This window comes from Sparus aurata, chromosome 19 (assembly GCF_900880675.1).
Source record: "Sparus aurata chromosome 19, fSpaAur1.1, whole genome shotgun sequence".
Taxonomy (NCBI): Eukaryota; Metazoa; Chordata; class Actinopteri; order Spariformes; family Sparidae; genus Sparus; species Sparus aurata.
In genome coordinates, this window is record NC_044205.1 from 21,679,735 (window position 1) to 21,751,823 (window position 72,089).

At 41.2% G+C, this 72,089-nt stretch overlaps 2 protein-coding genes across 4 annotated transcripts; one reads left to right on the forward strand and one right to left on the reverse strand.

Annotated features, from left to right (window-relative positions):
• Positions 1 to 11,652: 11,652 nt before the first annotated feature.
• Positions 11,653 to 16,044, reverse strand: zic4 (zic family member 4). Of its 2 annotated transcripts, XM_030398593.1 has the most exons (3): positions 15,336 to 16,044; positions 14,601 to 15,227; positions 11,653 to 13,127 (listed from the first exon to the last, which is right to left on the reverse strand). In XM_030398593.1, exons 1-3 carry the CDS (start codon positions 15,760 to 15,762, stop codon positions 12,685 to 12,687), a joined length of 1,497 nt encoding a protein of 498 aa, XP_030254453.1. In that variant the 5' UTR covers positions 15,763 to 16,044; the 3' UTR covers positions 11,653 to 12,684. The 2 variants fall into 2 exon arrangements, with proteins under 2 accessions (XP_030254453.1, XP_030254452.1); XM_030398592.1 differs by having other exon boundaries at positions 14,601 to 16,037.
• Positions 16,045 to 19,826: 3,782 nt separating this feature from the next.
• On the forward strand, positions 19,827 to 26,375 carry zic1 (zic family member 1 (odd-paired homolog, Drosophila)). Of its 2 annotated transcripts, none has more exons than XM_030398595.1 (3): positions 19,827 to 21,110; positions 21,609 to 21,772; positions 22,218 to 26,375. In XM_030398595.1, the coding sequence occupies exons 1-3, from the start codon at positions 20,150 to 20,152 to the stop codon at positions 22,413 to 22,415; spliced, it is 1,323 nt and encodes a 440-aa protein (XP_030254455.1). In that variant the 5' UTR covers positions 19,827 to 20,149; the 3' UTR covers positions 22,416 to 26,375. The 2 variants fall into 2 exon arrangements, with proteins under 2 accessions (XP_030254455.1, XP_030254454.1); XM_030398594.1 differs by having other exon boundaries at positions 21,609 to 21,771; positions 22,214 to 26,375.
• The last annotated feature ends 45,714 nt before the right edge of the window (positions 26,376 to 72,089 follow it).

The window sequence follows — 72,089 nt, forward strand, 5'->3', positions numbered from 1 at the left end:
CTCTCATGAACAATAACAACAATCATGTTTAATAAACAGCCCGCATGTTAAATTTATCACACTCTTTATGCAGCTGCTGATCACAATCATTTTATAAAATGGTCTAAAGTTTATTGTTATAACAACATGTTGGATGTTTTCAAGTTATAACATCATAGAGACTTCTCACATTATGACAAGAACACGTTGCAATCTGTACATTTTCTACTGTTATAAGAGTTTACTATTCATCTTGTACACATTTCCTGTTATAAGACGACGATATAACCTGACAATTCTGAAAATATCTTTACACACTTCACGAGATAATAGCATTTTCTTGTTATAACAATATAAGTCAGAGCGTAACATGAAACGTTTCATGTTGTAAGGCGACGATATAACCTGAAAATATTACCCTGTCATGTGAAACACTGTGTTATAACAAGAAAGGTGTTTTGTTATAATAACTTAACTTATTGTTAACATGACATGTATTTGATGATAGCATGGAATTATGCCGTTATAACGTCAAACGTTTTGTCACAACGATAAATTGTCACGCCATAACATGAAATCACACATTGTAACAATGTAAACAGTAGCCAATATTGTTGTACCGTGAAACGTTTCCCTTTGTTCTTGGATAAAAACATAAATAGTTTTATTTTGTTGTGACAAGAGAAGTTACTGCAGATGAAAATGTTTTTAAAAAGGAAAAATATGTTACTATAATGTCAACAACACACTATTTACCTTGCTGAAGTGGTAAGTTTGTATTTCATGACAACATTAAATGACCTTGTTATAATGAGAAAACACTGTGTTATAACATGAAACAATCACGTTATAATGTAACATTTCATAACATAAATAATTCACCGTTATTAAGTAAAAGTTTGTATTTCATAACGTGAAAACATCTTTTTTTGTAGGAGGAAAAGTCTTTCGTCACGACAAGTTCGTATCCTGTTACGACGTGAAACAATCTTGTCATAATAATAAAGTTTTAGCGTTTTAACCTGATACTGATCCACTTTTCTTCTTCTGTCTCGGCAGCATTATGCTTCCGTATGAAGGAACAGAGGGAACCTGTCACCAGAAGTCCTGCAGGAGATGCTAGTGTGTAACGTGTTTACAGCAGCAACACGTTTTCTCTGCAGAGAGTCTGACAACTACATCCACTGTCTCCATGTGTGCGTCTTCTCAAGAAGGTACGCAGACAATAGCCTTTAATTATTGTGCAGAGAGAGAGAAACGACGAACATATGACTGAGGAAAGAAATGTGAGAAAAGACTCAATTTGCAGGTCTTTCTGCGGGCTAAATGATAGGCATATGAAATTCCACACATTCCCTTTGTGCCCTCGAGGCCGCCAAGAGTCTACATTTCAAATCTGCCCTAACATTAATTATGATATTCTGGCTGAGAGTCTCGCGGGAGCTTTAACATTTGACACAGTCTGGGTAATCCTTCGTTTTTTTCACCTTCTGATCTTCACCTCCCTGAGCCACACTGTAAGAACGCAGAGGAGGTGAACGCTGGAAGGGGTGCAACAGCTCCTATTCTAACACCCGTACCCCCAGAAATGTGTTTGGAGGGTTCGAGCTCGAGTAGTGGAAGCATTAGTAACAGTTTACTGGTGCCAAAATATTCCCGAATCACCTTTTGACGGCAGCCGAGAGTCGAGACACAGCTGTGTGGAGCAAAAGTTGATTCAACTGCGAGTGGCAGGTGCTCGTGAACGCCTTTAAAGTCGGAAAACGTGAAGTTTTATGTACATTTTTCGGTTTATTGTTCATCCTGTGGGTCGGGGACTTCATAACTCAGGCTTCTAATGTTACTTAACTTGCATTTATGTGTCATCTCTGATCAGTCCAGCACATTTAGTCCCACCAAAATGTTCCATAAGCTTCACCACCACGTTTATATCGTGTACATTGAGCCAAACCACCAGCCAAATACGAACGCTGACAGTAAAAGTGGCAACACCTCCAACACTCAGCAGTGCAATTATCATCATATAGAGTAATTTGATGAAGCTTTATGATGAAGGGAGTAGATAAAGGGGGGGGGGGGCTTTCCATGTCATCTCACGCACTGCCACTCCTGATAAATGAACACGTCCCCCCTGCTCGCCTATAGGCTGCGAGGCGACGCGTTCATGTCCCTCCTGTCATAAACAGCAGTGTTTCTTTTCTTTTTTTTTTTTTTTCTTTTTTTACTGGCTCCAGTTAGTATTCTTTCTATCGCTCCCAAGCAACTTTTCCCCCAGCAGCTCGCCCGAGTGAGTGCTGAGAGTAACTGCAGCACAAGAAATAAAGATACTGTGAAAAGTGACAACCAGGGTGTTACAACGTGTCAGGAGCCTGTTGGAGGGGAGGGTCGGACACACCGGGGCTGTTAGTAGGGTGCAACGAGACAACACTGCGAACAGTGTTCCTCTTTCTCCTTTTGTTTGTTTTAAGCGCTGATTTATTTAAAGTACGTTTTAATCGTGTGAGTATAACGTAAAGTGAAAAAACAAGCAAACACTAAAATCCAAAATGTGTGTATAGATTTTGTCTCAGATGATCTGCAAGGACTCAACACATACAAGTGTTTTCTGTTAAGTTTCTAAATAATTAAAACAGAACAATATAAAGTGTTTATACTCTTTAAATGAATCTGTTCTCGATCTTTTACGCCCATTAAAGTGAATTCTGACAACATGTTGTACTTTGACGTTTTAATTCACACGGATGCTTTGGGTTAAGTTACATGTTTTGATATTTTTAATGTAGGCTGGGATATTTTTAAAGTGTTTTTTTAACAAGAAAAGTTTTTTTTTTGTTTACTTTTAAGTCTCATTCCCAAATTGTGAAATATTGACATTCTGTCCTACATTTCCAAAAACGTCACTATTTGACGATTTGTGAATGAGACCCAAAACTCAACTTTTCTCACAAATCGCACCTTTAATTATTCCCAATGATCCCATAATATTTGAATGGAAAAACAAACATTTTTAATATATTTTATCCACACTCACTGTTATTAACGCCCACAATGGAGCCACCTTTCTCTCACATCACCGTCACGTCGGTCTGTTTACAGTCGACTCATGTCACAGCACAATAACATGATGGAACCTGGAGGACTCCCCACCTCCGCCGGCTCCACTGACCCGTGCGTCCATCCAGCAGAGCTGCAGGTAGACCTGCGCGGTGACATGAATGGTAACAAGTTTATCCCTCCCCGCAATATGAAGCATGTGCGTGTTAGACGCGTCGCGGGGGGGTGGGTGTCCCTGAACGCGTCATAGGCGCGTTTACAGCACACAGGAGCGAGAGATTAATCACCTTTTTTTGAACACTTTTAGTACATTTTTTTTGGACAATTTCTGCGTGTTTTTTCTTCTTTTCTTCCCGGCCCTGTCGCTGTCTCTGTTCTGAGTGTTTCGGGGGAGAAGTTTACAAACACCTATGAGCCATTGACGTCCTCTCCAGTCAGCCTGACTGCGAAACATCCATCCGCTCAATGGGACGTGTCACGGCGGCGCATGTCCGCGCACAAAAGACAATTGTGATTTAGACAAACATTGGGGGAAAAACATAAAGGCAAAGGTCAAGTCCTCTTTCAGTTCAAGTGTGCTGCGATTCACCTACAACACAACGGGCACAAAGACGTGCAGCTACCTCCGCTTTCTAAAGGGGGATGTGATGATTACCCGCTTTTTTTTCCTCCTTCTCTTTTCTTTCTTTTACGACTGATGGAGGGAGGAAGATTCTCAACAGTGGAGAGGAAGAGCACTCCTCCTCCTCACCCTCACCCTCCTCCTCACAGAAAGAAAAGAAGAATTACAACATGAATCCTGCTATAAAACACAACATAAACAAATTATTATTCTTATAATTATCATGCCAGGGAGGGAAAAAAATAAATGCATTTTCTACATTTTAAGCCATTTTGTCTCGCTTTTTATTATTATTTTTTCCCTTCTTCTTCTTCTTCTTGTATTATTACCGCAAGTTCAATTATTTTCTAGAACAGAGGGATTAGCAGAATAAGTAGTGTTAATTGCGCGGCAGGTATAACGAGCAGGTCTAATCCTTCTTCCCCCCTCTTTGTATTGAGTTTCTGTGGGCTTAATGAGTGGCAGGTAGGGCTGCTTCCTGCTTTCTCACATGCTCAAATAGGCCTCTCACCGCTTGCAGTCCTGGACCCTGGCTGTGTACAGGAAACAATTGATTTTGAGCATAAAGTTAATTATGCCTAGAAATTAGACAGCCTTTAACGTTGGGTAAAGGGACCCGGAGGTTTTGATTTCCCTGACAGCCCTTAACACACTCTCACATATCATTCACGCGTGTAGGTTTTTCTTTTTTCTTTAATACCGTGTAAGAGGGGGGAAAAAACACACTTACCTCCATTTTTTTGGGAGGGGGGGATATGTATTCCAATAAAAAATTAATTATAACAAAAGAAAAAGCTGCTCTGCTAGGTGTTATTTTCTTTATCCGAGCTTTTAATGGAGAATTTAGGGAAATAAATGGACACAAGAAAAAGAAAAGAAAAGAAAGAAAAAGTCCTGTGGGCTCGCTGCTCTCGCTGCTCTGAGTAGTTTCCTAGGCTACACAAATCAGTATTATGAAGATAGTCTAAGCTCAAAGAATGTCGCAGTGGTCGGCTTATTATTGGAAGCAGAGGAAAGAAGAAAAAAAAAATCTTATTGAAACTTTTTTTTCCTCTCCTTCTTCTTCTTTTGATGAATGAACTGGTGGACAGGGAGGATAAGCCTCCGCGTCGCGTCTTCAGGAAGAATTTCACCTCGTTTTCAAGAAGTGCTGCTTTGTGTTTGTCTTTTTGCCAGAATCAAGTACCTTTTTTTATATATATATACATAATTCTACAATTTGAAGACCCTCCAAACATAAGAGTTTGAATCTGTTTGCGTAAAAATGTCTTCTTACGCGGGGACCAGAGCCTGACCCCTTCTGAGAGGAGACTTTTAGCCCTTTACATATGGTTTACGCGTCAAACTGGAAATTGCCAGCCGCTGAAAGGGTTTTTTTTTTTTTTTCTTTTCTTTTAATTCTATTACCGGACGTGGGCTCGCTTTGTTTCAATACTGTCGCATCAAGATGATTGACAAAGTAATAAACGCGTCATGCTGCTGCATCTGATTACGCCGCGGCATTTGCATCGGACATTGAGGGGGGAATATGACAACCTTGACACGCTGGGGGGGATTTGCTCTGTCAAATAAACACGTCTCCGAGGATCTATATTGTCGCGGTGACAATAACCCCCTTCCCCGTTCATTGAATTTCAAAAAAAACTATCCCCTCGCAGTTGATCGTGGGTCGGTTTTGATCTGGTTCTGGATGGTACAGAGGGGAAAGAAGGAAAATAAAATAAATATATGAATAAGTGTTTGGCCACGAGAGAAATTTAACTCCAAACACCGGCGACACTCTTTATTTGAATTAATATGTCCTCCACCACCTTCACCTCCTCCACCACCTCCTCCTCTTCCTCTCTTTCTGCAGGTTGAGTCCTCCAAAGTGCCACTTATCGTTGTAGTGGTCACACAAGCTGCGTGCACTGCAAAAACAATAAAAAAAATAAATACAAATTCGAACAATCTCTTCCACACAGACAGCTAAAACAAATAATTAAAAAAAACTCTCAACTTGCTTCTTAAATTTAAAATAAATCAAATAATCTCAATCTGGAGCTACTTTTTTTAAAAATAAATATTTGTTTTGGGTGTTTTTGTGCAGTGTAACGCTCGATGACAATTTTATTCATTAAAAAAAAAAAAAAAAAAAAAAATCAACTACATTTAACGCTTTTCATACAGGCTACTGGCGTTATAGATGGAGGGCCATTTATATCCCACGGCGTGCCCACCTCCAAAGCAGGTGATCCCGATGTCGCAACGTGTCAGCGGTGGCCTGACACAAGTATAATAATAGTTAATAGAGCGTGAGAGAGAGAGAGAATGGTATTAAAAAAAAAAAACCTAACAAAGATGTGTCAGAAAGTCTATGTCTTCATTAGCCGGGGATCTCCAAGGACCGTCGAACATTTCATTAGTTTGTAATTTATGAATGTTTGACAAATATTAAAGAGTATGTAAATACGAGAGGGCGTAATGTGTTTCCTGCGGGAGATGGCGAAATGACCCCAAAGTCTCTCTTCGATACCGCCGCACTGATCACATGCATTATGTTTCCCCTCCTCAAACTGTGCATTTGCTCGAACATGTTTTTTTTTTTCCCTCTTCCCCCCATCTGACGTGTGAAATAGTGCAGATAAACCAATGATTCATAATGCTGGCAGCATTTGCATCCCCACTAATACTCTGTGTTATTTTGATATATGATGATGTACTTGTCTCTTTTATCGACTTTGTGTGAACGCACTTTCGCCATTATGGCTCCGGCTAAACCAGTAGGAGGGTTCCCGTGTCCTTAAAACGCTCCATTTCCTTGTTTGTGAACCAAAACAAGAAAAATGTATAAATAATAAACCGTGATTTTTTTTCATTTTTTTTTTTTTTGTTCAGCAGCTCAACTTCTAGACGTGGAGTCCCTTTTGTTTCCTGAAGCAAAACAGAAAAAAGGCCTCTGGAGCTTCTCTTCTGTCTTTTGGTGACATTTCATACATTTCTTTTTTTTTATTTATTTCCTGGATTTGAACCCACCTGTTCGCCGTCCCTTCTGCTTCTGTCAGATATCTGTGTCTGACGAGTCTCTCAAGAGGTCGGCAAGAAAAGATGATAAACTCAAAAGTTATGATAAATCACTGCGCCAAAGGGGCAAAATCCTTAAATCCTAGAATCATTTATTCTGCGTGATGCAGGGCCCACTTCTCCTCTCAGTGAGCTGCCTACATGAGCCTTTTTTCATGTATTTTATTTGTTAAAGGAGCACTATGTTTTTTTGGGTGAAGAAATGTATAGATCATGACTAAACACACTCTTTGTTGTCATGACTCACCGAATAAACACACTGAACTTAAAGGAACAGCACACTTTCACACTGGTTGTTTACATGTGGCGGAAACTGCTTATGTTCCTCTGAGAGCAGCTCGTTTATTCAGTTATGTGACCAAAAAAATACATCTGAGTTTGCTTTTAGTACCTCATTAATTTGAGTTTGTATTTCTGCACAGTGCCACTTTACATAAACATTTGCGCTCGTCCGGGTTTGAAATCTTAATTTATTCCTTTTTAAGCCTGTTTTTGGAATTATATTAAAAATACATGACTCATGCAGGGGAGAGAAAAGAAAGAGTGCGCCATCAAATTACTATTTAGGCACCTTTGTACTCTGAATAGACTCCCTATTAATATTTTGGATCTATATGTTGCAGCAACAAGTCATTACGCGCGTGTAACTCGCATGTATGTCTGACAGGACGCGCTGCTAACCGGAGGAAGTCATCACGGCTCCTCTGCTCCGCGCTCTCTCCTCACTCCCGAGATCAAATGAGAGAAGGAGAAGCTCAGATCAAAAGAGAAACCAAATAAACGGGCGCGCTGATTCATTCACGCAGCTGCATTGAGAACCAAGGCCAACGGGCGTATCATGCCACTGAAAAGGGGGGGAGCTGCTATTCAGAGTGCAGGTGTGAAGTATGTGGCACATTCTGCCATATAATGTGGAGGTTGTTAGAGAATCCGTGTTCCGAGGCCCTATAGGGGCAGACAGGGGGGCTGGATCGCGGGTTGGATGGGGAGCCCGCTCGTGTAATGAAAAGTGGAGTAAGTTCGTTTCCTGAAAAATCTGCGGATGACGGTAATCTTAAAAACCTGAGGGGAGAGAGAGAGAGAGGTGGAGGTGGAAGGTGGAGGTGGTGGAAAGTGGAGGAAGGGGTCTATAAGGTCTTATTGGCACTGATTATTTTTTTCTTATGTGAGGTTTGCCTGCCATATACAAGAGCTACCGCAGGGGTGTAGCCTTAAACCTGCCTCAGCTCTGCCTGCACACCTTTTATTTATTTTTTTATAAGAGGAAGCCGGTTAATCGAGCTTTAAAGTTTGTCATAAATCTTGATGACGGAAGCCCGTGGTAGTCCATACATCAGGCAGCAGTCACGTGATCCTCATGGGAGGACAATATTCAATATCCAGGACGAGCTTCAGTTGCCTTTAATAAATTGTAATGCTCCTTTAAGGAAAAACAGAATGTTTATAATTAAAATGATTATAATAGAGATAAATAGTTGTGTTTTGTTGATTTAAAGGGGCACCGTGTCGTTTTTTGGTGACGAAATTCAAATTGAATTTTAATATTTATGATTATTTTTCCATAACCGAATAAACAAGCTGTTCTCAGAGGAAAGGTGGCGGGGTCTGCCACACATGAACAGCATGAAACAGTGTGAAATTGTGTCATCCTTTAAGATCAGTTTGTTTATTCAATCATGAAAACAAAGAGAGTTTGTTTATTGAGTTTGTTTTCAGCATTAAAAAAATAAAATAAGTCAATGTAGATCTTTCTCTTCTAATTACAATGTGTTCCCAAAAACTTACAGACTGCACCTTTAAAGTGCCAGTGGTGGGAGAGTGTGTTTAATGTAAACCCAAGAAAATGTATAGCTTGTGATAAAAATTTATTTGAAAGACTTAGCTGAACGAGACAAGTGAACAAACACGCTGTTCTCAGAGGAAATGTAAGGTTTGAAGCTAAAGGTGGCAGGGTCCGCCACATGTAGACTAAAGTATGACACTGTGTCGTCCTTTAAGGTCAGTTTGTTCATTCAGCCATGAAAATTAAGAGTTTGTTTGTTGAGTTTGTTTCTCTTCTGATTAAAGTTACATAGTGCACCTTTAAGCTTCATCTGCAGCCTGTTTATTTATTATTGACTCTAATAAAAGGTCTCATCAGCGCTCCCTCTGTCCCACACCTCCATTATAACAGCTCTGTTCTGCCTTTCCGGTCGGTTTTTTGTGTTTTTTTGTGTTTTTTTGTGGTGGCTCTATTGCACCTGTCTCACTTGGCCTTTCTCTTTATTTGCCGTGCCAATTTCGGCCACTTCATTCCTGATAATTATGACCTGGTTGGTGTCGGAGGTGCTGATGGTGGTGTTGGGAGCGTGAGGTGGGCGTGGAGGAAAAGAAGTCGGTGGTGCTGGTGGTGGTGGGGAGGTGATGGTAAAGGGGTGGTGTGGAAGAAGGAAAAGAAGGAGGAGGAGGAGGAGGAGGAGGGGGCGAGGGCTTTTACTCCTAGACTGCTAATCCCCCTATTAAAAGGGTTTTGTTCAATAATGCCGGACAGTTTCCGGAAGTAGGATTACCGCCTCCTTTATTTTACAAAGAAATGATATTTCACACTCAAATGAGCCTGAGGACGCAGCAGAGAGAGGGAGAGGGAGAGAGAGAAAATGAAATGGATTCATTTTCTTCTTTCTTTTTGTTGCGGTTTGGAAGTTGAACCCCTCCCCCCCAACTTTTTTTTTCCTTCCCCTTCTCCTTTTCTTAAACAACATTTCTTCTGTAATTAATGTGAATATTTCCTGTGAGACTAGAAGCAGCTTCCTGTTTGGTTTTGTTGCAGCTCCTCCTCCTCCTCTTTCTTTCTTCCTCCTCTCTTACGCACACACACACACACACACACCTGTTCTTGATTCTTGACCCCACAGAGCTGATATCAGATCAGAGGTTATCCCTGAACGCATCGGGGTCAAGTTGTTGTCAGAGATCCCCTCCCTCTCTCTCTCACACACACACTCCCAGCTGCCTGTCGTATCCCACTTGTCAGCGCGCAGGGGATTTTTTTTTTTCTTTTTTAGACTTTCAAAATAAAAGCAAACAATTATATATATAGTTTTTAAATCGCAAACACACACACGGGCCTGCTCGCTCCAACTTTTCTAGGCGACCAATCCCAACTTGTTCCAGCTTGGTTTTCTGACTGGAGACAGGATGTTTCTATTCGCTCGAGGTCGTAAATTATCGCGCGTAAAAGGTCACGAAGCTATCGCAGCGCGGACACGCTGCACTCGTTTCAACTTCTCCTTCTTCTCGGTGGATTCAGGAGCGTTTTTCTCTTTGATCCGCCAAAAAAACAAAGAAAAAGTGAAGCACACCTTCCTGACTCGTGTTTTAACTCTGTCAGCCCCCCCTCCTCCAAATGAAACAACCCCTTTAAATGTCGCCCTTATCCTTCACTTTCAGCGCTGAATGGGGAAAAAAATGTTTTTACGCGACTCAGTTAGTTTCTTGTCCGTTTTGACGACTGGAACTAAAAGCTTTAGACGGCCCAATAGAGAGCCGCCCAATGGAGAGGAGCCCCAACAAATCGGCGACAAAGGGCTTTCCGTGTCATCAACGTCGTTCAGACGACCTAGAAGAATCCCTCTGATATCAGCTCCCACTTCAAAGACTCCCACTTTTCAATTGAGATCCAACTATCTTGTTTTTTTTTTCTTCGTTCCTTTGTTTCCCTCCCTCTTTACGCAACGAGAAGCTGGTGCCAAAAGAGGCATCATCATCATCATCTTCTTCTTCTCCATTCGTCTGTTTGGTTTTAGGGTTTATTCTTTGCCTTCAGTAACTGTCACGCACTTAACCAAACTCTATAAACGTATCAGGCAGTTTGGAGCTCTGCAGTTTCCTCCCACTTCAGGCTCGAGTCGAAGCCGAAGTGAAACATAATTTTAAAAAATATATTTTTAACTCCTCGGCCAGAAAGTCTCTCCCCCCCCCCCCCCAACACACACTGCACGTTTTCTCCACTTTAATAATTTATTACTTTTTTTTTTTTATTTCGTCCTGTGAATTAATTCCACACGTGTGTCACGAACATGTGCAGTTTCTGTCGCTCTTTTGTTGAGTTGTTTTCTTCCTACACATTTCATGTATAGAGCCTTAAAATATGATTATGGTTAAATGTATCCATTCAGCTCTCTCTCTCTCTCTCTTTATTATGGTGCGGGACAACTGCGTTTTCAGCGGCTTCACTCCCCTTTGATTCTCCCAAAGTAGGCCCGAAGCAATAGAATATATTTTTCCTTCTTTATACTGCCCTCGTCTGCAGCATAAAGGACATAGATTACCGTTTCCTACCCCATGGGACGCAAATATTACATTCTTTAGAGCGGGCTTTTGAGTCCGCGGACTTGGCCCCATATCATTTGAGTTTGACTTGGCTATTGCTATAGAAATCTTAATTCACCATGAGGATTCACCGTCGTGAAAAAAAATGGCTCTTTGTGTTGAAACGCTCTTTGAAGTCTGGATTCAGAATATTGTAGCCCTCCATCAGCCCCTCAAGCCCCCCGACAAAAAAAAAAAAAAAAAAAAAAAAGCAGAGCGGAGAAAGTAAGACTTTAACACGAGTTAAGTCGCCCCCCCTCTTCTCTCTTTGTATTTTTATTAGAGGGAAATACTTTAGAAAATACTATCTTTAAATGTATAAAAGGAGCTTTCACTGAAGTTTTATGTCTTTTGGATTTTAACACCAGAAAAGGAAAAAAGTAGACGTGGGTGGATTGTTGCTGGAGCGTGTGTGTGTTAAAGGAAGCAACAGTTTTAAAAAAGAAAAATTGAATATTTGCTTTTAAAAACTTTTTAAAAAAGGAAATGAAGAATGGAAATTTGCACATATTCCACCCCCCCAGAAAAGTGTCCACAGATGAACCGCATGTGAATTCAAGATAAACCCGAATGGCTCAGGAGAGTTTTGTGTTTTGTTTTTTTTTCACTTGAGTCATACAAGATTTATTCAAAATACTCACAAATTACAAGGCAGTTCGGTACCGCATGTTGAGTGCCGCTCGATTTCAGATATTCAAAAATAATAATAATAATTATAATAATAATAAAAAATAAAAAATATTGACGACAATGATACAAAACCACAAAAAAAAAAAAATGCCCACTTTGATAAAACATTTATAATTTCACGGTCGTATATCAAATACTGCAGGCTTATGAAACAGTTCTATGGTTGACCCTCTGCACAGATGAGGAGGGTTGAGGGGGGGAGGGAGGGAGAAACGGTGTAAACATAAAATGTTTTGTACAAATAAACTGCAGTCACCGGACAGAAAACTGCGCCAGAGACAGAATCCTTCCAAAAAAACTATCAACATCAACACATCGAAACTTATACAAAAATTTACAAATGTACATTTTGTTTTGTTCGCCCCGAATTTTTGAAACATGCACTTTGGTTAGATCATACAAAAAAAAAAAAAAAAAAAAAAAAATCCTCCAAGATCAGATTGAAAAATAAATAAAAAACATATAGAAGTCAAAACTCGGAATTTCTTCTTCTCTTTTCTTGTCTTTTTTTTCTTTTTTTTTTACAAAATAACTTTACACCAACATGCCTAGCCTACAATAATGCACCACATTAGTCTAACGGATTTACACGACTCTCTCGTCCACAAGTGGAGCAGTGGAGCCGTCTCAGGGCGTGAACAGGCACCGAGCCAACCATTTTGAATCGCTGAGGTTTGTAAAATATATTCTTTTAATGTGCCTGGAAATTAGCACGTCTTTAAAAGTTTGCACGTTTTTTTTTTCCCCCTTTCCTTTCCCAATGTGGTTCAAATGCGTCTCTGGGCATCTGGGTGTCTGTTTTTGGGGTGGCTCCTCAGTAAGGGGCCCCTTTTCACAGGCGGGTATATAGGCACCGGAGCCAAACCATTTTTTTAATAGTCGAGCTCGTGAAAAAATGTGTTCTGTCACTGTTCTGCTGCGAGTTTTTAAAACGCGTCCCTCGGTTCTGGGTTTCTGTAAGGTGGCTGGTCTGTGGGGTCGGGCGTGGAGGGCCCGCTGGGTGGTGTCTGGGCGCCGCTGGCACCTGAACTGTGGCACACGTACCACTCGCTTAAATTGGCGGGCTGGGAGGAGGCGCCCACCGGCTCCGACAGCACCGAGGAGCCTCCTGGCTCCCGGCCCAAGTCTGAGGAGGGGGAGACCAGGGACGGGGTGGACGACTCGTAGCCCGAGCTGGGCGGGGGAGACTTGCAGTGCACCTTCATGTGTTTCCTCAGGGAGCTGGGGTGCGTGTAGGACTTATCGCAGCCTCTCACTTTGCAGTTGTAGGGCTTATCGCTGGTGTGGACGTGGGAGTGCTTTTTCCGGTCGCTGCTGTTGGCGAAGCGTCTGTCGCAGCCGTCGAACTCGCATTTGAAGGGCTTCTCACCTGTTAACAGTGGGGGGGGACACAGACATACACATCAATAAATCAGATATTCAAATCAAGTTGTTGTTTATTACAGGAGACTTCATCTTTGAAGATGCTTAAAAGCACCAACAATGCGGGTAACCTCACTTTTCTGGGCACACGTGCGCTCAGGAGAGACTGAGCAACAAGTATATCCAGAAGCCAAACAAGGACAGAGTGACTGAAAGCTCACTCACCTTCTGCTTATTGCCTAAATGTGATTTCATCACAGCCTGCGCGTTTAGCAGATTTGTACTTAGGTAATGTGAGCAAATGATATGAATAATACATAGGGCGAGGAGAGAGAGACAGAGAGAGAGAGAGAGAGAGAGAGAGAGAGAGAGAGAGAGGGAGAGAGAGAGGTGGTGGTGGTGCTGGTGGGTGGAGGGGGAGCGCCATGCAGCCACCGCAACAGAAAAAGAAGTAATCATTGTGTTCATTTACAAGTCTGACTCGACATTTTGAGGCCCCTTCTCTCTCTCTCTCTCTCTCTCTCTCTCTCCCTCTGTCGCTCTCTCTCTTTCTTTCTCTTTCCTTCTTTCTCTCCTCTCTTCCTCCTCTCGAGCTCCACACGCAGCACGTCACTGCTGGGCCACTGAGGCGAGCAGCCATGTTGTATGATTGGAAATATGATTTTTTCTTTTTTCTTTTTTAAAGTTAAAAAATGCAGGGGCTGCATTGTGCGGCGCGTCAGTCACTGGAGGCTGCTCTGGCAACCTGTTGGTGAATTATTCTGGCCGTGTTTGTGACAGTGTGTGTGTGTGTGTGTGTGTGTGCACTTGTCAACTTGTTGCTTTGGCTACAGGCTATCGAGGGGGCTGATCAGCCCACGAACACGCACGTCACATCACTAAATAATAACATGAACCAAAAGCTTCGAGCACTCCACCCTGTCTCTCTCTCTCTCCGCTGCAGCTTTAAATCTAATAAATCCAACCGACTGTTATTGTGAATATGAGCCGGAATAAGAGCTAATGCGCAGAGCAACAAGTGCCCGAGGGAATTAAAAATCAGAAAATCAAAATAAAAGCATCATCTCCATCATCATGTCGGTTAACACTTCCACGTGAAGGTGGCATATTTTTTTACGCACAAAGCTGCGCAGACGAGGAGCTGAGGTGGGCCCTCGGTGTGTTTTTGGGGCTCGGATAACGTCCTGAGTGAGCTGTACCAGAACATTAAACTCGCGATGCAACTCATAACAAACAGGTGGCCCAGTGGCTGCTTTCTGCCGCGCTGATGGATCAGCGGCGCGGATTGATTAATTGGCTCGGCAGAGAATATTTTAAATGCGTAAAAATCAAAGAAAATGACATCAAATCGCACAGGAGTCACGAAATTACGCACAAAAAAACACGACTCGACTTCCCTGCATTTGGATTTCAACATGCAACTCGATTATTTTATATGACACTTTTTTTTTTTTTTTAACGAATATATATATCCACTGACCTGTGTGCGTCCTCTTGTGAATCTTAAGATTCTCGGATCTGGCGAACACTTTCCCGCAGCCGGGGAACGGGCACGGAAACGGTTTCTCCCCGGTGTGCACTCGAATGTGATTTACAAGTTTGTACTTGGCTTTAAATGGTTTGCCTTCCCTCGGACACTCTTCCCAAAAGCATATGTGGTTCGCCTGCTCCGGTCCTCCGACGTGCTCCACCGTCACATGCGTTACGAGTTCGTGCATGGTGCTGTAAGTTTTGGAGCAAAGTTTCTTCTGCGAGTGCTCCGGCTCCAGCCACTTGCAGATCAGCTCTTGCTTTATCGGCTGCCTCATGTAGCGGAAAAAGGCTCCGGCTCCGTGGTGGTGGTGGTGGTGAGCGCTGAGATTCATGTTCAGATTCAGACCACCGTAGCCATGCAAAGGCGAGGCGGAGAACGGATCAGCCCTGGAGCTTGCCACTTGACTCAAGTGATCAGACCTAACGTACATTTCTCCAGGTAGTCCTAACCTTATTTGTCCATTCAACGCTTGGCCACCCGGTGATCCGCTAGAAGGCTGGTCGTGATGGAGTCCGGAGAAGAGGGTATGGTTCCCAGCGTCAGGGTGATGACCATAGTGTCCGGGATAGCTACCTGTTGTTGAGACAAACATTCCGTGGTGAGAGGCTGAACCAGCAGTCTGGTCAGTCAGTACAGGCATGGCTTGAGCTGTCAGATCTCTCCGGATGAGGAAATCCCTACCTGCGGATAAAGCCTGGGCCGTGTGAGACATAGAATAGGGGACCGATGTCGCCTGAACCGGGCCAAAAGCTCCCGTTTGACTGGAGACCACTTCACTGTGGCCTGCCATATGATGATTGTGGTGGTGGTGATGGTGGTGGGGATAATGATGGGCTGGGCTGATTTTGAGGGCCGCGGAGTGCCCCATGTGTTCTGGCCCGAATGGACTCGGCCCCAGGCGGGGTTCCGCAGTAATCTCCCCAGGGTGCGAGTGAGCCATTGAGTGTGGATGGCTGCTGAACCCCGGGAAGCCTGTCACGCTCTGAGGGGTATGGTGGTGATGATGGTGATGGTGGTGAGCCCCTGCCAAGTCAACTAATCTCAGCGCCGTGTTCCGTTTGGAAAACGTAGGGTCCATCACGGGGCTTCCCAATGCATCCACGCTCATTACTTCCTAATTTTAGAATAACTTGACAGCAGGCAAAATAATAATGATGATGACAAATATATTTTAATCGCAATGAAAAAATAAAGGAAAAAAAAAAAGACTTTATAAAGTTAAGTCTATCTGCAGACTACATGGAATCCCATTCGGTTGAGAGGCAGCAGCAGGACGCTTTGATACTGAATAGAGATTCATGGTAGGCGCTGCAGCCCGTGGAGCTAAACAATCACCCTGCGCTCTAATTGGTCAGAGCTCGGTGATTGACGTCACCAGTGACAGTTTCCAACGTGATGAAAAATGTCTTAGTGACAGCGAGCAGCCAGCGCGCATGCGCAGTGCCTGAGGCAACGCTTGAGAAAAATAGTTGTTATGCAAAGGTTATCGTACAATAAAAGTCCTTAAAAAGTTGATCCAGATATACAGTCGTCTCTCTTTTGTCGCAGCGGACAAAGGCAGCGCGGCTATGAAACGGCAATTTCCCCGCTTTGATGATGCAATTACAAAACAGGCTGTCGCGCAAGAGTATGCATATTGTCACTGTAAAAGTTGTAAGGATCATAAATAAAGCAGTGATATCTTCATTTTGCCCCGCAACGTATGAAAAGCAACTTTACGCACGAATTACGCACAACTTTACGCACGTAGAAGATCGGCGTCAGCTGGAGAAAGAAAAAAAAAAAACTTGTCAGCTTCAACCGAGAGGGGAAAACTCCACGTGGGAGTTTCAAACAGTCCGGAGTACATACCATTAATGTGCGCTTTGATAAACACCCATATTTACACATCCAAAGCCGTTTAGCCCCGTCAGCGCGCGCTGCTGCAGTGCTCAGACTCCGTGCTCTGGCGGGTTGCTCGCTGCGATCCGTGTGTGTGTAGGGAGTGTGACTAGGGGCGAGCTGCGGCCATTGTCCCGAGGAGAAAAAAAAAAAAAAAAGAAAAAAATTGTAATGGACGGGACCTGTTGTTATGATCCGGGGTAATTTTGCTTTAGACCCAGGACGGCAGCAGCTGAGGGTCACAGGAGGTGGTGCCGCTGCAGACTTAAAGTTGAAAATAAAACGTGTGTGTACTGTAAGTATCGGTTACTACAATCTTCTCCTTCAAAGTCTTCACCTTCTTCTTCTTCTTCTGCCTTTTTTTATGTTTGAATGCTGCACAGATATTGGTCATGGATCATAACAACATGTATTATCTGACTCCTGTGTTGATTAAAATCTACGTGGATTTGAGTGTTTGTAAAACTAAAGAGTGAAGAGAACTATTTAAAAATAATAATCCGATGTGGAGTCGTTGAAATGTCGAGTAACGTTTCACTGTACACGGGTTACAGTCGTCAGCTCGGGGGACGTTTCTCTGTGTACGCAACACAAATGCCCCCCAAAAAATCTAACTCAACTTAGTCGAATATGAAAACTTGGAAATTTAGAATATTTCCCTGTCTCGCCCTGGTAATACTCCTATAATTATCAGCTGTCACTGTCACCGTTATGTGTAAGTTATTGTGAGTTATATGTTGTGTGCTGCGACCAAAATGGTGATACCGAACGCTTCAGATTTCTTTCTTTTTTTTTTTTCTTCTGTAGCCGGAGGGCTGTTTAAGCCTGAGAGCTCAATCTTAATAAATTACAGCGTGGAGTGACCTTAAAGGGGGATCAATACTGTAATGTGAGGCGCGTATTTGAGTCCAATATAAAAAATGTGATATCTGACTTCAGAGTAATTCGTGAAGGGTTGTTAAACTTTTGCAGCCTGGATTTATTGTCACAGGCGCTCGTCGGGATCTAAAACTCTCCCCCACGCACATTTTATGTACTTATTTTCGTTTCATGAGAAGAAAAAAAAAAATCAGCTGGACATGATGTGAGCTCCTGTTTTATTTTTATCTTTTTTATTTATTTACTTTTTTATGGATGACTTTCAATTTGTTGTGTTTTTCAAAGTATTCAATCCGGATGTGCTGAATAACGGGACGCTCGCCCCCAAAACCCTCAACACGACTGAAATCATAAAAATAAAAAAAAAAATAAAAAAAATCATCCTCCTCTCAAGCTATTACTCCGGATTGACTTGTCAAAGCCCGCTGCTGACAGCGTCCCCATCCAGCACGTCAGAAATTCTGTCAATATTTTGGAGACTGTATGACGGATCCAAAAGATGTTTATTAAATGGCCCTTTTGCGCGTGGGGCTCATGAGGCTCACAGCTGTAAGCCTTCAGAGGCATCAGGCACACAGCGACCAGCGTAATGCAAAACTTTGAAGTGCTATTTCTGGTCCAAGTTGTGCATGCACTCCACTCTTGGAAGACGAGTAAGCAGGGGAGTTGTATAAGGTCCCAAACAAAAAAAAAAAAAAAAAAGAAAGAAAGAGAGAGAGAGAAAGAGAGAGCGAGAGAGAGAGGGGAGAAGGAAAAAAAAAAAAGCTGAATATTGTACAGAGGTCTCATAAAACACTGCTTTCGCTGCGTTTGGCTTTTAGTGGCTTTCACTGTAAAATCCCAAATAGCTCCTGGAAGCCATTTTACATTTTCTTACAGTGTGACTCCAGCACATTAGGATTCATGACACTAAACGGTTATTGGCCTTTTAATTGCAGGACGCGTCTCTTTTTCTTTCTGTCTTACGCATAAAAGTCAAATATGCTAGAATCGTTCTGAGGCGCAGACCTGGCGCGGGAAGCTTAAATACACCTGCAAAGTTATATAATTCCAGCGAGCCTTTCATTTTTTTTTTCCTGGCAAAGTCTTGAGTATGTGACCTCCACTCCTTGACTTGTTCAGTGATGTGTCATTCTTACCGTTCCTCCACCTGTTGAAAGAGCCCTCCAATTTGCGCACAGCAGAGCGGTGGATCGAGTTGTAAGGTCTAACTTGTTAAGTTGAGAACAACTAAACTTCCCCCTCTTTTTCCCCCTGGTCTTTTTTTTTTTTTTTTTTTTTTTTTTTGGAGAATGCCTCGCGTGGAACTAGCCTGGTAGCCAAGTAGATATTTTAATGGTTCGCATGGCACGTCTGCGCATGTGGCTTTGAACTCTAGCAGCCGGAGGTTCCTGCAGAGAGCGCCGCAAATCCCACTTGATAACTTCGACAACCCACAACGTTTTGCACACAGGCTATGCATCACTGGCCTGCAATAGAAGAAGAAGGAGGAAGAGGAAAAAAAAAAGATTGAGCCAAACCGTGATGGACACATTAGGTGTGTAACCAGTGCATCCAGGTTAAACACGGGCCCTTATGGTCAAGGTAACCTTTCAAGAACGTGAGATGCTGCTGCTGCTGGTGGTGGTGCTGGTGGTGGTGGTGGTGCTGGTGAGGATGATGATGATGATGATGATGATGGTGGTGATGATGTAGAAATAAAAAGCACAGATGTTGCACCGGTACACTGTGGTCAGAAAAAGTGGATTTCCTTGAAATGTGAAAAAATAAATAAATAAATAAAAATGGACGCGTTGATGAGTGAGTGGTGACAGTGGACATGTCAAACCTCAGGTGTATTCCCACGGGGGTGGGGGGGGGGTTCCCGAGAAAAAAAAAAAAGGACGTATAGCTCATCTTCTGGGGTGCCACCTTTGGGATACCTTGCAGGTGTGTTGAGCATGCTGTCAGTCCACGCTGGTGGCGGTGAATCACACGTGTTCATAGATTGATGCATAGAAAGCACAAAAGTGACATCAGCAGACGGTTTGCTTGGTAATCTCGAGCCTCCATGTTAACAAAGACAATCTGACACATTTGCTTCATAAGCACTTAATTCAATACATGTCCACAACATGTGCTTTGCCCTTATTTTTTTTATTTTTTTTATTTTTTACAAATCCAGTTCTCGTCTCCTGCGCCTCAACTTTTGTTTTTGCTGTTATTCAGCCTTTTAACCAAATTCACAGTCAGCAATCTCACAATATCTGGGATTGATGATGCAAAGAGGCCAATAGACGTGTGGGCCCTGCGCCGTGGATTGTTATTTGGTGAGTGGATGTTATTGGGGGGAAAGGGGCTCCGCCAATGAGCGCTCGGCTGCGGGGCCACGTGTCCGCCCCCCTCCTCTCCCATTCATCAGGGCTGGACTGTGTTGTCTTTTCAATTCATTTATCTGCAGGAATGATTGCGACTATCAGTCTAGAGCTCACCGCCTGACTGAGGAGGTGAAAGTTGCGCCACAGGAAGATAAACCGCAAAAGACAATATTGCATGTATACATGATTCTGCGTGTGCATCGGATGCGCGCTATAGGGGAATTCCTCGCGTCCTAGAAAGTAAACAGGGAAAATCGGTGGATTGGAGAGTTTGCTCAGTCGAGTGAGGTCCAAGAGATAGAGAGAGGGGGAGGAAGAATATCTGCGCGTGATTTTGTGATTTCTGCTCTCAGTCGTCTCGGCGAGTCTAGACTGAAGATGCTCTTGGACGCAGGACCGCAGTATCCCACCATAGGAGTCACTACTTTCGGCTCCTCGCGGCATCACTCAACAGGCGAAGTCACAGAGAGAGAAGTGGCGTTGGGGATCAATCCGTTCGCGGATGGGATGGGCGCCTTCAAAATAAACCACAGCTCCCACGACATCGGATCCGGACAAACGGCGTTTTCCTCCCAGGCGCCCGGCTACGCGGCGGCCGCCCTGGGACACCACCACCACCCGACCCACGTTGGCTCTTACTCCACGGCGGCTTTCAACTCCACCAGGGACTTTCTCTTCAGAAATCGGGGATTCGGGGACGCCACCGGCGCGCAGCACAGTTTGTTCGCCTCCGGAAGTTTCGCAGGGCCACATGGACACTCAGATGCGGCGGGGCACCTGCTCTTCCCGGGGCTCCACGAGCAAGCGGCGAGCCATGCGTCTTCCAACGTGGTCAACAGCCAGATGCGGCTGGGCTTCTCGGGGGACATGTACGGACGGGCCGACCAGTACGGCCACGTTACGAGCCCGCGGTCCGACCACTATGCGTCGACCCAGCTGCACGGCTACGGCCCCATGAACATGAATATGGCCGCACACCACGGAGCAGGGGCCTTCTTTCGATACATGCGGCAGCCGATCAAGCAAGAGCTCATCTGCAAGTGGGTCGAGCCGGAGCAGCTGACGAACCCCAAAAAGTCGTGCAACAAAACTTTTAGCACGATGCACGAGCTGGTGACCCATCTGACGGTGGAGCATGTGGGGGGACCGGAGCAGACCAACCACATCTGCTTCTGGGAGGAGTGCGCCCGAGAAGGGAAGCCGTTCAAAGCCAAATACAAACTTGTAAATCATATCAGAGTACACACCGGAGAAAAGCCCTTTCCGTGTCCGTTCCCGGGCTGTGGCAAAGTGTTCGCCCGATCGGAAAATCTAAAAATTCACAAAAGGACTCACACCGGTAAGATCCGCGCAAAAGAACCGAGCGCTCCTTTTGATTTTTCTTTTACATTTTTTTTTCATGCCAAAAAAATAAAATAAAATCCACACTGACAATGTCCCATCCAACAAAATATGCATGCGCTCCGGCTTTATTATTTATTAGGCAGCTGGGCTCTCCTCGCTGGCATGTGATTCAGTGCAGTTGTCAACAGAAAATATTTCACATGCTCTTTTTTTCTTTTTTTTTTTTTTTCCCCCAAAGCGTTTGTTATTTTCATGTGAAAAGTCTGCACGTTCAAATTGTTATTAATTTGATTCAATCCAGGAGGCTAAGTGGGTTAAATCCAAATTAATTTCCAGGCTGTAAAATGAAGGATAAAACAAATGCTGCCTTTTTTTTTTTTTGATTCTTCACTGCGTAAAAAAACAGTGCGTAAAAATGAAATCAAGTGTTTTCAAATTTGTGCTTTTTCCCCCCCCTCTTCTCTCTATCTCTCCCTCCGTGTGTGTGTTTTAGGTGAGAAGCCGTTTAAGTGTGAGTTTGAAGGCTGCGACAGGCGGTTCGCGAACAGCAGCGACCGCAAGAAACACATGCACGTCCACACGTCGGACAAGCCCTATCTGTGCAAAATGTGCGACAAGTCCTACACACACCCCAGCTCCCTCCGAAAACACATGAAGGTAAAACTCTAAGGATTTTACATGTTTTCATTCCTGAATTGTACAATTTTATAACTGCACGTGTGTTTCTTTATTTTGTATTATATATTTTTTTTTGGCAGGAAAGCGAGATTAAATAACGGAAATGCTGTGTGATAATAGGAGAAAAATGGCTGCATGTTTTTTTTTTATTATTATTATTATTCCAGAGAATAGAGAAGCATAAGTTAATTCGCTCTGACACCCCTTTTCTTTTCTTTCTTTTCTCTCAACCGACAAATGAGATTAAGATCTTAATGAGGACAAGTAATGTTTTGGCTTCAGAGGACAGCCAGAGGAGGAAGTTTTAATTTTGTTTTGACGATTTTATCAGAGATTTCATGTCTTTTAAAAAAACAAACCAAGCGACAAACACCGACGTGCAGCATGTTTTTTTAAAAACATCCTCTCTTCCTTTCTGTCGAAGGTCCACGAATCCACCAATCCGGGACCGCAGCCATCTCCGGCGGCCAGTTCGGGGTACGAGTCGTCCACACCTCCCACCATAGTATCGCCGTCCACAGAGAACCAGAGCAGCAGCTCCATATCACCAGCAGCCTCAGCAGTACACCACACGACCAGCCACAGCACGCTGTCGTCAAATTTCAATGAATGGTACGTGTAAAAAAAAACAAAAAAAAACAACAACCATATTTTTGAACAGCAAAAAAAAAGAATGAGAAAAAGGAAAAGACATTTTAAAAAAAGAGGAGAGAAAAAAAACTGCTTGGAAAATCAAAGACTTTATAAAAAAAAAAAAAAAGTCAGCCAGTGAGACGTGGACTGAGAAAACACGGGAGGCCCGAACGATCAATTAAAGGCTGTCTTTTAAAGTCAATGAGAGAGAATGCATGGACAAAAAGGAGGCGAGGACAACCACCGAGTTTAACTTTCTCCCCCCTCTCCTCCTCTCCTCCTCTCCTCTCTCCACACACACACACACACACACCCTCTCTCTCGATATTTCTCTCTTTTTTTTTTAATTTTTACTCAGAGACTTTTTTTTTTCCTCTTCCAAAAAAAAAAGAGAGATCTCATAACGCATGCTATCTGCGGGGGAGGGGGATGGGAGGGGAGGGGGGCTGACATTGTTTCTTTTTTGTACATAAGGATTTCAACCACGCTGTGTGGTGGTGGTGGTGGAGGAGGAGGAGGTGGAGATTGTGCTTGTGATGGTGGTGGAGGAGAGGAGGAGGGAGGAGGTGAAGAAAAAATGTAATATTTTATTTTGTAAATAGTTCTATCACAGTTTAAGGGAAGAATTTGTGACAAATGTTGGTCCCTAGATATATGGAAAAATGAGATGGTTTTAAAGAATATTTGCGATGAATAGACTTCATTGAACAGAATGTTATAGTTGTGAACCAAATGTGAATTATTCAGTATTACTACAAGTCTCTCTACACGTCGAACCTAACCGACTCTTAGTATTAATGTGCTTTTTGTAGCCTTATTCAGTGCAACAACATTTTTCGTCCAAGGTCCAGTTTGAGTAGCACAGTATTCATTGTTGTTATTTAATGTCATGTCCGATAAAAAAATCGTGTAGTGAAAGCCTGAAAAAAAAATTTCCGTGTCAATCTGTTTATGTACGTGATATAAATATAAACAAACAAACAAAAAAAAATATTTCTCTCTGTCAATTGCTTTTTTTTGGTTTTGTTTTGTTTTTTGTTTTTTCTGTTTGTTGTCTGGAAGGGAAAACGTATTATTACATGTTAAAAAGGTAGCTCGATTCTTTTCCATATTTATCCGCATGTAAAAAAGGACCGTGTTTAGAAAAATTGGTCGGTATTTATGGAGAAATGCGCTCGTATGTTTTAAACATTTTTTTTAGTTTACTACTACAACAACAACAACAACGACAAGGTCAAAAATAATAATGTTTGGATACATTTTTCGTACTATATTAAAGGATTAAAAAATTCAATAATGCAAAAAAAAAAAAAATGAAGAAGAAAGAATGCGTTTTGGAGGTGTTTCCTTTTGCTGCTGTGTGGAACTTTGGTGCGTAATACTTCATTTGGCGCGGTATCGATTTACGCATTAGCCAATGTTTTAGCTGCACGAATAATTATGTGCATGCTTTTGCAACTGTGTGTGTGTGTGGGAGAGATTCAGTGTGTGTGTGTGTGTGTGTGTGTGTGTGTGTTTGTGTCATCCAGAGCTAAAGGTTATGCCTCAGACTTCCCTGACAGTCAATAAGAAGTAAATCCACCTCCCCTCCCTCCCCTCCTCTCCTCTCCTCTCCTCTATCCTTCCTCTCCTCTCTTGCATCTTCTGTTTATCGGAAATTAACATCCAACACTTTGCCCCGCAGTAATGTGGGAAATTAAATCGATTAATCACGCCCGGTTGTTCCTTCTCCGTGTTCAAAAAAAAAGAAGAAGAAAAAACTCGGAATAAAAAAAAGAAAAAAAGTCGCGTTAGTTAATTGTTCGGGAATCTAATTTATTTTTCTTGCCGTTTGTCGGATTTCCTAGATTTTTAAAAGGGGAAGGGGGAAGATAGAGAGAGATAGAGAGAGAGAGAGAGAGGGGGGAGACGAGGAGTCAATGTGGCCCCCTCATTGTTCCTGGCTGCAGCTTGCTTGACCGCCCCATTAGGCAGAGATCACATCAGCAGCCGCCAGTGATCATGGTTAACACTGCCAGTGCGCACGGAGCCCCACGATCTGTCAGTCTGCAGCTTTGTCAGAACTGCTGCACACAGACGAAACACAACCGAAAATTCTTAATCCTAAAAAGAATCTACACACACACACACACACACACACACGCGCGCGCACAGCAGCAAGGGAGGGGTGTGTGTGGAGAAAACATCCACAACTCCCACCACCATCTTTATCCTTTTTTTTTTTCTTTTTTTTTTGGAAAATGTATTGAAATGTATTCATATTTTCTTTTCACGGACTATTAAATGTGGAGATAAATGAAGGATGGTAATAAAATGACTTTTTTCGACTCTATTTAACACTATCTATCTGGGAGGGTTTGGGTGGGAGAGGAGAGGAGGGGAGGGAAAACGCGCGCGTGTGAATCCGTCCTGAGAGGGGAAGAAGAAGAAGAAGTCACTTTGGCTACCAAAAAAAAAAAAAAAAAAAAAGAGCAAAGCTGTCGTAGAAAACATCTTCACATGTAACTGGAAATATAAATAGTTTTTAAAAAAAGGGGGCAGGATGTGTTAAAAAATAAATACATAAAAAAAATACTATCTCGTGCGGTTTCCAGGCTGCACACGTGCGCCATGTATGTGTCAAACGCGCCGATAAGGAAGCTTAGAAAATATGTGTGTGTCCATCCTGTGAACTCGAGAGAGAGAGAGAAAAAATGTAGAAATTCTTGTTTTAGAGCCTTTTTCTAATGATGGAAAAATACTCTCCTGGAAAACATTTGGAGTTTTGTTTGGATTCATTCTTATTTGCCTCATTACGGCCTTGACTTTTTCTCCCCCTCTCCCCCTCTCCTCCTCCTCCTCTTCCTCCTCTATTTTAATTCCCTGCACATGTTTTTACTGAAGAGAGAAACGTTATAGTCTCCAAAAAAACGCAGCCAGACGTGCCCAACGCGAGGCATGAACCCTGACGGTGCTGTTTAATTTCCATCTCATGCCTTCTTGTCGCGTCTACACACACGCGCGCGCGCGCGCCCACACACACACACACACACACACACACACTTCACTACGCTGGTGTCGAGAATCAAATGCTCGTAAACGGAGGAGTCGACGACAGGCTCGCAAGCGCGTCTCCGCAGTTGCGCTGATGGTGACTCCAGATCAAATAGGAGGCGCGGCGACAAAAAAAAAAGCATCCACTTTAAAATGTATTTACGCTCGAGTCTGCGAAAAATGACAAACACTCAGATATCGGGAAGGCGCAGGCGCCGGCGTCATGAATATTTATTACCAGCACTTGTGGCCAGTAAACCGAGCCTGACGTTTGTGTTACCAAGGTAGACACACAGAAATGGTGGTTCAGCCTTTTCACTCCATCTTGTTTTTTTTTATTTGTGTGTTTACACATTTAAATGTCCGAATTGTTTGTTTTTTGTCTTCCCTAAAACAACGTCGAGTTAAATCCGCGCGTAAAGTTAAAATAACACACAACAGAATCGTCCCTAAATGGTTCCTTCTTGGCGACATTTAAAAAAAAAATTTTTTTACCTTTCCTCTCCAGAGACGCGCAGAAACCCGGCTGCCCAGTTTAAAAAAAAAACAGAATAAATCCAACTTTCGCTTCTCCTTCCACCCCTCAGTCTAAGATTAGAATAAAAGCCATAATCCCGCGCCTCCCCCCTCCTCCTCTCTTGATGGATGAGGTGCCCATTTGCGTGTGCCAGCACTCTGATCTGCATGCCCAGCTGCCGTCACTCAATGAGAACTAAATCGATAAGTTAAACATTTTGCAGTTTGGGTTTAACTATTAGGTTTCCACGCAGAGAGAAGGAGAAGGAGAAGGATAGGAGAGGGGGGTGGACATGTGATATCTGCTGCAGAGTTGAAAACTTAAGAGTGCTTTGCGCCCCTCGAGTTGCAAGTCATGAAATCTCTTCTTAAAAAAAAAAAAAAAAAAAAAAAAAAAAAATTAGCTCGAGTCCTCATACGAAAAGGTCAAATTCAAGTCAGGGCACTTTCGTTTGTTGGCACGCAGGCCTTTTTTTGAAAACGCCTCCAAGAAAAGAAAAAAAAGCCCTCTGTCGTATTCGCAGCCATAAAGCTGGCTTACATTGGCAGACTGCTGGCTAATGGAGCAATCCATCCATCCCCACAGTCAAGTTTGCGCACAGCGATGATCCAGACATTGATTTCTCCTTTTATTCTTTATTTCATTTGTGTGTGTGTTTGTGTGCAGAAAACGATTTATAATCATCAAGACAGGACGAGCTTGTTATTTATAAGCGACTCCTTTTTTTAATATTTGCAAACATGAAGAAATAGGTTCATGTGGTGGATTTATTTCCATCTTGAATGTGTGAGCTCTTGTCTTAAAAAAACAAACAAAAAAACACAAACAAAACATATCTGTAACCTGCGCTGGGAGCTGCTCTCGCGGTGCTTGCTCTCCCACGTGTGACCGCAGCTGCACCTGGAGCAAACCTCACGTTTTTCCTGCGCTAAACAGGCTCCATCCATCTCCAGCAAACCCACAAGAAAAAAAACAAAACAACACAAAAACGTCAAACTACCGCGAGTTGGAGAGAAAAGCACGTTAATATTTGTTAATTTTCTGTTGGTGTTTGCTGCTGCTGTATGATAATAATCCTGTCTGGAGCTCCTTTTGTTTTTTTTATATATTTAACCACATCACTGATTGGGACATTAATCTCCCTTTTTTTCTGGTCCCATTGCCGCCGTTGTTTTTTCGTTTTTTTTTTTTATTTCTGAGGAAGGGTTCGTTATAGTGAAACATTAGGCTCACGGTGACCCCGCGTTGCATCAGTTGTGGTCTCTGACATGCTATTAAGGTTGAGACCGGCGCAGGAGATTTGTGGAGGCGATGACACGGTGCTGTCGCGTCCCCCCTCCACCACCCCACCTTCCTCCATCCTCACCCACCACCTCTCTCTCTCTCCCTCTCTCTTTCCTTTTGACGTGTTGCTAAATGAGGCCACTCCAATTAGCTCCTGCGACAGGGTGAGACTGCCGCTGCACACCTTCCGCCGCCGGAGAGGACGAGAAAATAGTCCCTGCGTGATGTATTCAAGGGGAGTGGAGTGGTTGTGATCCGCTACAGAGCGATATTTGGTTGATTTGGTTGGTGCGGATGTTTTGGTGCCAAATCTTTGCTCAAGGGCACTTCGGCAGCAGCGGCTATTACAGGAGGGAAGAGCGGCCTTTTTTTTAAAAAATCCAGGAAATGATGGGCACTGGCACCCGACGAGCTTCCGGTTGCAAAATCTCGCTTGATTAACCCCTTTTTGCAACCATCAGCAGTTAAAGGGACAATCCGCATTTCTTTTTTGATGGTGCATTAGGGGAAGAAATCTGTCACAGACACTGACTTTTAAAATAATGTTTATTTGGAACAATACGTATAAACTCTTCGTCTTCACGACTGAATAAATTAGAGTAAACAAACAAAGATCTTAAAGGTGTTACTTGTGAGAAAAAGATGATTTTTAAGTCTCGTTCCCAACTCGTCCGTTTTCGACAAGTTGGGAACGAGACCCAAAAATCAACACAATCTCATGCTGTTTGAGTTTGTTTATAGGTGGCGGACCCTGCCACCTGTCCAACGCCAAACAGTATTTTCCTCTGAGAACAGCTTGTTTATTCTGCTACGCAAAAACTAAATATTTCTCAGTTTGTATTATGACCTCATTCATATCATGACTATTAAAATCCTGAGTTTGAATTTCTTCTCGAAAAACGACACAGTGCCCCTTTAAATGACACATCCATGCAGACACAGTACCCTGACAAAAAAATGTTTCTGTTCCCTCTCACTCTCATCGAGAGACAGATTTTACTCATGTCCTACCAAACAGTAATAATTTAAACTCTTTGTTTAATAAAAGACCTGTCAACGAAAATGAAGAGCGATGGCACTCTTGTGTTTTTAAAATGTTATTCTGGAAACAGAGCCACAGTCTTTTGTTTATCCAGCAGAGATTCAGGCATTCGTCATGAAACATTTATGACAAATTCATCAGCTGGAGCGGAATCGGCCCCCACGTTTTGGATTCTACATGCTCAAATTAAAAAAAAAAGCGTCACATATGGTGCGTTAATGTACTGTTTTTCAAGCAGCCTGTCGACATCTGCGTATCCGATGAGTCCGGTAATGAACTTGTTTCGCGAAAAAAAAAAGAGGATGACCAGCCAAAGATAATCACTGACAGATTTCTCCACTTCGCCATGTTCTTTTGTCAAAGTGCATCATAATAATGTGGCCCCCGAGGGGAAACGTGGCTGAAGCCAGATGAACTCGCAAAAGGGTTTTTTTAATGGTTTATAGTGACACGAAGGCTGATTCAGATGTTGCTTTGGATTTCGTCAAACTCCCAGAGTCCCAGTTAACCTGTTAACCATTGTTCTGTGTGGTGTTTTAAATTGGTAGCAGACCCAAATGATTTCTCAACGTCATCTTAGAAGCCTGTGAGCTTAGTCCGTTTCAACAATGCATGAATTTCACAAATGAGCTTCTTTGCGGCTCATCAGGTCGAAGGTTGTCTTAAACAAAACCGTCACTTTTCGGATTCTACTATGAGATTGTAGTTTTTAACTCTCCGGTCTATGCTCAGGGTGCTTTCTGATGGCACTTTGGTTTACAGAAAACCTAAAAGATCAGGTCGAGCTCCGATACAAATGGCGGCCTCAGTCAAAAACATAAAGATATAATTCTTAAAACCCAGGTCGAGCCACATTCACACTAACAGCATGTGTGCAAATGTTACAAACTCACTAGTCTCACTTTAGTCTCACGGAAATTCACTGTCTTCCTGTTGGGCTGCAGCCCAAAATATCTTTCAGAGACAAGAGGCAATAAATACAGGTCGTTTTGCTTGCCGGTTGTTGTGAGCGCAGATATTTTAACTCCAGACAGAATTCTTTTCTCTTCTTCGTGAGGAAATCTTTTAGGGAAAACTGGAATCATATGGTTAGTAGCCTCGTGTAGCAGAGCCGCCGCCATTTTCCGTCGTGTGTTAATATCAACCCATTTTTTTTTTCCTGCAAACGTTTGTAATGGTTTTTCGGCTGACTGTCGTTCAGTTTGATTCTGATAATGGAAGTACATTCATCATTAGTCCATCCATCATTAGAGTCCAGTGCACACAGTGGGCTGTGTGTGCATGTGTGGATATTCCCCACTCCTTTCCTATCGAAGCGTCTCCGCCATCGAGCCTATTCAGAGTGGAATATTACTGCGGTTGAGTCATCAAGCCAAACCCCTAAACCTCCGTAGTAAAATGTTACAACTCAAAAAGCAGCATGTCGACGGTTAGAAACATCTTCTCACTGACCCTTTCCACAAAAAAACCCACATAGCCAGTGTACAGCACAACAAGGAGAGAAACCACTGATGCTTCGATGCTTCAATCACACCGGATACGTCCCACCTCTCTGCAGTGCAGTCATTTATAATTACACCCGCATCGCAGAAAGAGAGAGTGATTAAATGTAAAATTTGGCAAACAAAACGTGGTATGTAAGGTATCATCACAACCGCGCTTGGCATTGGGCTATTTTTTCAGCAGCTGCATCAGCAGGACACAGGTGGAAATGCAACTTGACTGGCGATGGGAGCCAAGAAAGATCTGGAAGCTGAATGTGTCGGCCTGTCTGTCGGCATGTGTGTATGTGTGTGTGTGTGTGACTGTGTGACTGCACACAAACTCCCGCAGAATATCAGCTTCTATTCCCATTGTTACCAGAGGAGACATCTGGGAGTGTGTGAAGGACTACGACTCATTATTTATACTATTAAAATCATGATGATGTGACATTTTTGGGAGTGTGGACCAAACAAACAGTGTTTTCTTACACCTGGAGAACAAAGACTTGTAGGGCAGGACGTCTCTGCAGCCCTGCAGTTCTTCTTTTCATTTTTCCTTTATCCGAAAATTGCAGCTTTTAAGATTTTGGATATTGCACTTCACCAAACTGCGATTTCAATATTATAATGATTAACGGTGCTGTGATACAAGACTGTAACAAATAAATGTCAAGTTTTACTTAATACAAGAAGCTAAATAATGACAATAGTAGAATTTGACTGAGTACATTTATTCAAGTTCTGTACTTGGATACAAATTTGAGGTACTTGTACACCATCTAATACTTGGGAATATTGTACTTTTTACATGACTGCATTTGTCTGACAGCTTTAGTTACTTTTCAGATTATAAAACTTCTTACTGTTTATATCCAGAAAAAAAAAAAAATTGCTTCACATCTGGTGAATTTGAACATGATTTTTTTTAAAGTATGAGTTCAGAAAATTGTCCCTCTTCTTAAGATAAATACACTTTTTTAAAGGTGCAACTTGTAGTTTTGGAGAAGAAATTCGAACACAGAAAGGTTATATTTACAATATGAATGACGTGATAATACAAAAATATTTTTTTTTCCTTCAGTAACTGAATAAACAAGCTGTTCCCAAGGGAAATGATGTCCCCAGAACACTGTTTGAGGCTAGAAAAGGTGGCAGGGTCCGCCAAACAATCAATCTAAAACTGGGTTGTCCTTTAATATCCGTTTGTTTATTCAGTTTATTCAGTCATGGAAATCAATCGATGAGGATTTTTCTCTTCTGATTAAAATTAAGTCCACAAAACTACATACTGCACCTTTAAAGTCTGACTGGTTTAGCTGGAAAATGCATCGTCACGAAGCTACAAACAGGCTTTTCTTCTGACAACATGAAACTTTGTCAACGTACATGGTTCTCACAGCGACGCTACAAAACAAATAAAATACTATGCGTTGCTGTAAGTTAAACTGTAAAGTTAAATCAGCTCAACCTTAAAACATCTGCAGCAGTAAAACGCAACGTACGCATTAAAGCAGCAGTGATATTAATCCAAAAACATCAGCTACGATGTTGACACACTTCTACTTGAGGTGAGGTTTTGAATCCTTACTTGCAGTGGAGTATTTTCACAGTGTGATATTAGCACTTTCACTGAAGTAAAGGATCTGAACACTTCTTCCACCGCTGAATAAGTGAGACGTATCAAACCCCACTCAACCATTCCCTGATGTATGACTCACGGTCCGACCTCTGTGCAGCAGCTGCTCCTGTAAGTATCTCACAGTTCCATTTTATGTTTTTGACTCCGATGTGCCTCGATGTCACACTCAACCGAGTGATACAGTCTGCTTTAGGTGAGAACAGATGATGTGACAGGGTCACATCACTTCCACGAGCTGCGCTGACCTCTGTGCCCCCGTGTGAAAGCACCTCTCGGATGATATTAAAGGTGCACTATGTCGTTTTGTGGGAGAAATTTTAAACCAGAGGAGAAGGATCTTTATTGGCTGGTTTTGTTAGACCTGAACAAACTAAATGTAAACAAACCCTCATTGTTTGCATGACTGAATAAACAATAAACAAACAACTTTATTTACATATGGCGGACCCTGCCACCTTTCTAGCTTCACAGTGTTCTGGGGACCTTATTCTCCTCCGAGAACAACTTGTTTATTCAGGTATAGAAAAGATCAATATTTCTGAGTTTGTATTATTTCCTCATTAATATTGTAAATATGAATGAAGTTTACATTTCTTCTTCAAAACTACATATTGCCGCTTTAAATCCATACCAGTGGATTTCAAACTATTTTCAGAGCTATGGGGCTAAAGTGCTCAGTCTCTTATCAACATGCAACACAATGGGCTGACATACAACAGTCTGAAGAGAAGGTTGAGTAAAGGGATATTCTGTAAAATGTCAAACATGAGAAAGGTCATTCTTTAACACCTTGTTGCCATGTTTGTTTACATTTCATGACTCCAGGTATATGTGCTATAAAAACACACACACAAAACAAAGCATGGATGTTGCGTTGTTGCTTTAAACATGCTGGCAAGAACTCCATCTATTCTATCTGAGCGACCGAACGTTGGACAGCTGCAATTGTGATCATTTAATTCATTTGCTAATAACAATTCCTAAATAAAATGTCACGTATTTCCGACATTATAAGGCGCCTGTATCCCATTAATTCCAATTGCTCGTAGCTCACTCACGGCTTGATTGATAACGATTGGCCCGTATCTGCCTGCTCCAGGTGTTTGCCATTTATTATTTCTCCAGCCCTTTCAATTAATCACTAATTGGTGTTTCCACCTGCAACGGAAATTACACCACAACTGTGGCCAACAGCCTCACACCGCCACTCTTTGTGCGGAAAATGCATCCAAATATTTACGGTTCAAAAAAATGCCAGAGAAGATGGAAAGAGAAAATATTAAAATACAATAATTCAAATACATGTTGTTGTGTCATTGTTGCGTGCACAGCGTGAGACAGTCAGCGTTGGAGGATTTTGAAATTAATGACAACATGAGCTGATTTCCAGAGCCTGCCATGTCAGCTTAGGTCACTGTGGTGGATGTAACGTGATATTAGACGTCTGCGTATGGAAACACTTCATTGTCAGAGTGGAATTTGTTTGAATAATGTCGCATTAATAAAGACTTTTTTTAACTGAATGTGTCAACGCATAAGCTGCTTTTCTTTCTAATAGCATGGCTACTTGTAGCACTTGAACACTGTGTGAAGTTCTGTTGAAAACTCCCACTGTACCCCACTTAGAGGGCAAATAACAGCACGTCTTAAATGCAGCACGGCTTTAATAGTGGGCATGATGTGGTTTTGGAGAAGAATTTTAATATTCATGAGGTAATAATACAAACTCTTTTTCCCATAACTGAAAAAAAAACAAGCTGTTCTCAGGGGAAAATGAGCTCTCAGGAACACTGTTTGAAACTAAAAAGGTGGCAGGGTCCGCCAGATATCAACAAAACTTAAACAGTATGAAATTGTATTGTCATTCAAGATCAGTTTGTTTATTCTGTTTATTCAGTCGTGAAAACGAAGAGAGCTCGTCAGTCAGTGAAGATCTTTCCCCTCTGATTAACATTTCTACATAGTGCCCCTTTAACCGCCGAATCACATCCAAACTTTTGGGAAATATGAAGACTTGAATCTAGATGAAAGTTCGTGTTTTCTGGAGCGCAGAAGAAAAGAAGAAGCAAACCCACATCTGAATGTCAGTGTTCAAGTTGCACAAGTGGTCTTGCTCTGGTGGTTTATGGCTGACTGGAAACTTGTCAGCAGCTTTTGCAACTCTGAAATGAATGCTGAAACTCTGCACGCGCTGCAAACATCCAAGATGGATCTTTCCTCGTCGCGCAGACAGAATCTAAATGCTATTTTTGTACCTATCATATATGGATGTGTGTAATTATGGATTCAATTTACTTGTGTGTCTGTTTACTCATAGCAAAAGCAAATGGCAGGACTGGCGTTTAAGTGTCACATGACGTGTCTGCAACCACTTGTTTTATTATTTTTTTTCCTTAACACATGACAGCCCCCTGCGCTGCATCCACACTCAGCTATTTGGTACAAAGCCATGCTCAGCAGTGGCTTGTGTCTAATGGACAAGTGTTGATAAGTCCTCAAAAAAAGGAGCAATCCAGCCGAACTTCCCCGCTAAAGGTTGTTTCCAAACTTACACGACGTAAGTATCCATCTGTCATCGCTTTCACAGAGAGCCGCAGCCGCCGTCAGCAAACAGATAAATGGCGGCATGTTGCTACCTAATGGCGAGTGGAGTGATTGTTTTTGAAAGCAGCTATTTCCCGCAAAGTGTTTTAAATGTATTTTTTTTTTTTTCGGAAAGAAAATACAAATAATAATCTGTTCACCAGTTGTTTTTCTTTTTTTATCAAATAATCGGTTTATGCTTATAAACCGCAATCTCTAATTGGGCCTCAGCGTTGGGAGTTAGTAACTGCAACACTGGCTTTGTTTATGTTTTGATTTATGTGATTTTTTATGGAACAAAATGACCGACTGAGGTTTTTAAAACGAGGGGGAAACATCTGATTTAAATGTTTTTCTTAATTCTTTTTAATTTAAGTTTTTCTTCACTTATGTTTGGTAATAATAATTTGGGTTTCCCAAGTTAAACAAACAAATCACTTGCCGGTTTCCTGTCTGTCTTTACTTCATGAATTAAAAAAAGAAACGTGTGTGCTGAACCCGATCCACTGCAGACGAGAGACCTTCCTCTCGCTTTCCACTAATGTATTCAAGTCCTAACCCCACTGTGATATTAGGTATTGAACAGATAATACGAGATATGAGGTAAAGAGAGAGTGAACACAAAAAGTACAAAAGCCATCCTCTTCTATTTTTTTCCCCTCTTAGCGCTTCACACAGGAAGAGAGATTGAATCAGGATTAGAGCCCATAGAAACATATCTTTAAAATAGTGTTAGCATCAAGCACTGGGAGTTAATTATAACCAAAGGGAGTGTGGGGGCCGGGCGAGGGGATTAGTGTTTTGATCCCTGGCCTTGTTAAACAAAATGGTGACGTACTGTAAGGTTTGAACAGTTTATCCCACTGGGTTACAGGTCGATGCTTTGAACGAGCACGCCACCGCCTTTTGTTCGCTGAGCCTTTAAGAGGAGGCGACACATCAGACACCTGCGAATGTAAATTACAAGCGTTATATTAATATATGGGGAGCACTCATGACCTCCTAAAAAATCATCTCTGACACACCTAAATGATGAATTGCCTCTAATGTTTTGGAGGATAAGATATATGAACGCTACAAAGGACTACTCAGGATTATTTGCATGCCTGTTCTAGGAGGCCTAGATTTGAGCGTCTGACTGATGATATGTCGCTGACTCATACATAATTTCAAAGTTGCATCACTCGGTGGCTTTTGAGCGGCTTCTGATTCCCAATCTCATGGCCATGTGCAACGTTTCAATAAATCACTAATTCCGGGCCTTTTGCAGACAGTGTTTTACAAAAAATGTCAAACATCCATTACATTACAATATATGGTATGACTTTCTATGAAGCCCATGTTCATGATGCATTATAATGCAATCTGTACACACTTATAATATGTTATAAAGGAGCTAGAGAACTATCTTCTTAACACTCATGGGTGTTCATAATGCTCATTAACAGTAACTCATTATTACACAAGTGTCTATAATGAATTATGAACATACTTACAATACATTATAATGCAGCTATAGAAGAGTATTATTATAGTTATAAGCTCTCATGCTACTTTATCATGAGTCACAATCATGCCATTGTCTATAATGCATTATAAATATTAATATAATGGATTACGCCGACTTTACACAACACTGTATGTTAGTACCTGTTACTTAACTTATAATAAAATGTTATGTTATGTTTATTTATAGTGATATAATGCACCAGCAATCAAGAAGTATTTATACTTGAATGTATGAGTCAGTAAAAATACTTTATAACAATCATAACACATTATTAAGCATAAAGCATATTTTTGAGTGCTTATAACTATGATTATACAGCGATAGATGCACATTACAATGCATTTAAAGTATGTCCATAATGCGTTCTAATGCATTAAAGATGTTGTGTCAAATAAGAAATCTCACTATAAAGCATTATGAGAACGTCTGTAACCATGACTATACTGTGCTACAGGAGCATTGCAATGCATTAAAACGATTTTAATAATGAGTTTAAATGCATTATACACAGAAAGTGTTGCAACAAAACTTTTTTTTCTGTCTAAACATACGTTTCAAACAGAAACAGCTGAAGTTGAGAGTATCATTCTTTGCATTCTCTATCACTTAAAAGCATTTCTTTTTCTTCTTCTTCTACTGCAATTAAGTTCATTCAAGTTGAAGACTGTTGCATGTGCAGATGGTTTGGAGGCGCATCAATCTCTGTCAGCGGTGTAATAATGCAGACATTCCATACTGGGACACTTCATGAGCGGAGGAGGCACATGAGAGGGGGAGTTCCCTAAATCAAATAAAGGCTTGTGTTCTGGCTCAAGTCTGAGAAGCAGCACCCCGGTGAGGATGCAGTGGGAATGAAATTATACACAGCCCCCCCCCACAGTTACACTGTCTGCATTTTTACACATTACAGTTATAGAAACTTTGTTAAGGATTGAGCAAATAAAATGTAACATGCAATAAAATGTTCCTCTTGTGATGTGTGAGTCTGAAACAGCATAATGCATTTCATTGCGTTATGGAGAAACCAGGACGTTATCATGGTCAGACTGTGATATTATAAGCAAAAGGTGTTGTGAGTTTCCCTAATCCAGACAATCTTACCCTATTTTGTCACACAAACGTTAAGCTACATCTCTATTTACACCATTTCCCCCTCGCTTTCTGGCGTCTTCATCTTCTGATCAATCTGAACATGGATTCCAAAGCTGTAAAAATGTTGGCAGCACTTCTGATTCAACCCCTCGTGGCTCCCTGCACTTGATGTTGATCACATGTAGAAAAATTTCTCAGGCGCAGAGACCGGAGGAACACACATGGGAAGTATTGGGGTTGCTGCAGGGAGACACGGGATGGAGAATGATAAGACTGGATGCCCTTCATCTTTCCCTCTGAATACAGGCCTAAGTCAATTTTACTCCCAGCGTGAGACTTTCTTCAGCCCAAGTTTTGAGTAAATCCAATCAGCTGTCCGCGGGATTGAGATGTAGTGTGTCAGTGATGACAGGGTTCGCTGAACAGGGGACGATGCAGTCCAGCATTTTTAATAAGCTCCTCATTATCAAGCATTTCTTTAAGTTTAATTCTAAATAATATGCTCCCCTCGGACACACCGCCGGTTATTTCCACTCTGAAGTCCAATAACGTTTCAAAACATTTGAATAAATCAAAGTCAGAAAGTAAATTGGACCGAACTCTCTCTCTTCCCGAAGTTGTCCGAGATGTTATTTTTATTTTTTTAAATTTTTTTTTACAATCACATCCACAGGAAAAAAAAAAGTGTGTATATTTATGACTCCCCTCCGTCATCTTTTGTGCGCGGCGACCAGCGAATTAAGCTACGAGTTTAGCATGGCATTGCTCGAGTGCTTTGGCATTGCAGCATAGCATGAAATCCCCTCCGTCTGCCAGGTGCGAGTTCCCAAATCATACTTCCCCCAAATGTGCATCAACAGTTTTGACAGGCGGACTGTACAGAGCTATTCTACACTCAACAGTGCTGCTGTTCCAAGAAGACAGAGCGCACATACATCACATGCAGCCCACTCGCCCCACATGCTCGACTAGAATTTTTTTTTCTTTTTTTTTTTTGGGCACCTTCCCATCTCCACCCCTCTTCCTCTCCTCTCATTTTTTTGATTGGCTTGATTCCACGCTCATTAGCATGTCCCATTATCTTCTGGAATATTCAGGGGAATGTTTCCACTTGCTGCCATTCCAATTATTGTAATATACAACATGGTTCATGACTTTCAAGTTTTCTGGAAGTGCTTCAGCTTTTTGTCAAGGTCCTCAGTCACATGTGAGGGCCGTGGTATTTTCCTTTTTTTTTTTTTTTCTTCAAGGGCATCTGTTCCAAGCCGGCCCAGAAGAGAGACAACGCGGCGAAGAGTGGGGGGGTGGTGGTGGTGGAGGTGGGGGTGGGGGTGGTTGAGGAGGGGTGAGGGGGCTGGGGGGGCCCGGAGCAAGCTGGAAAGATCCACCTAGAATTTGTTGAATCAAATCCTTGCACCTGGATGTAATTGTCCTGCTGCTGTGCTGGGAGTTGCCGCTGCCACAAAGAGACCAAATTAGTGGCTCGAAAATGGCGACCTGTCAAGACACGCCGCCTCACCTGGTATCATATTTTACCGAGACAAAACGCTTCCCTTTGCATCGCTGGTTAATGATTATTTTGTTTACGGGCTCGGATAAATACGCCGCTCGGAATTGCGGAGATGATGAGCATGAAATCAAGCCGCAACAACACCAAACAATACAGCAGAGTGTAATAGCTCCTCAAAGTGCTAAATGAATCATTTACATGTGAACTAAATCAAATGCAAATGGTTCTGTGTGGTATTTAAAGCTTTTTTTTTGTTTTGTTCTTTTGTGTCGAATAATGTTTTTTGGGAGGCTTTTTTTTTTTTTAAAGAAAAGATCAATCATGCAGTTCAGATACGTCAACATCTGGTTTGGTGTCGAGACAATGCTCTCTGTAGTTCACCATATGGATACGTGATCAGGGATTTGCATAAATACCCAATCATCTAAGGAATTAACATGTAGAAATATCTATCAGACTCTCGGGTGCATCCCAACTTTAATCCTCAGTCTTTTCATCTGTATTTTTTTATCTACAACTTAAACACGCTAAGCCACCACGTGCGCAAGCTCGCTCATGTGCAGCCACGTTGGGTCGGGCCTGCTGATCGCGTTGAAGGGAAAAGAATTACATCTTCTTAACTAAATAATGCAGTTTACCAAGATGGCTAGGATAAAGAATTGCAACCCTGGGGGGTCTGGACAATAACGACTAACGCTGATGAATCTTGTGGAAATTACCCGGCCTAAGCGTTCCTCAAAGAATATTAATAGAGTACCCTCTATTTATATTCCTACATGAATTCCAGCTGTATGTGAAGTTTATGGTATTCATTTTTTCGGCTGTGACTAATTAGTGTTGTTGCGTTGCAAAAAAAAAAAAAAAAAAAAATAGATGATCATCTGTTTCTTAATCTAATTTTTAATCTTGTACAGAAAACACTTCTCCATAATCTGGACACGTGCAGTTTTTTTCTCTCACATGGATGAAAGATTACATGAAGCTTTGTAATAAAAAAAATATGATTCTCAAGTGTAATTAATGTCAGAAATTTGAATTAAAACCAGTTATGGTATTCAGGTTTCTGGACAGAAGTGGAGGAAGTCTTTTATATTCCGTGTCCATGAACTTACACGAGGATTACATTTTGGGTTGTATCTCGGATGGAGTTAAAGCGTTGTGGTCGGAGTATGGTTAGGTGTATAATTGTCGCTGGGTGAAGCCATGTAAGCAATGTGGCGGCTCCGCGGCCTCTGAATGTTTTGACTGAGGAGAAGGAAACATATTTAGGAGACGGGAGGAAGTGGACAGCAGAGTCAGGAGTGGTTCTCTGTTGGTTTTTGCACATACTCATACTTTCTGGACTGGAGGCAAAAGCTTACTTCACCTGACAACTATTTCTAAAAATCACAATCATGAAGTAATGCCGCAGGCCCAGTGTGGAAAAAAAACATCACCTCATTTGACTTTGATGCATGCCGTCTCGATGAAGATATTCCCAGAACCTTTTATTGTGGCGTGAAAGTTCCAAGTAATGCACATCATCTCATTCACAGACCGTAAAAGAGTTTTTTCTTTTCTTTTTTTTAATTGAGGAAGCAAATGCCAAATCTGGAGTAATTCATTACGGTTTCCCCGTCTCTGCACCTGCACGGTGAGGGACATCCTCTGGGGATCGCGGCTATAGACAGCGTGGTGCGTAGTCTAATGGGTGAATCAGCTGGCAGGTGTGCCCCAGAAGTTTCTCTGCCACCTGCACACTGGACGGTCCCATAAATGGTGTAACTGCTGTATTGCTTAGCTGGACAGAGAAACACACCTGGGCTGGGCTGAATTAAATGCTTAATGGGTCTGTCTTCTGCGAGAGAGAGATAAAATATCTTCATTTCCACGACGTGCAATAACATGAGTAAAGGAGCTCATAAAAGTCCATCTATGAGGCTTATATATCTTAGAATCTCTGTCCGACTGACTTCATACTTGGTGGATATATTGCTGAGGACCCAAAGAAATGTAGTTAGGAGTTTGAAGTCGTCTCTCCAACATAGCAGCTGAACAGATGTGTAGCTGGAACATGCAGCGGCCAATCAAGGTGTCGTTTTTTTTTATTCATCTGAGCGACATCACACTTAACCGGTGTATTGCTGAGGAGTCAAGAGAGTGAAATGAAGCTGTTTGGATTCGCGACACGGCTCAGTTTAACTGCCAGAGAAACAAGAAGGAGCGAACACAGGACAAAAAACATTTTGATTGGCAGCAAACTTAACCGATTGGAAGGGCCATGATCTGCCTCTGTGATTCAACCTCAGTTTAAACTCACCGCTTGAGTTTTTGTCTGGATCTTAACTATATAATTTGTTAATTTATTGACGTTTTAATTAAGACATTTGTCAGTTGATGGATTTAATACACACATATACATAGACACAAACAGACAGGACAGATTGTCAGTGACGTCAGATGAACCTGGAGGATTACACATCGGGAAACCGAGGCGTGAACCGTACAAGATAAATGTGGCATTGGATTACTTATCTACTGACACGGATTGAACAGCAGTCTACAATGATGAGATAAGCAAAAAAGCTCAGGAACAACAATATTTTCTTCTAAGTAGGAACAAATTGACCTCTTTCCCACCCCAGAGTGTAGCTGTGGAGCTTGAACGACCATTAGTGACACCATAAAACAAATGGATCCAGCAGAAAGATCCAAGAAAGCTGATGCTAATTTCCAAATACAAAATTCAAAGTAAGCAATTACAAGAAAGGTAATAATGTTTCCTCTGCTAGCCTCGTTTGTGTAGAAGTTTCTCAAGATTTTACTCAGAGATGTAAACTAATCAGGTCTCTGTCAGTGTCACGTTTTTGCATATACTTAACTTCAATGTCGGTTTTACAGAGTCAAGGGACACATTTTTTGGTAGATCAGTATATAATTATTATAATAACTTTATAAGAATAAACTGGTGTTATGTTTGCCAGTGTTTCTCAGAGCTGCGAACAGACTTTGTGCAAATTCAAATTCCAGTGAGGCAGCGAACACCTGGCAGCACCTACAACATACAACAATGGTTGTATGCAAGTTGTATGTTGCTAGCTGCTTAGCCTTGACGCCATCAGCTGCAGCTAGACTGTAACTAACAGAATAGAAAATGCTCAATATAAATCAATATGATACAGAATAAAGAGGCAGTTCATTAAGTTGCACAGGGGTAATTTAAACCTTTTTAGAACAGGATCATGTAACGATTTGACCTAATTTATTTATTTTTTTTGACCGCATTCTTTTGCCCATGATCTTAATGCCTGTGGACGTACATTTTGCTTCCAAGCTAAACTGGAACTTTTTGTTTTTCGATACGACCTCTCCATAATTGAACATCATTGGACGCCCAGACGTGAGGAAAACCATAAGCTGAAGGTGGGTGAGGAAAATGAATGCGTGAAGTATTACTCACTTTCACAACCATTGCAATTAAATGTGTCAGCACACGTAAACACCAGTTCACATGTGAAAAATTAAACAAGACCTGAAGAAAAGTGTGCCTGCAACCAAAGCCTGTGTTTACTTCTGTAGTAAGGTTACATTGGAGATTAAAGCTGCACTATGTAGTTTTGGGGGAAATGTAATCAGAGGAGAAATATCTAAATAAACTGCTTTTTTGTTTTTTTACGCCTAAACAAACTAATGACTGAATGTTTATTTTGTTTATTCAGTCATGAAATCAATGTGACCTTTTAGGATAACACAACTGTTTATATTTAGCGACCCTGCCATCTTTAAACAGTGTTCTGGGGACACTTATATCTCCTAGAACAGCTTGTTTATTCAGTTCTGAAAAAGATAAATATTTATTTGGTGAAGTAATGGTAAAGTCACAGAGTATGTGGAGTAATCCTTGACAAGCTTCTAGGGACAGCGCTGCTATGTTGGGCAATTTTGGCACAGTGGCCACAGTAGGAACTGCAGCTCACATGACGCCCACTTGCCCATACAGGTTTAGAAAAAAAATAATAAATAGGAAATAACTTAAACTATCACAACATCGTAAGAAATAAAATAGTGTCACTCTTTATCTGAGCCAGTATGTCCAATAAAAACTGAAAAAATCTCAAAAAGACAGAAACCCGTGGAACTAGTTCGCCATTAGCCTGGTGAGCAGCCTTTTAATGGAATGAATAGGGTGCCATCTTTCAACACAGCATCCAGTTCTCTTAATATATCTGCCTTATGCACCCTGCATGTTTAGCATTAATACTGCCTTGTCAGCAGAAAACTCCAATCAAGCACTGAGTGGACTCAACTTGATGAGATCTTCTCTCCATCGCATCCATCCACAATCTCAGACGTTTTATTAATAATAAAAGTGCAGTACTTCCCAACACAGTTCATCATCGTACCTCCACACATAATTACTCGACATTTAGTATTTACAATAATTACACTATAATAATTGCAGTGATTACAAGTGATTATAAAGATGACATCATCGTAATTTCTTATTCATTTTCAACTTAACAGCCTCATCACACAAACATGACTCCACTGATAAAAACTTGCGTTCAGCGACTGAGACTTTAAACTGTTTTTTTTTTTTTTTTTTTTAGTTGATCTCATCATTAAAGTTGTTTTGATAATGTCATTTATGATGTTTTGAAACTGCTTTTACTAATTGCCGTTATCCTCAAACAATAGGTGCCATAACATTAGCCGAGCATCAAAAGATGTTAATATGAGTAATCTTCCTGTCTAGTCCGCAAACGATGCATCCGTCTTATTATTAATACTGTGTGAATAATTCGGCCTCGTCACAGCTGAGATGTGTGATTTAAGAAAAGAACAGGAGGAAAGACTTAAAGGCCGATTTACTGAAAAAACGCGCTGACGGCTGCAAGCTTACATAAAAAGATTTGATGTTTATCTCCCCGAAGATATTGGATACAACTACTGAGGCTGCAGTACACAGTCTTTGCTTTCTGCACGGAGCTCCCAAGTGTACTCTTGTCGTGGGCCAACCCCGTCTGCGGCGCATTAGTTTCTAGTTCTTGAGATTTAAACTGTGGCAGCAACACATAGTGTAACAGCTCCCCAGAGGGAAGCAGTGATTGCACTCCAGTGCATGAGGTGATATTATGTTTAATGTGTCAGTTTGCTCCTTGAGGGGTTCCCAACATCTGGCGTGCTTCTAATACTTGGGACGCTCCCTTTTCTCCTCAGTATGGTTGGTATTTGTTTACACATTTATCTTTAATAGTCGACAGTGTGGCTGTCGTCATCAATTAGGCAAAGGGAAGTACCTACTTCCTGTTGTATTCATCCAGTTTCCATCTTTGTTTTGTCGATTTTCTGCCGTGTTTTTTGAGCTCAATATGTCATCAAATGACATGTTGGGGTACTCCTTTTAGGTCTCAGTGTTGTGCAGTCTCACAGGTACCTATAGCGGCTCTCTGCAGGCCCCCCTCTGCAGTCCGTCCCATATTAGAGGCCAGCTCAATGCAGTAAAAGACCCTGCCGGAAACTGGGTTTGATTTGTTGACGTGAGTGCGCTGAGGGCAGAGTGGGGGCCATGCATTAACGGGATCGAGACAATAGGCCATCACTAATCAGAGACCTCAAGGTTGCCATGAGGTTAATTGTAATGCAGGTGGCACAAGGGGAGGGGGCGAATAAGAAATGTCGACTCCTTTACTGCCTCGGCGGCCATTGTGTTCTAACATTAAGCCCTGGGGCTAGGATTTGGCTTTTTCTCTTGCTCTTTCCCCTGTGTCCTCTTTACCTTTTAATTTCTTATTATCCGCTGATTCCCATTCACCCTCCATGGGTTAAAGAAAACCTTTTGCCACATGTCAAAAGGAAATGTTAATATTGAGCCTGTCCTGGCTGTTGTGATGCGTGGCGAACCATTGTGGGGCTCCACTGGTGATTCAACAGTGCATTTCACATTCACTGGAAGCACTCCTGTTGCATCATTGTTATTTGTTTAAACTGACAGAAACAGCAGACCCTGCTTGCTTTTGTGTCAGTGAAAGACCATCTCCAAACAAGAGCCAGGTCATGAATACACAATAGGGCAGTGTCTTTTAGAGCAGCATTTGTTCGAGGTTTTGTTGTTTCTTGTGAGCATTTTTCCGGGAGGTTGGACTGAGCTGCATTTACCATGCTCATGTTTTTCAGTTTTTCCTGGGAGCGTTTTGAAGGAGATGTGGAGGAGTTTAAAGAGAGTTTATACACAGCTCTCACAAATGTATGTATTATTTGACATTTTTTTACTTTTTTACAAATGTATAGTTTTACATTTGCTTTACATGACATTTAACTTCGACTACTGCTTCAACATGTCAGGGAACTTTTCACAAGTGTGCAAGTTGCAAAGTGTCCATATCAAATGTATTCGGCAAATATCAGTAAAGTGACGATTATATATTAACAGCCACACAAAATGCTGAAGATATGATTAAAAATGCTAATGGTTATGTTTAGGCACTCACAGAAAAGAGCTAACGTCTCTGAGAGGTTGCGTTTAGCCAGAGTGATGCTTTAAGCCAAATGCTAATGGCATCATGCTCGCAATGCTAATGTTTAGCCATTTCATGCATGTTAGCAGGTTAGCATGGGGGTTTAATTGATACTTAGAAGGTTGTTGATTTCAACAATTTTTTTGTTTTGTTTTGGTAACACTTTATAATAACCAACACTAATAAATGGAAAATGTATAGTTAATTAAACTTAACTTAATATCTATTACACAGTTAACAATCAATAAAACAATTTGTAAACCATCTATTAAGCATCTGTGGAGGTTTTTGAACATTGGTTGCAATTGTATAATAAACAAATAGTGTTAAAAAGATGAACTACGAAGTATTTCTTAACCATTTACAAGGTATTATAACAGTATTAGCTGCAACTTTACAACAAACAATTGCTTCAAAAATTGATCAAAAACATTTCATTGATGTTAACAGTGAAATATCTGGTAAACTTATGTTTAATCAACCCAACTGAAGTCAAATTTTCCAACTGCTGAAGACCCAAAGATAAAAAGGAAGAAGTGTCCTTTATCAGAGCATGGAGGAAAATGGAAGTCATGTCATTCATATCCAGAAGCTGGCAGGTGATTTGTGACTGTGCTACCTTTATGCCTTTGGTTATTAGAAAGTGTTATTTATAATATTTCCAACTATTAAGTGTTTAATATTGTTTATCAGGGAACCCAACAATTGTGAGTTCACTCATAGGTCAACTTAGGAAACCATCAGCTAATGTTGGATGAGGACGACTGAGTCTCTGGGGGGTAATGATCAATGTTTTGGGGCATTCAGTGTTGCCACCAGGTATTCTGACATCCAGGTCAAGACTTCCTCTTCCATTAACGGTCACTGATGAACAGATATCAGCATACCAGGATAAATCTTTAAAAATAGCCAATAAAAAGCTAAATCGTTGTCAGATGATTGTTGATTGGTTTTAAGATTGCATTTTGGCCTGTTTGTTTTGTCTCCTTTGCTCTCCATACAACATGTTTACCTGCAGGCATCTCACAAGTGTGATTGGTCGATACTACTCAAAATGCAAATATAAGCCAGGATGCTTCTGACGCCAAAATCTTGTCTCTTGCTTGGAAATTCTGCACTCGTATGCCGATATCTGTTTGTGTCTACTTGCAAGGGAACTGGAAATCCTTGTTTCTTTTTCTGCAGGGACACTTAATCAAGAACCACAATCTCACCCTAAACCTAACCAAACTGCATTTGTTGCCTAAACATGACCTACAATGTAAAAGTCCAACCTTCGGTAAGCCCACCATCTACCCTGGCCAAAAGAAATAAAAACATTCTCACTAAACATCATCTAGGCAGCTATTATGTTTCCCTCAAAACCGAACTGGAAAAAACAAATTAGTGGTAATATAAATTCAATTTCTAGAGGACAGGGTTGGGGCTATTAAAGCATTTGATTAAATGATTCTAATCAAATATCAGGATTTCTTTATAGATGTGTAATTGGTTAATTAACCTGAGTATCAATATTTACTTTATATTCTAATCTGTCTCAGTTTGCAGATCGGATTAGTTATTGCACTGATTAATCATTCACAACCATCTCTTTCATCCTATTTGATTTGGTCCCTTTGATAAAACGTCCTCTAAAGTTGGAAATTTTTCCTCCCTTCCTACATCAGACCTCGCGCAACTTTTACATTTTGACACTTCTCGGCCCACCACAGCAGCTCTATTCCTGGAGATCACAATGACTTGTAGCAGTTGAGAGCTCTTGCCGTCTGAGAGGGAAGGGGTCAACTGGAGTGAAGGGAGGGCGGCGGATTGCCTTGAAAGACAAACATCTCAGTGTCTGCCAACCTGCAACTGGCCCCTGTGTTTATTCAGCTGAGGATTGGACAGCAGCCAGAGCATCGGTGTGGCAGAGTCCTTCTTCCACAGCATATGCGAGGGCAGTGCGTTGAAATTTGCGTTTGATACATGACAAATGAGACGGTATTGAACAGCGGGGATGCTGGTAAGGCATGGCTGGATGAGGTACAGCTGGTATGGTGGAGGGTAAAAGGGAAGGACGGGGGCACCATGTTTCTGCCAAGATCCTTCCTCATCAAACTATTGTGTCGGGGGATTGCATTTACTGATATTTATGTCATAAAAACGTGCTACGAATGATTTTGAGTATGAAACAGAAGGGTAATGTATTGTTTGGTTGTTACTGTACAACAATATGGCATTTCTGCTGAACAAAACCTTCATTGACCAAAGGTTGGAACTCTGCACTTGTCTGCGCCGATCATCTGTCTGTGTTGAAAATGCTAATTAGCCTCCAAGCAGCCGCCTCTCGTTTAGAAAGCCTTTGCATCTTGCATGCAAAAATATGCATCTCGGCTTTATTTTTAATCCAAGAGTTTCAAAGTTGCACCATCCAAATAGTATTAACCTGGTGATTATACAGTACACTGGCTTTAAAAATTGCAAATGTTACATACACCTTTCATCTCTCACCCACTTCATGTGACCAAGACCTTGGTCTGACAAAACCAGATAAAGTGGCATTATTCCAACTATGGGCTGATATTTACCACATTTATCCGGATATGTGACATTGAGAGGGACAAGCAGAACCAGCAGGGCGATTAAGGCCCCATTATCACCTGTGCCTCCGAGACATCCGTGACTTCACCACAGATCCACATGGGCAGGAAATCTGTCGAGCTGCAGACTAGCAGTGACTTTGAAATCAACCTGAGTTGCAATGTAAAGCACTTTGAAAAGCAAGATGGTGCTTACCTGAGCAGATCATCTGTCGTCACCGCGCGTCTCTGGAGGGGGAGGTTGGTCGATCACATCCGTCAAAGTGTTTAGGCGGGTTCGTATCAAGCGGAACATTCTTTCATCTCGCTTAAGGAGAAGTGTGGCGTTCACGCCTCCAGCTAAGCTCCGAAGTGACACCTCCGTCCTGATCAGTTGGCCTTAACCGGGGGTTGATCAGCAGCTCTCACATTCAATCATAGTGGAACCTCGTGTCAGTGTCAGGTTTTTAATCCGAACCTTTTCGCAACTTCACATGTCGGTGTTGTTATTTCCGATTCAAGGCGCAATTGCAAGAATCGGGTGAAGACACGGAAATTAATCTGGATACTGAAACTGTGTTTTTGAAGGTTTCTGATCGGATCAGTCACATTATAAGTCAACTATTTGGTGGCTGAAGCTTGTTGGTAATTCTGCACTGTTTGCATCAAATTCAAAAATAGGAAACACTTTTGATTAAGGTAGAAATATTTACTATTAACTGGTAGCCTACTAGCATATATTGGCATAATTAGGCACTTATTAAAGCCTTATTCTTTGTGACCATTTAGAGTTTTCCCTCAATGACCTCTTAATTACTGCTTATTGAAAGACATTATTGGACATGAATCATAATCTTTGGAGCTTTTAAGGTGGAAGCACCCCAACAAAAGTAATCCTCCCTTAATAGCACTTCATAAATATGGTTTATTTTTATGTATTAAGCATTGATAATGTCCAAATAACTCTAAATCAAGTCAGATTTCAGTCAATGTTCTTCATTTTCGTTTTTAGAAATTGTTTCAATCACTGTTTATAGTGGCTGTTTGTCAGCTTTTCAGTCGATAGAGTCGGGACAATAACATATTTAACATTTTTTAATAATATTTTTATATTTGATTCATTTTCACACAAAAAAAGGTGCGTCCTTATCTGTTCGAACAAATGTAAGGTTAAAGTGATTCCAGTATGTTTAAATGCAATGTTCTCAAGTTTTTATTTGAAAGTTTTAGGAATATTTTGATGATTATTGTGATAATATCATGAATCAAGATCATGTTGACAGGTGATATTTTCGTCCCATACTTAATCATGAAATATACCTTTATTGAGGTCTGACAGGGAAGCACACCATAAAATTGTTATTATCAATGGTTTATGGGCTTATGTAAGCAATAACTTTAATATTTGTTGATCTGAAAGCTCAGACAACACAGTTTGCACACACTAATTAAGAATATTAAAAACACATAAGGTTGAGTCATTATGAAGACTCTGGTGTAACAAGTCCTCTGATTTCTTCTGATATCCTCATTGCTTATCTCAGGGGAAGGATCCCGTCTTTAAAATGCCATCATATACCATCTCTCATCCGAGATGTAGCACCTATCAGGAGGTGCTGACTGTCTTAAGTGAGACTGTGAAATCCCTCGAGGCTCAGTGATGGAAAATGTGCCTGGATTCCCAACTTGACACCCGCCTTCTGCCACCTCTGCTACTGTGGGATCCAGTGTCTGCGGGTGGAGGTGGTGTCACAGGTTACGAAGCGACTTCCGCTCGTAGCTACTCTAGCGTAAACATGAGATCGTCTTCATTGGGAGACGATTCCATTTAAAGGCATATAGGTTGATCTAGTGTCCCTTGATACCATTGATTACACAGCATTAAATACAAGAGTGGAAATGTCGTAGGTGGATAATTGTGTGCTTAGTGGATAAATGAAGTTGTAAAAAGCCATCTGGTACATTTAATTGTAAAATTAAGGAGCATGGAGGTTTCTTTTTCCTTCTATTTACCTGAACAGGAGTGAAACGCATTCAAGTTGTTTGTACTGAGGCATTAAAGACATCTCGCATGCGTATTTAGCACTTAGTCTTGTTTCATTACGTGCGTTTACATCACTGAATTATACTATATAAATGGTCCCAGACTCCCTGCCTTCTTCCAGGGAACCGACCCAACTGGGGTGGCTTTAATGCCTCAACATGATTTGTATTTTTACATTTGCTTTACATATGATTATGTTATTACATATTTTCGGTTCGCAATCACAATCAGGTTGCATTACAGGGTTAGATGTAATCCCAAAGTAATACAAATTCAGCTCACAGCTAATGATATTCATGAGGTGCAGCGTGCCCCGGCGCTCTGCCTGTAGCTCGTACCTATTGTTAAGCCTCCCCATCTTCCCCCCGAGGTATAGGCTAGTGGCAACATTTAAAGGAAATGACATAATCTACACTTATGCGTAGTAGAAGGTGAAAGTATTTCAGGCTGGTTTGTTCATGTTTGCTTGATAACAAATGTCAAGGCAAGGGAATAGAATTTAAAGGTGCGCTACACATTTGAATCAAGAGGAAAAAGATCTTCACTGACTGATTTTTGTGTTCCTAGACAAACTAAATCTTTGTACTCACGACTGAATTAACAAACTGACCCAAGAGAACAACTTGATTGCTTAATGTTTAACTTTGTTCATATATGGCGGACCCTGCCACTTCTCTAGCCTCAGACAGTCATCTTGGGACCTCATTTTCCTCTGAAGATGAATGGTTTATTCAGTTATGGAAAAATGTTATTAATACAGTAAATATCAAAAGAGTTTGAATTTATTCTCCAAAAACGAGTTACTTCCCCTTCAAGTTTTCTATGTGATGACTATTCTTTGAGATGAAAAAAAAAACTACTTGAGATATGACAAGCATTTTCTTTCAAAACATGAAAGTGGCTCAGTCCGTTGTCATCCCTCATGTCATTATCAAGAGCTTCTCTAAAGGACATGAAAACTCGCAGCCCTCGTCTGCCATTTAACAAAAGACAATAACCTCCTTAAGTAGGAGACCAAGTCTCAGCTCCGCCTGCATTAGCCAAGAGAAGGCCCTGTGTAATTAGTCTTGCACTATAAATCAAGTGGTGTGAATCTATTTCGCCATGCCCTAATTGAAAGTGCTCTCTTTTTTCCCCCCGCCGCTGTAGTCGGACACAGAGCTCCATCGGATGGTGATAGATGTGGAATCCAGCACAAACAGTTTGAACCAGTCAGGCCGTGATTGATCAGTACCCTCTGGGATGTCGGGTGGATCTTTCTCCTTCAAACCACAAGATAAAAGCCTTAACGACTCTCCGGTCTTGTTGTACCTCCCCGATTGTGTGTTTGTGTGTGTGTCTCTCTCTGTGTGTCAGTGTTTTATTATTTCGCAGTGTTTGACCTTGAAGGTTCTGTGTGCATTTGGGGGCTCTGATGTCTCAATGATTTCTCTTTAAAGTGCCAAAATGCGCCTTTTATGCGCCATTGATGCCGCTATACACACACTACATAAATGCCCCATGGAGGAGGCCATTTGCATGAAAATTTAGTTGATTTATGACTGGATTCTATAGCATTTTCTATAACCACCCAGCACATTTTTGCAGGGGCTTAGTAGTGGCCGTAGTGATGCCACAGTACAGTGCTGTAACCCAACTTCAAAGACCGTTTTGTTCACACGCACCCTCACAAAAACACAGGGTGACTTCACTGGCTTCCAGTGGCAAAGGTGGACCAGCTGGGTTGTTTTGTTCTCCACTTGTGTTTTTTTTTCTCCCTTTCTCTGTGTTTTCCCTCTCTTCATCGTCCCCAGTTGTTCCACCGATCTTTTTTTTTTTTTCCCCTCCAGAGCATTTGCTCCGGAGATTTACACTTGCTGTTGTTGATGGAATAATAAAAAAAAAAGTGCAAGCAGGAGAGCGGGCGATGCTGGTGATTCAGGTTCGTTGTGTGGTATTTCAATGAAGTCTAGGCTTGATTGTCCTATAGCGGCGATGGATGTGGCTTTTGGAAGTGGAGGTGCATCGGAGGGGATCACTCGGCATCTGGCCCAGCGCTCTTGTGTCACCGTGACCCTCCTGTGGGGGAGGCAGTGAGGGCCACAGTAGGGGGTCCCACTGAAAAGCAACATAAATTTCAGAGGGAGAATCAATAGACTGTGAGAATTGTAAGAGATGCATTGGTTTGGACTCTCTGACTGTGACCCTGGTACATTGCTATATCGAAGTCGGCGAGGGCGCACCTACAATCCTCGACAACAGTGAAAATAACAACACAAAACAACAGCATGTATGATCCACTAAGACTAAGACAGTTTTGTGCGTCTTTCGATTATCGCGCCAACCTACTCCCAATTCCGTGGGATAGCCTCGGAGAAAAAAGAGAAGAGAAAAAAAAAAGGGAAAAAAGAAGAAGTCTGTTACGTGGGGGAAACCTATTCTCCCACAAGATGTATAAATAGCCGCAGCCATGGCTCTCTGTGTCAAAGTTAGGACACTCAGTGGGGTGCAGACTTCAAAGCAACCAGGGATTTCTCCAAAACAACTGCTGGCAATTTCGAATCAGCATTCCCTCTGAAAGCAATGTAACCTTTCACCTGTATTCTAGCATGAGATAACTAGAGGAGAAAATGTCAAATTCAGAATATATACAGTACAGTTTATGTGAGCGGGAAACATCCACTCACAAACCTCCGTAAAAGGAGCATTGTGCAGTTTTTGGGTAGACATTTTAATCGGAAAGATTTGTTTTACCTAAACAAACTAAATTAACAAACTCTTCCTTTTCATGATAAACTGAATAAACAAACTGACCATGTGGAACAACTTGATTCCTTAATGTTTTACTTTGTTTACATGCGGCGGACCCTGCCACCTTTCTAGCTTCGAACAGTGTTCTGGGACCTTATTTTCCTTTGAGAACAGCTTGTTTACACAGTTATGGAAAAAATAAATATGTTTGAGCTCGTATTATTACCTCATTAAATATTGTAAATATCAAAAATTCTGAGTTTCAATTTCTTCTCAAAAACTACACAGTGCCCCTCTAGAATGATTAAATGCATTTTTAATTACAGTTGAAGCGTAGATGTGTCATTTCATGCCACATAATGACTGTCTTTAAGCGAGCTTTGGCAGCAGATGTCATCTTAAGAGACTTGAAAAACGCAGCTGATCAGGCTTCAAAAGACGGCTCTTTTGCCACTTGGTGGGAAATGAAAATGACCCAGGAGGGTTAAAGGCCAAAAAACATGTCAAGAATTTCCCGAGAATATATTTAAAGCAGCAACAGGGCAAGCGCCGCTCCTAATTTCTAATTTGGACGGAAAACATGTGAGTTGTATTTATTTGTTTTGGGCTTCCAACGAGATATTCAAATCAATTCACTGTAAGCAGAATTTGAAAAAAAAGAGAGAGAGAAAGAAAGAGAGTTAAGCCTATTCAACGAAGACATGGGGTTAACATGGTATTGTGCCTTTGATGGAGTCGGCCTGCGGTGCATTGTGGGTAGTGGGCTACTCTGTGGCCGCAGCAGGATACTGGCGGCTCCGTCCAGTTTTTAGGTGCCGTCGCTCTCTCCTCGGTCATATTAATTATGGGATAGAAAAAGTCTAATCCCTCAGCCTTTGAAGCGCCAGGCCACTTTTCAAGGCTGGAGTAGAGCTACAATATCTCACACACACACAGACGAACACACACGAACACACACACACACACACACACACACACACACACACAATGTATTCTAAAAGACAGCAAATGCACATGTATTTTCACGCTTCTTGCATTCTGCTTTGGTTGCCAGTCGGACTATGATTGAGTGTGTTTTTGCTGATGATGTTTTCCTAGCTGCTAAACACTATACGGATCGTCTCTATCTACCTAATTAAACCTATACAACATATCATTTCCCTTCACCCGAATGCTTCGCTGTTTTCATTTGGCATTTCGGCAGCTGCAACGATTTTTTCGAGCGCTGAATGAAGATAATATTGACGTGTAAGTTATTTTCCAGTGGCATCGACGTGCACTGTATTCACGTTTCATCTCCCCACAACGCAGGTGAGTGCTCCACAGAGAGCCGAAATCATTCACAGAAAGCTACGCCGTGAACAATCCCTGAATTTTACATTTTTCAACTCATTAGCCACAATCTCCTCCGCAGACGTGATATGAGGATATCTCGTTCCTTTTTTCTTTCTTCTTCTTTATTTTTTATTTTTTTCAATTTGCTAATGCTGTTTGTTATTTTGTCTGAAAACACCCTCATGCAGATGGAAAGTCCTCTTCCTCCAACATCAAAGTGGAGTCCCTGCTGTACCGTCACCCCCGTCTCTCCCTCTCGTAAGCAGACCGCGGTCCAGTTTTTCCCTCTGTAATCAGATCTCGGGCCTGTGCTTCATGGAGGAAAACAGCCACTGGAGATTGGCAGCCTACAACAGGTTTTATGGCTGTTGTTTCAGGTGGGAGGCGAGTTAGTCGGATGGATGGCTGTCGGGAGGGATTTTACACTGCCCTCTTGTGCTCTGACACACACTGTACTCCCTCTCCCTCTCTCTCTCTCCCTCTCTCTCTCTCTCCCACTGTTCACGCTGACTAATTTTCACTGCTGTGTGTCCCTGCAGCTCAGACGGCAAACAAGAAAAGAGGCAACAGTGCAGTTGAATATTATGTAAATGTTATTCAAAATGCTGAGGGGGTATGAGTTTTTGTTGATCTGTAGTCAGTTTTTGGAAAGCTGCAGGTTATAAAACATACAGCAACAACGACGTGCATTCCTGGGTTTAATACTCAGCCTGTGAACGAGCTTACTTAGCCCTCACACAAAGGGATTAGTGGCATATTGCTTTTGCATAACAGTTTTACGTGCACCTCACTGCTGCTTGGGCAAGAAATTGATTTTTTTTCTGTTTGTTTTGGTCGTGTTTTAATAAAAAAGAAAAAAAAAAAAAAACAGCTGACCTTTCACTTCAAAAGCTTCTTTGACGCTGTAAGAATGAACAGGTTTTTGGATTTCGCTTAAAAAAAAGAAGTCACATTTTGAATGAAAAATAAAACCATGCTCAGGATTCTTTTCTATTACGACTGATTAAAAATGGCAGAAAATTCTGTGCTGCACTCTTCCCGCTCTGCCACATGTCGAAAGGATATAGAGGAGGGTGAGGAGGAATAATTGTTTGATCTGTCCTTTTGCCTGTCGCTGCCCTAATCACTCAAGACTGATTCAGAAAATGCAGGCTTGAATGTCAGAGGGCCTCCTGTGGAGAGGTGGAGCATTTCAACGGCTTTGGACAGCCGTGCCCCGGTAATCACTACTCTCAACCTGGCCGGGCACTCCAGCACTCCCCTGATTGAGCACCTCAATCTAACAAGGTGCTATTGCCGGAGCCAGAGATTCTGCCAGGTTTTGACAAACCAGTGGATTGTCCCTGATCATCATGGGACATTGCTTTTTTCGCAGCTCAGCCATGCATGGAGTCAGGCACACACCTGCCAGCGCTCTGAGCTTGAGCGCTGCACAGGAAATTCAAAATGAGCTTGAAGGTTACCTTCCTTTTAAAAAAAAAAGAAAAAAAGAAAAAATCTAATAATTCCACATCATTTGAGGGATACATCACCGGAGATCAGCTTGTTTCCTGTCATGTCACATTGTGAAGCCATTTTGGGGATTTCAGTTTACATTTCCCATGTGATTTCTGACTGCTACCACGCTTCCTCTGACCTTGTTTCAGTGTGTGACACCAGGGCTCGCCCTGAGGGAATATACATCCCACTCTTAGCTAGATAGCAGCATGTTTACAATTACCTTTAACCCTAAGCTTTTGTCTCTAGAGACCTAATTGATTTCAGTAGCAAGCTGCAGCATGGCGGTCTGTGAAATGGGATATTTTTGAAGATTTAAGACAAACAGGGCTGCAACTCAGAATTACTCTCATCATCAGTTAATCTGCCAATTATTTTAGCAATAAATAGATTAATCAAATCAATAAAATATTTAAAAAAAAAATAGTGAAAAAGCCCAGGTGACTTCCTCAAATGTCGTTTTGGTCCGACTAGCTGTCAATACCCGCAAATTACTGAGTCAAGAATTATGGGAAATGAAGAAATTCTCAAACCAAAAGAAGCAAACATTCAGCATTTTGCATTAAACCCTCCCAAAAGATCAACACACTAACAACACCATGACAATCAAAACAACACTAGGTAACTAAGTTATTCTGGAGAAAGATAGTTGATTGCCGAGTCTCGTTCCCAGACCGTCAAATACCAACAGTTTGGTTTAGTGGTCGGGATCCGACGCCACGACCTGATTTGATGTTTGAAGATCTGGGCATGAGACTGGCGTACCCCGCCATTCGCAACAGTTGCTCATACTTGCTGCTGAACCATCTGTCAGTCAGCTCTGACTAATCGACTTGTCTCAGCTCTATAAATAACAGTGTTACACAGGCAGAAATGTGCCGCTAAACACAGCGCAAATCAATGCAATTGATGTGCTATGGATCAAAACAACTAAATGCACAACGATATGAAAATGAGCGCCGCCATATAGCGACACAGGGCAGACAACAACTCACTACAGAGCATCGAAAACACAAAATAATCTTCAATCTACATAGTATAAAATAAGCCCAGACGTTCTCCAGAACAAGTATATAACGCACCTCATCAATACAGCATTTTAACTTGACTAATATTAGCTCCTCGGCTTGTAGAAATGGCTACTCATAAAGAATTCATGTATTTTACTTCTACAGTCTGGGACAGTCCAATGAATATTTATGCGAGTGAGCAACTCTCAAAGCAGCCATAGATGTAAAACTTGTGATGACTGGTAACTGATTTCACACTCCCATGACTTTTGAGTTGCAGTCAAAATGGATTTTTGCCTTGAAAATCTGTCTCAGTCCTCAGAGCGACTGAAGATATTACAGTAAATCACAAAGGCAGTAAAAGGGATCACAGGTCGATCTGGGCCAAATGTTCATTTAAAGTTAGGGATCTTATATAAAACACAGTTAATTAAAGGAGGTGTTTTATGTTAAAGTTAGACGAGAGCTGAGAAAGAAAATCGTAATACTTTTAACTTAACAAAACAGGTTAACACAATGAATTCCTTAAAAAATAACAAGCCTGAGGACTTCACTGATTTATAACCTTTCCCGTTAAATTACACCAGTTTGAGTGGTACTTCCTGATGGTTTCAGCCTGCTTCAGAGGTTAATTGTAAAATTCCCCTCAAAGCCTTTTAATACATCATAACACAGCTGCGGCAAAAAAAAAAGGGCTGGAGTACTTTTGAAGGGTTCAAATGCATTTGGAATAACTACTAGCTGTAGGATGATCGGCAATGCTTTCAGAAATTATGATCGATTGTAGTTTTTACAAAGCTGGATTTAAAGTGTCATAAATGTCTCCATTCAATGGGAAATAATAGCCTTGTACAGACTTGCGCGAGTTGAAATTCATTGTAGCCTTGCCTCCAGTTCTTTAACCTCTCATCCGTTTTCAGCTTAATATAATATTGTTGATTTATCTGTGATATATTTGGAGCTGCGGGCGTTTTTACGCTCCCGTTCTGAAATGAATAGATGGTCTTCAAGGGTGTGGACGGGTGTTTCATTATTCTAGTTGGCTTGACTGTGAATTGTGGCACGAACATGGCGGTCACTCCATCAAAAGGAATTATGTTCAGTTTATCACAAAGACATTTGTCATGCGGGGACAGGAGGTATTAGAGCAATGAAAGACTCTTAGCTCCTGTTAAAATCACCACCTTGGACTCCTTTGCGACGAGAGCCGAGGGAAAACAGCCACTTGGTCTCCTGCGTTCCTGGTGGCATTTTCAATGCAGATCCTCATAACTTGATGCTGAAAGTTGATTAATAGTACATTTAGCACAACTCACAGCCTTCTTCTCGGTAATAAATTAGGGTCATTAATCAATAAAGAGCACAGCAATTCCAGGAGACAGGGGACACGCTGGTTCCTAATAGAAAAAGAGAGGAGTGACGCTCAGGCCTTTCCCACCATTGACCACCCTGGCTGAGGTGTTCATTGTGCACCTGCCTAAATCCAATTAAATGACATAATTAATGAACATCTTTCTTTACAATAATGGGCTTTGCCTCTCTGCCAGCCTATTGATTTTTTTTTGTGACAAACCGGTTAGGATAGCCTGTCACTGTCAGCTTGAAGATTTAGTGGTTTTTTTTCATAGTGGGCTTAAAAGTTAAACTATTATGTTGGGGTATTTTAAAAAATAATTCCAATGGAAGGGTTTCCTTACAAGAGAAGCATAGATTTCCAAATGTTTCTAGCTTCATATAAAGATGTACAATGAGTCTAAGCTGATGGCAGCATGGAGTGAACAATACAAACTGGCCACATAACGGACCCAGTAGGGACCCTTTATCAATCTAAAGACCAACCTGATCTCATGGGATGGCGTAATGAATAGCATTTAAAATGCACGGTATGTAATTTCTGCCACTAGGGGTCTCACAGTCGATACAAAAGATGTAAGTAAGGTGGAGTTTTGGGAGTTGTTGTTAACATTGTTGAAAAACACAATTTCTGATCAGCAAATTTCGTATTCACGTTGCGTTGCGAAGCGATGCGTTGCGTTGCGTTGCGTTGCGTTGCGTTGCGTGAGATGTTAAGGAATTCAAAGCATTCCGTATACTATTTAACAACATTGGCATCAAGCATTTTACAAGTTATTATCTGACTTTTGGTCATGCAAGAAAAGACAAAGTCAAGGGACCTTTGTTAAAGTCAGGTACTAAAAAAAACAATCAGGGGGCAGCATATCACCCAAGTAACCAAAAACTGCTGCTAACCAGAGCTGCTGTTAGCTACTTAGCTCGGTTAGCCTTGCATCTAGTGGTCTGGATTTCGTCTTCATTCCACTAACACAGGAGTTTGGACAGGGACGGAGCTAGCTGGCTAGCATACTAACTCAACATAATAACATAATAACATAACATCTACACTGTTATTTCTTCACATTTGGTGGATAGTTTTAGTTATTTTATTAACTAATTCATTATTTATTGCACCTTTAAATAAAATTAAATTATAAACTTAAGTTTAAATAACTCAATGTTGACTTTTCGTTTGACACCCAGTCGACCTCCCTTCTCCATCTTTTTAGTTTTTTTCACACTAGATCGCCAGCTTTTTTCCCCTATAACATTTGTGTGTAAAATATGATGCCTAAAGCTTTATGCACAAAATGTTAAATGACACACAGGAACATACAAAAAAAATGAAAACAAACGTAATTACATATATATTAAGATATTGGTGTGTCATTCATACAACATGTGGTGAGGCCAGGCTGTACAGACAGCGTTCATTCGTTTTCCGTAACATCTAATCATGAGTAAATCTACACAATCAATTAACAATGATAAGACAATTAAAGTCAGGAGATACAATTCTACACAAGCAGGAAACGGTTACATGCTTGAGTGGTGGATGAATGACTCTCAGGTTCGCCTGGATACCTGAAAAAGCGCCTTCCCCATCCAACGCTGTCCAGAGCTGTCACGCTGCCTCTGCTTCATTCAGCTTGATTAATGATAAGCTGTGGGGCACAGCAAGAAGGTCTAGTCTCAATTATGAAAAAGGCAGTAACTAGTCCATTGTGCTGATGCCTTTATTCCACTGACAACGCTGAAAAATAGCAATATTTCTAATCAGGGGCCAATCATTTATCACTCGAGTATTGGCGTTCTTTGAGTCCCCACCTCATCCATCCAAACCTAACCTATCCTTTAAGCCACGGAGCTGCATGCTACATCCTTTATCAGCCATTGTTGTGTTCAAACTATTTCACTTTATTCATAGGCATTGCTGGTTCTAATAAAAAAAATAAAATACTATGTTCTGGCAATCTCCTTAATGGCTATTTGCGTCTCTAAAACATTTCCCAGTGTCAATTTTGCATTGTAACTAAATGTGCCTACAAAGAAAGGAGGCAACTTTCCCTATTTCACCATTATATTCACAATGCCTAGACTTTATAGGGGAAGATAAGTGAGTTTAATATGCACTGGAGGGTAAAGAAAATATTCTATTACTGCATGTAGTGTAGAAATTACCCCATAAAGAAACTAATATGGCAATTTGGGGAGCAATTTTTAATATGATTTTTATGATGCACAGTTCTACTTATGGTAATGAAGTTGTCATTGTACTTGTTCACTGCTGCTAATGCAGAGCCCATCTTTCAATTTGTGCGAATTAGACTAAACTGTTACGAATGAACTTCATTAATGCTGGAATGAGAAAAAACATGTTATTGCATTTCTGGACCACTGGCTCTGGGATTGTGTGTTTTATATTGTTTTGATCTAATTTTGGAGTTTGAGAGAAAACACTCTCTTAGGTATATAGGACTGCTCGAAAAATACAAACAAACAGCAGGGGATCGTTATCTATTTTGAAATGGATACCACACCAAAGTCTCATTGAGAAGAGGGATGGTGTGGTTTACGATTGTTACTGAACTAACACTTTATCTATTCTAATTCTAGTATATTTAGTGTCACATGGGCATCAATTGGGCATAACAAGGTGCCGCTCTTGTAATTTCTTAGTCTACATTGGTTTAAATTTAATGTGGCAGTTTCTTATCATTATAAAGAAAAATAAAGACCAAGCAAACCCTCAAATCTGAAATAAAAAAGACACATCAAAGAAACGATTCAGGACCAGTGTTCCCTCTGGTGATCTGTGTATTATAGTCTGTTATTGACAAAATAATAATATCTTGTCTGTCGTCCGTAATTGCTCCGCTTGTCCTCTGAAATTTTGTCAATATAAATGGGTGTGGAAGCTTTCCCTAGAAAATAACAGGAGATGCAGGGACTGAGCTGTACCTCTGGTGTAGTACAGTACTGCCAAGACACAAAAAATCTAGATGTGGTGCAGTTATTGAGCCCTTTCCTTCAACTAAAACCAAAGATGTAGCTGGGATAATATTGGAATTTCAGAGTTTCAACGCATTGACAGGTTATTGGCCTCATTAATATTCAGCATTTTTCATATTCAGTTTTTTTTTGTCAATTGCAGATTGAATAATAAAAAAAAAATTAGCTACTTGGGCTCTTATGTCAAATAACAATTCAGTATTAATTATCCAAAGATGAAAAGTAACTAATAACTTTAGTTATCAAATAATTGCAGTAAAGAGGATGTATAAAGTAGCAGAATATGGATACATGTATATCTACTGAAGTTAGCGTGCTAACCAGTTAGCCCCTTGCCACTTTGTACCTCGTGAGGTGATAGTCCGGTAATAAACAGCACCAACACAACCCCAGTGCTCCAAGCTTCTAGTCCATGCTGAGTCAGCTAATCCGAGCTGATAGCCAAATGCAATGCTGGCAAAACTAACTAGCTTGGCTCGTTAGCAGCAGTTAGTGTGTACCTCCGGTGATAAGTTGCCCCCTATTTGTTTGAAGGACGAATTTATTACATATTGCACCTTTAAGTACATTACTTGATTACATGTACTTGGTAATATTCCATCAGGTGATTGAAAATGGTAATTTTCTTCAGAAACTGTTTTATTTTAATGCCAATTTTAAATCAACTTTTGTTAAAAGTTTTTTCACTGTTAACAAACAATGAAATGGTAATATATCAGGTGTTTATAAACCTTTACACTTGCTTAATTAATGGTTTGTAAAACATGTAATTGTTTCTTAACAGTTAATAAATCTTAAATTACATGTAATAACCTAAAAATGTACCTTTTATTACTGATAGTTACTATTAAATGTTATCTAAAATGATACTGGATCATAATATCGGTTATCTGTCTTAATTATTACTAATATCAGTTGATCCCTTAAAACTTCTGCACTGCTTTTTATGAGTAGTAAATGTAACTCATTGTTGAATTAAGTTATTAAAAAGGTAAATGCATCTTACAACACATTTCAATTGGCATGTCGTGTTCATTATGTAATCCCTCTTTACCTCTAGACCTGCTCGAGGAACATGCATGCGACTACGTGCAAGTAACGATGCATATTTTTTTGGAGAGTCTACTTCCAAAACGTTTATTTTGGATATTGATAACAACCTCAATAAACTAAATGTTGTTCCCAGTGATCAATGTTCCCAAACAAATCAGGGAGAGCTCAGTTATCTTAGTTCAGTCTGGTGAGAGGAAAAATCAATGTCCAGTGTCAATACCAGGTGTAATTACCTGTTGAGTCTTCATTCATTTCAGAGTGAACGCTGAGCTTGGCTCAATGAGTACAATCCCTTAATCTTATTTCGTGCACTGATTAGGAAACCCGGAAACGGTCAAATGCGACTGGACAGATGTTGGGAATCAGGTTTGATTTTTTTAATTGCTTTGTGCTCTTTAGACACAGTTCCCTCTCAGCTTCTTTCAATCAATTTAACAAATGGATAATGCTGAAATGTCTGTTCAAGGTTTCTAGCAGAAAGTGGTGAGGTTAATCGCTCTTTCTAGAAAAATAGCCACAGCTGAAGAGCAATGGCGTAAGGTTGACCAAGCAGCAATCAGGCACAAAAGGCTTTTATTTAGCAGTCTGAGTGTTTGTATTTTTACAGCAGTGGAGTCCGCCTAAAGAGAGGACACAAGACTTAAAGTTCCACTCCAATCAATAATGTGTTCTGCCTATAGTTTCTTTACTTGAATGTGAGCAGAGCTTATCAGCCAAGGGCCATTTTCACATTTTTGTACATTGCAAATGTTTGTATGTTTGTAAGGATAAGTGTAAAGTACGAGCCCATTTTTGTGACATCGCAACCAGTTTGGAAGCCAACTGAAAGAGTGGATGTAACTTAAACAAGTTAATTAAACTTTTGCTGTAGCAAAAACATAATTCAGATCAGGTCAAATTCTTATTCGAAGCAGAGATTTTCTATATCAGGAAATATGTGTGGAGGAGGACTTTTAATAAAAGAAAAGAAATAAGAGAAAACAAATCACTCTGCACATGTCCCATTTAAAAATGTACTCTAGCATTCATCATTGCACTCCTAGAACATTATTGGACTCAAGTTGAAGAGTTAATAAAAGGATCTAAATTGATGCAGCAGAACGAGACATCTTCCTTGTCGAAACTTGGGACCCACATCACCCACAATGCAACTTGGTAACCAACAGTTGGGTAGGATATGTGCAAGTAACTAGTAGTAACGGCTTCTATAGTCTTGAGATGCTAGCCTCAAACGGAGATGAAGAGCAGCAAAAAGTGGAGTCTTCGGCCTCAACCAGCATATCCTCAAGTGACATCATTTGAGGCTCGTTCTGGAGCAAACAACATCTTTTTTCACCCAGCAGCACTTCCCCGAGACCTGTAACCTAAAACTAAAAATGACTAGTTGATTAATTAAGAGGAGATGAATTGTCTTGGTTTTGGACTGTAGGTTGGACATAAGAAGCAATTTGAAGTCACCTCTTTGGGCTCTGTGAAAGACAAAACTAAATATGGTGAATCAGTGAAATAAAGCAAAGTCTAAAAGTACAAACACGCCTTTTTAAAAGACATCCATCTCTCTGGTCTGCACAGGAATGAGTCTCAGAATGGCAGCGTACGCTTGTTTGATGAGGAGACAGGGGTCATCACGGGTTTGGTCGCAGTCAGAAGACGTCACCGCAGCACGCTTGAAGGCTGGGCGGATGAGCTTCAACCCTACTTTGGAGAAGATCCAAGCTCAGCTCAAGCCAGCGCGATTAAACTCGTTACGGGAACGCACATCAGTGCCGCATGGTTTGACTCAGTGTGGCCAAACTACTGCTTCTTGTATTTACTGTCCCTCTCAGTAGGTCACTATGATAATATAGCAATCAAACCAATCAAACTGTGAATCAACATAAATCAAAATGCAAACTCTACTCCAATTCAGTTCCACAAATATCTAAAACATTTGGTGCATTCCCACAGAAACGCCTCTATAAAAAAAAAAAACTGGATCATTCGAGTCTGAGGTTTGGCGGTTTCTGGGTCTAATGCAGAGTACAGCAGAGAGGAGATGTGTAATAGCGGTTCAGATGGGATTAAATAGAGATGTTTCAAGATCAAACTCTGAATCTCTATTGTCTTTCTGCATACAAGTAGCAGCAGTATCCTAAAGTGGTTATGCAGATGACCACCACTACCAGCTGACCACGTGGAACAAAAGTATCTCTATGAAAACGTCTCACCAAGCAAACCAAATGCCTTCTGGATGCGACAAGACATGCCAGCAGCACTGATGTACAAGCGAGTGAATCTTACTCTCATTTCTGACTTCTCTCAGTCTTGATCTGACACTTGTGAAATCAGGGTATTCCAACTTGTCTGTGAAACGCTGTGACATCTGCTATTACGCATTTCAGAGGGTTGTCTTTGGCGATTTATTTGCAGGTTTTGGAAAATGAATTTAAACATCACGGGATTAGAAGGCACGGGATTTATTATATCCATCACCATAGCACTGAGTGACACTAAGCTGTCTTTCAAGCATCCAAATGATACTCTCAAATTTAATGAGATCTTAAGCCCTGCCAACATATAATTAAAAACGTTGACACAGAGAAATAAGAATGCAAAAATGTCTCCCAGGACTCTGCAGCGAACTTCAAGTCACTACGCTTAGCAATTACTATTCATAAATAGTACAAGTGCAGTATGAGGCATCACTCACTGCTGTCTCGCAACTGTTTAGAGATGTCTTTATTTCGGGTCTGTTATCATAAGTAGATATGCCTTTTATTTCACTCCCCGCCTCCTGTTTTCAGAGAGCTGTTGTTAACAGATCCCCGTGCTGTGATTTAATCATTAATTGGCAGTCTGTCACCATATAGACTCAACAAGGACTCATTTTGAAGGGCAGGAAGTGATTGAAGTGTTAGATACAGGATGGCACCCTGTTTATATTTAGTCATCTAGCACAAGACGGTCAAGCTGAGCGCTTAAAATATCTCTTGTGGTTTTTGAAGCCCAGATTTCTGTTTAAGACTGAAACTAGATTTTCAAACTCACATGAGAAGATTATCATAAATGGTCCTGTGGTCTTCTTGGAGAACCTTTGTATTCTTTTTGTAAAACCACGTAATCCAGTGGCCACCAATGTTAAAGTGTTAATCCTCACCACAGCAGTACAACAACAACAACATCTAAAAAGCAACAACTAAATCTCTGAATTATAGTTTTTGTGGTTTGTATATTTTAAAAGATAAAATCTGTGGCTCTGTGGAGTTTTTTTGTAAACAGCCAGAAGTTATTGTCACATTCAGTGTTTTTACCAGAATGCACTGTGTGTATCCTTGATGTCAAACAAATCTTGCTCAAGTATATCCTTTTGATTATTTTAAATCGTGCATTATTTACTTGCTATTGTTTGCGTATTTCCACCACCGACTGTTGATGAAGTTCTTTCTTGTGTCAGAATTCCGTCGGTTCAAACAATGTTTGTGAGCCAGTAGTATAACAAGGTTGGTTATACCAGGTATCTGTGTCTCATCAGCATCAACAGTCTTGGTAGTTGCCAGTTACTGGGGGAAACAAAATAAGTTCTGAGTTGTCAAGTAGGCGGCCAGCTACTATACTCTCCTAATGTTAGCTAAGCTAACGTTAGCAGTATTGACGTAGACTAGCTAGTGCAGCAAACTGCTAACCCCAGGTGATTCGAACAGCGCTGTTGGAACATGAATGTACTGGAAGGGGGGGGGGATGGAATAACATATCTATAAAAGCAGACATCATGTATTTGAACTCATGAATGCTTTCTGATGCCACATTTTCAATCATGACCAGACCAAAACACACTAAAATGCTGATTTCCATTGCTAAGACAAACCCAACTCACACATCTGTCATGGTCAAGATATGTTAATTGATTCATCCTCTCACTTATACTTACACAGTAAAATGATTTATAAATATATTTGTAAAGTTACCTTGATACTAGTGTCGTTTCAAACACAATTATGTCATATACTTTGCATTTTTTAAAAGGTTTGTGAGAGATGGCAACTAATATGGTCTCTTAACTTGTTTTATTCAAACATCCTTAGCCTTTAAAACTGTTTCGTCTGCAAAAATATCTAAAGCAATTTCCCCCCAAAAATCTGTTTACTGGTTTAGGACTGCGACTCCTGGATTTTAATAGTTGCATGCAGCCTTCTGGTCCCAGCAGGTGAGGGTGATGACAGGGTCTGGTGGCAGGCCAACGCATGGCTGGCACGTGTTGTGCCTTCACCCAGTCGCTTCCTGCCATCGCGAGCATATGGGTGGAGACATTGCTATCCGTTGGCTCTTTACCAACAATCTATCACCTTTGCCCACAAACTGAGACCAAACTGGACTGGAAGCTAAATCCATATATCTATGTTTTGTTTTGTTTGAACAGTATTTTGCCATGAACACGCACTGATGCATAAGAATACTTCAGATGTGATGCTTGTTTATTTCATGCCTGCATAGATTATTTTTCAGAACTTTGTGACTTTTTTGGCTTTGTTGAAGTTACACTGTGTATTTGCGTTGCGCTGAAACTTCAGCACATTGTCTGACTTGTGAGGTCGCCTTCAGAAATGATTAATTAGAGTCCTTGAACTTGGACGATGATCATGCAAACAGATCTTTCCGTTCTCTCTATGCCATGTTTTCTCACTTACGCTTACAGTGAGGAAGCAACGATACACCAAATGCTGGCTTGGTGTCTTCGCAACTGTCGACCTGAATATTTGTTATGGCGCAGACTGCAAAAACAGCATATGGTGTAGGCATTCATACAGTATTTTCCATTCAAGGTTGTAGAAGAGCTTTAGAATGGTGGCATTGCTGTAGCGCTTGCTTGTGCAAAGCCTTTTCACCTTCATGTTGTTGCTGATTAAACCCAGATAATAATAGAGGCAAGAAGTGGAAAAACCAACCCCCCACCCCAGAAGCCCTTGCCGGACTTACGGGCTCGCTTACACTTTCAGGAGCTGTCGCTTTGAATCGGCAGAAGGCAGCCAGGCTGAAGATTTCCCACTGACTGGAGAGGAGTCGTTGGCCAGGCTTTCCTTGTCACTGGGAGTTAAGGCAGTCACTGATCCTAATGCTTACACTGTTGTTGCAGCATTCCAATTTTTAATCACTGCGTGACTTGTCAGACTTAATGAGGGCAGTCGGGTAAGAATGATCAACATACCAATAATGAGAACATCACAGGCTGTGGATGACTTCCTGTTTTAAATATATATCCAGGATGGTGTGTGGCCAGAGATGTAGACAAACGTGTTGTTTTTTTCTGCTTCTAACGGTGCAGCAAGTTTCTTTCAGATTGATTGGTTTCTAAGGTAACACTCTTATGTAATCAGTGCTTTACATCAGCCGCACCAATATAAACTCTAATGGTCTCACCTTTTCCATAAATCATCCTGACACGTTAAAGGGGGGGAAAATCTGCATCTGTAGCGTTTATATGTCAAGAGATTTAAAATCTGCAGGTTTTAAATAAGTTATACGTGTTGTCCATATTGTGGACATCTGCAGCAGTCTTAATACAAAGTTCAAACTCTGTGAGCACGTGTGTGTGTGTGTGTGTGTGTGTGTGTGTGTGTGTGTGTGTGTGTGTGTGTGTGTGTGTGTGTGTGTGTGTGTGTGTGCGCCGACACCTCTTGTATGTGTGTATATGTAAAGAAATCCAAGCCAAGGCCGAGTGTGGCTGGCGTGTGTTCTGTCAGATGTCTCTCCCCTCTTTAATCCTCTGTGTGTAAGAGGGTCAAGAGGCAGGCAGACTCCTACTGTAGTGGCTGGGTGAAACGCTCAAGGCGTAAGACTCTCCAGCTCTCCACCTTCAGTCGTGCGTCTGTTACACAGAACTTGGCTTTGAAAAGCCTCCGCCTGCAACTCAAGCATCAGAGGGGAAGTTGTCAGTTTTAGGTCGACAGAACCAGCAGAGAATCTCTGATTATTAAGGCACTTTATTGAAGCATTTATTAATGTTTAGTGCGCGACATGCAAATATGCAAAACTTCAAATAGAGATGCGTATTTCATAATGTAGGATTTTCGCAAAGGTTAGAAGGAATGGGACTTTATAATTGATGATTTTCTTGTTGAGTCATCAAGTGTCATCTTCAAATACCTTGTGTTTCGTATGACTATAACATTGTAGGAGACATTCGGATTACAAAAATGTTGAGGAAAAGCTTCAATTTTTAGCATTTTTGCGCAAAAAATGACAGATATTCCTTTTTTAAAATTATATTCTAGTATTATCCAAAAAGATGCTCCTGTCATTTATTTTTTTGTGTGAATCCAGTGCTCGATTAACACAACTAATCATTGCAACCGAGCTTAGCTGAAAATTAAATATTGATATCATGTTAATAATACATTGCCTCTTAAATCTGGTTTCACTTTGTCATAGTGGGTGGCGACAATGAACATTTCGGCAGGTGAAGTTTTCTATTCCATAAAACATTTTCTGGAGCTTCACAGCGTTGCAGCACTCTACGTAACAACTGCAGTAGATGGGGACTTTAAATAACATAAAACATAAAATGGCTCAATATGGCTCATCTAGTGAAGTCCAAGTCTCTAGAGGCCCCATCCCAAATTGATTTTTAAAAACTTTATTTACAACCTTTTGTAAGTTGAAATCTTCATTCGACCTGCTTAGCTAAAAGTGTTAGCACATACGACACGTCATGGCGTTTGGTCAAATCAGTTGGGGTTTCGGGGCTTTCGATGACTTGGATTACACCGGACAAGCTGTACAGGGACAATTTATGCTTTTTTATTTATTTATTTATCGAATTATTTTTTTTTTCCGTTGAGCTTGTGCACCACTTTCAGATGGGGTACATGCTAATGCTTTTAGCTTAGCAGCTGCCTTTAAAAAGTACAAAAAAAAGGTATTTTTAAACCCATTCGGGATCTCTTCTGGAGGCTTTGATTAGATCGGACAAGCTGTATGGAGCCAATTTATGCTATTTTACAGTTCTACTTCAGTTGATTGGCTGGATGCTGCAACACTGTTTTGCTGTGAAGCTCCAGAAATATTTTGGGGTACTGCCCCAAAAAAAAAATCACAAAACAACCAATAAACAAAGTTAAGACCTATTCTCCTACTAGCATGTTTACTATTTTTCTACACATATCGCGATATTAATTGCAGTTGTTCTTTTGGTTTTTTAATTATAGGAAAGATTTTAACAAAAATTAAGCCAATGTTAGTAAGGATAGAGATATCATTAGAGGGAGGGAGTTCTAAACACTTGTTACTGTAATTCTCTTTATTTATAGTTGTTTTCTGGGGGAAGGCCACATGAGCCAAAAGTTAAGCCCAGAGTGAAATGGCAAATACCAGCAACAATAATAGCAATTTTAGGGGACACAGTAGGGGTTAAAGGTCGACTAGGGGCGCCAGTATGTTGCTGTCTCTTTTATTAATAAACAACATTCATTAAAGGAGGACTGGGGAGCACCGTAACTGAATATTACCACATCTCTCCCTTCCTTTGTGTGATAAGAAGAACCCTGGTGATTCCTCACACGGCTCCAAAAAAGCTACGGGGGGAATTTTCTCTCAGAAGCTGCCCCTTCAGCTCAATTCCTCCCCACATTTCCGAAAGCTTTTCATTCGTATCCCCTGGAAACCGCTCCACATTCTTTAAACTCTCCTTCAAGAAAAAAAAAAAAAAGAAGAAGAAGAGGCGGAGGAGGAGGAGGAGGGGAAAAAAGGCCCTTACACGTTTTGTTATGCCCTTTGATCACACGTTTATCTTTAAAACAGATGGCTGACCACCGTCCTGTTTATATCAACACATGCTCATTTTGAAAGAGCGGGGTCCAGAAACTGGGTTCAGCATCTCTTGAAATCCTTGGATCGCAAATCATATGAAATAAAAGACTCGTCCACTCTCTCACCAAAGCTGTTAAAGAAAGCTTAACTACCTCCCATCCCCCATAATATCCATGTCCACAGCCAAAGTGCTTCACTTGCCACGTCTAAGACGGTTTCCACTCCTCACAAAAGATAATCTACTAATATGATTACTGTTCAATTACTGTTGTATAAAAGCAGACGGAATCGCGTGGCAGAAATCACCTGCAGTAATTTGCGCTGGGTCGCAGGTACTGAAAGGTGTGAGGAGCTTTATTTAGCGGTGAATATAAGATGTGGCTTGTAATTGTGTCTTAATAATGCAGCAAAGCAAAGTGCAGCGTGAGGATTTCAGATGAGGGGGCCACGTTTAATCTTCCAATCCATATTTATCTGACGAGTCAAGAATGCTTTGCTAGCCGGCTACTGTACATCAAACGGCTGTCAGATGTCCTCGGAGGCTTTCAAGTGCACTGACATGCTCTTTTATGTTCTATAAAGTGGTCATTTATTGTATTAGCTCTTGTATCTGCTGGGCTTTATATCTGCTAAAGCATTGTTTTGTCGCATTTCTGGCAATGTTCGGTTCAGTTTTAATTAAAGGTGCACTACGCAGGTTTTGGAGAAGACAGGTTAACCACAGGAGGAAGATCTTTATGCCTGAACAAACTACATAAACTCTGTTTGTTTTCGTGACTGAATAAACAAACCGGCCTTAAAGGACGACTCAATTTCTCAATTTTAGCGGACCCTGCCACCTTTCCAGCTTCAAACAGTGTTCTGGACTTTATTTGGACTTAGCCGACTAATAACGGCTTGTCTTTTTAGTTATGTAAAAGATGCATATTTCAGAGTTTGTATTATTTCCTCATTAATGTTGTAAATATTAAAAATTCTGAGTTTTAATTTCTTCTCCGAAACGACACAGTGCCCAGTTTCATTTTCAGACATCTTCACTGTCTAATCGTCTTTTTTATACCCTTAAAACTCCTAAAAAACTCACACCGCAGTCCGTGACAACAGGTTAGCAACCTCTCATTAGTCCATGAGTCGGTTGCATTTACGAGGTCATTTCTGTGAGACAGGAGGTTATGATGATGAATTGTAGCAAACCTCTGCCTTAGACGCTCTTTTTTCCCCCATGTCGCCGTGTGGTTGCGACGGTGGGCGTGAGGGCAATTTAAGCGTCACCGTATCCACCAGGGGGGCGCCCTCTTGGGTAAGTGGCTTTCGCGATGGAAAGCTGACGCCTGCCACCTCCATCAAGGTTGTTGTCACAGGCAGCTCTTTAAGCGCCGCCGAGTCGCCATGTTAAGAGATGAAAGTTGCTGTGAAGGAGTGACGGCGAGGACAAGAATTACAGGGGGATAGGCACCGGGGAATGAGTTCTCAGAATGTTGCTTACACAAGAACATGCAGGAATATTACCTAATCAGTCAAATCCTCCCAAGCTGACACCTCTTGTGAGACACCCGATGATACCCCCATGGAACTCTCTGTGCCCCCCACCCATGGCTCAGCCCTGAGGGAGCCCCCAAGAGAGGAATCTGTGGTTTGGAGGTTCTCCTTGACAGACATTCTCAAAATTACTCGCATGGTTTTTGCATACAGTGCAGTATCTATCTACCGGGGGCACTTTACCCTCAATTAAAAGTGCACCGGTGAAGCTGCATATTTTGCATTTCGTAACAATGCGCGTGTTAAACTGAAGGTGATCTTAATAGGATTTTCTGCGGTTGGGAACCAGAGATTAGGGGCTTTATATTGCGGAGGCTCGAGTATCTGAACAGGGGAGTGTTTTAATCTGAACTGGATTAAAAAAAAAAAAAAAATGCCAGACTAAAAAAAAAAAAAAAAAAAAAAGTTAAAGGACAAGACATCAAAAAGAAGTGCCCATTACCTCTACGTTTGAGAAAAAGGTGTGAGCTAGCACATTATGTGTTAATATCTGCTGGGAGCTCAGAGCGCGTGTGAACGATTGGACTTCATTTGCCCTTTTTAAAGGACCACTATGTAGTTCTGAGGAAGACGTTTTAATCAGAAAAGAAAGATCTTCATTGACTGTTTTTTATACCTTAACAAACGAAATAAACAAACTCTATTTGTATTCATAACTGTATAAACAACACATTAAAGAAAAATACAGCTTTATACTGTTTTGCTTCATAACTGGCAGACCCTGCCACCTTTCTAGCTTCAAACAGCATTTTCCTCTATGAACAGCTTGTTTATTCACTTACGGAAATCATAAATACTTCTCAGTTTATATTATTACCTCATTGATATTGTAAATATCACATTTCTGTGTTTGAATTTCTTCTTTTAAAAAATCACACTCAGCATTTAATATCCGAGTTTTGTCTCCGTTTTCTTGCCTGTTGTAGCTCCTACATTGGATTTTATGACCTATTTTTAACATCTGACTATTTTTTCACTATTACCATTCTCATAAAAAGTTATTTCAGTCCATAAGGTAATTCAAGTGTGTAATACACACACACACAAGCCAGGCATATGCTTGCAAATTGTATGCTAATGACTGACCAGGAAACATAAAAGGGAAGCACAGGGATGTGGTCTACCTACAGCTGTTAAATATATAATCCATCTGTAATCAAATTTGACAGTTAATCAAGTGAGGCATTTGTAATGCAGACATTTGGACAGACATAACTAACTCCATCAGCGTCTGCATAATAAATGTATGATTTTAATGATGTTTCCATTAAGCGTCCCCGCTCACTTTACAAATGATTTGAGGTGTCTGCTGTTTATTTGTTTTTCAGGAAGAGGAGGAGGGGGGAGCTATATGTTGTTGCTAGGAGCAATAATTATGATGGGGTGTGTCGTGAGGCGGAGGGGGTCAGCAGAAAGGCAGTTTAAGAAAAAAAAAATGTAATTACTTATAGATTGGATGAATTAATTTCTGGTTTTGCATGACAGCTGCCAAGACCCATTCGAGAATGGCGGAGAGTAAAGGAGTCCTTTTGATGGCAGACAAAAGGGGTCTATCATTTACAGAAAGTGGGTTTCAC

Bases quoted from the DNA above. Each gene is read 5' to 3' on its own strand.
- zic4 (XM_030398592.1), bottom strand. From the start codon at position 15,762: ATGAGCGTGGATGCATTGGGAAGCCCCGTGATGGACCCTACGTTTTCC. The intron at 13,128-14,600 runs GTCAGTGGATAT...CACTGTTAACAG, and splicing joins TCACAAGAGGACGCACACAG to GTGAGAAGCCCTTCAAATGC.
- zic1 (XM_030398594.1), top strand. From the start codon at position 20,150: ATGCTCTTGGACGCAGGACCGCAGTATCCCACCATAGGAGTCACTACT. The intron at 21,111-21,608 runs GTAAGATCCGCG...TGTGTGTTTTAG, and splicing joins TCACAAAAGGACTCACACCG to GTGAGAAGCCGTTTAAGTGT. The intron at 21,772-22,213 runs GGTAAAACTCTA...TTCCTTTCTGTC, and splicing joins TCCCTCCGAAAACACATGAA to GAAGGTCCACGAATCCACCA.